Here is a 72,089-nt window from a genome sequence, read left to right on the forward strand (position 1 = left end):
TAGAAAAGTCCTATAAAACTTAATAGAGCTGAAACCATTTATGTTCAATGGAAATGCTGTAGAGTTCTACTGAAATTCCTCTAACAGCTTTTAAACTGAATAGAAATGATATAATTTCTGCAGATTTTTTTTAAACATTCTATAGCAGAAATGTAATTTTATATTAAAATATCTGGGTTCAAAAACTCTATTAAAAATTATGTCATTTTCTAGTCTAGTATAAGACTTTCCAAGGTTGGCATTCTGCAGCAAAACAAAACCAGATAATAGGCTGCTTCCAATTTCAGATCTGACTCAGAACTCAAACATTAGTGATATATAAATCTCTAATAATCTACTGGGTAGAGTAAAGTGGTGGGAAGTGGGTGAGGAAGGAGTGGGCAGGCAAGTGAGATTATATATTTACCCTTCAGAGAGTGGCTCAAAGAATTTCTCAGAGCCAACTGGCAAAGGATTCACTGATCTGTTACACCAACTCCTATCCAGCCTGACAAACACACTAAACTTATATTTAGTATTTACCCATAAAGCATTGTGTGAAGTGTCTAATGGAGGCGTACATCATCCTGATCCTCATAATCATTTCAGGATGTAGGTGTAAGTGATATTTAATAAATTGTATTATTGAAAATGTATTGAAAATATGTTTTAGAATCTGTGTCCTAGGCAGGTTTGACAAGCTGGTCTTGCCAGACAAAGGGATGTGAAATCATCTGTCTTGATTCACATGTAAATTAAGCATTGTATGGCCAACACAAAGGAAGCTCCATTTAAAATTACATGTGAAACTCAACAGGAAAAAACAGGTCAATGGGGAAATGGGAAATTAACCAGACTATACGAGACACCTTGGAGTCAATACCCCAGGTGTTTTCATTCCAAAAAACAATGGACTTGGGGGTAAAAGATGAAGGCACAAGGACGCCTCGTTTATTCTGCACTTGAGGGGGTAAGCAGGCAGTGCTGATATACCCATAAAAACAGGATCTCAACCAACCCCAGCTGAAACGCTGGAAGAACATACTTAGATGAGAGATGTTGTTGGACAAGTCTAGCTTAAGTATGTTATACTTTTGTTTTATTTGTAACCTGTTGTTCTTATTAGCCTTGCTCACTAGCTCTTAAAATATTTACCCTTGTTAAGGTGTATGTTTTTACTATAAGTAGATTACAGTGCTGTTGTATTGGAGCTGATACTCAGTTGAATCAAACAAGCTGGTGTGAACATGCTATTCACTTGGGAGTAGCTGTGATGTACCCCAGGGTACCACTGAACCTGACCCTCCAGACTGGGTTCCCTTTACACTGTACTGCTGTGACCAGTCAGCCAAACCCTCTCCCAGGCTCCAGTCTGCACCTTCACCAGCACACATAGAAGTAGGGACACACCCAGCTGCGGAAACATACAGACTGTGATAAGCTCTGCATGGGAAGGCTTCAGCTAAGGAACTTCCCAGCCACATAGGCGTGCATCCTCCTCCAGAGTGTAAACCCAAAATTATATCCTCTTCCGCTGCACAGGAAACTGTAAAATGTAAGCTAAGGAAGTTCACCCTCCTTTCTCAATGTGGAGAGGAAATATACAACAGCTTTTTACCCCAGCTTATAACTCCCACACACTGGTTTGTGACAAATCAAAAATAAGTTTATTAACTACAAAAGATAGATTTTAAGTGATTATATGGGATAGCAAACAAAATAAAGCAGATTACCTAGGAAATAAACAAAACACAATCTAAGTTTAATATATTAAAGAGATTGGATAGGAGTAGCAACTTCTCATCCTAAATGATGATTTAAGCCAGTTGGAGAGATTCTTAAGGGGCCAGCTGCCCTTAATGGTCTGGGAAGCCAATTAGGGAAGGGAAGGAGGGAGGTCAAGCTAGTCTCACATTTGGAAGTATTGCAAAGACAAAATTTGGACAGAAGTTTGGGCTGCATAGTCTTTCTGTTGGAAACTGAGTGTGACACTTTCTCAGAGTGTCCAGGACTGTGGGTCACTGTGCTACCCTCCTGCCATTAAAACCCCAGGTATTCCTTTCACAGGCTAGAAATCCCTCTAGCCTGGGTCCAGCCCTTCACTCCAGTTCAGTCCTTGTTCCTCAGGTGTTTCCAAGGGTTTTCTTTGGGCAGGGAGTCAATGAAGAGCCACAATGATGTCACTCTCCTGCCTTAAATAGTTTTTGCATATGGTGGGAGCCCTTTGTCTCCAACCTTGGTTCCCATGCCAGTCAGTGGAAAAACACTGGTATTCCAAGATGGAGTCCAGTACCAGGTGATCCTGTAGTGTCATAGCATCCATGACTTGAAGGCTGTTTGTCAGACCCTCAGGAAGGTTCCCCGTTGGGAGATAAAGTTCTTCTAAGGCCTATTGTTTCTTCTAATGGCCCTTCCCAGCCAGCCATCTGGACTGATTGCATTCTGCCTGTTGGGTGTTCCCCAGGTGTAAACATAATTGTAATACAGATAAATACTCAATATTTATAACCTCAGATACAAAAATGATACATGCATACAAATCAGATAATCATATTCATTAAATTTTAACCTTTCCAATGATATCTTACATGACCTATCTTGTATAAAATACATCATAGTTATGCCATAATCATATCATAATAATATTTCTGTGAAGAATAGGGGATGCAGTGTCACAGTAGCAAACTTGGGAATTTCTGTGAGTGTCCAGTGACAGGAGATGGACATCACAGGGGGACACTTCTGAAGTATTCAGAGACTGGGATACATCAAGTGTTAACCTGTGAAGCAAAGTGGGGACTGGAAGGGCAGGACTGGCAGTGTCAGGGAGCTGACATCCAGCTACCACAAGAAAGACTCCCTCACATGGGAGGTAGGAGGGTAGCACAGTGACCCACAGTCCTGGACACTCTGAGAAAGTGTCACACCCAGTTTCCAACAGAAAGATTATGCAGCCCAAACTTCTGTCCAAATTTTGTCTTTGCAATACTTCCAAATGTGAGACTAGCTTGACCTCCCTCCTTCCCTTCCCTAGTTGGCTTCCCAGACCATTGTTCCTCCCCACCCCAAATGCACTGATCAGCAGAGCTGATTTGGCATGGATGGGGAAGGAGATGTCATAATTTGCTGCTGGTATAGCTTAATCGGGAAATTACTACTCTCAAATCCTGGAGAAATAGAGAAGCAGGAGGAAATTTTGCCTTGGAGGAATATTGCTGGGGCACAATGCCTTCCAGTGTTTTTTTTTTCCATTTATGCATCATCCCTTGCCCACTAGGCATAATATAGCCTGTAATATAATCTTTAATATAATTTACTCTTTCTTTACAGGCACACCAATATCTGCATCGTGGTTCGTCCTCTACAACTTCCAAAACAGCCAGCACTGACCAGTACTGACCAGTATTGGCATTCAAATCCAATTTCTCCATTGAAAACCGGCACCGTGCTGGAACTTCACAAAGCAGACTGTGTCACTGTCACTATTACTGGGGAGAATACAATCACCCATGTTCCCCTAATGCCAAAGATTTTGACCATTTTACTGTGCTTCTAATTTCTTCCACACAGAAGAAATCCCCCGGGGACACAGTCATTGTATACTCCTTGCTGCATTGCAGAGGCCAAGAGGTTCACCATAAATATGACAAGTTTAGAAACCCAGAAATTGGGAAAGCCTTCCTAAGGTCACTGAATGCAGCAAGGCAGAAACAGTGGCTTGAATATGTAGAAGGTCTAAATTTCACATGCTTGAGCAGACACTCCTAGGCTCTATGGAGACACATGAGGGCTGGAAATCCCACACATGCCAGTAGGCTGCAGATGAAAGCCAAAGCCATTGCTGCTAAATTTTTGGTGACATAAAAAAAGCCAGTGGATAAATAGTATTGCAGACAAGTCCAGCCTTACACTACATCGTCCCAATGGTCTGGACTGTTCACAACTTAGGAAATTGATACAGCCATTACAACCATGAAGGTGGGAAAAGCAGTGGGAAAAGATGGCATCAATCCAGATTTCCTATGTAATGTCGGTCCACTGGCATAGATGATGCAGCTTTTCACCAACATCCTGGAGTGAAATCCCCAGTATGTGGAGAGAAGCCAAATTCATCACACTCCTAAAGCCTGGAAAAACTGGAGATGACCCTTCTAGTTATGGGCTAATCTCCCACCAACAAGGTGATGGAGTGTATGATTCTGAACCGAATCGGGCCCACTGCAGAGCAAACAGTTTTTTGACCTCACAGAAGTTGCTGTGACTAGCTCCTGGCCCTCACTACAAACATTGAGGCTGGATTCCAGAAAAAACTCAAGTGTGGTACTGCTTTCATTAGAGTGTCAGTGGCGTATGATACAGTCTGGAAGGATGGACTGCTACTGAAACTGGGAAAAGTAATCTCCTGCATGTAGATTCCCAGCTGCTGAACACCATGCTTACCTACTGAAAGGTACACATATACCTTGGAGGCCAAACCAGCATGCTGCACACTTTCAATAATGGGGTTCCATAAGGCTCTGTACCTGTTCCAACACTCTTCAACGTCTACATGAGTGATATGACTGGAACAATCAAACAGAAATTTGTGTATGCTGATGATTTGTGACTAACTGCTGTGACCCAGAGCTTTAAAGAACTTGAAGTGACCCTTACATCTGACCTTAAGATCATGGAGTACTTTCAAAAGTGGCAGCTGTGACCAAGTACAAGCAAATTGATCGTCTCTACTTTCAACCTTGACAACAGAAATTCACAAAATGCTCTAACTGTCGAGTTTTGTGGTGCAACTGTTTTATAAACCAAAGCCAACATCCATTTCAATGTCATTCTTGACCACATGATGACCTATTGTGACCTCAAGTGAATAGCCTTCAAAATGAAGACTTGTGTCAACATTATCCAAAAGTTGCCAGGAGCAAGCCACGGATCAATTGCCTCAGTGCTACTAGCATTGGTCTTGGCTCTGGTATACTCAGTTGCAGATTACTGTGCACCAATATGGACAAGAAGCTAGCATACCCAACTTGAGGATAGGCAGCTGAATCAGACCATGTGAATCATCATGGGGACTTTTAAATCAACACCTCTACCAGCTTTCTGTATTAGAAAATCTCCAGCTATCTATCAAGACATAGCCATAGCAAGAGAACCCAAAAGTGCCAAAGACTACCTGAAGATTCCCCTCCGGCTGGTCATGGACAACAACACCTGAAATCGTGAAAACCACTTTGGACCATATGTGACCACCTCATGTCTCAGGATCTGGCCAGTGAATGGCATAGTGTCTGGATCTCATCCAATATTCCAAACAAGCACATCATCACTGACTCAACAAGATGCCCTCCAAGTTTTGATCTGTCACAGAAACTTTGGACACATTGAACCACATCCAAATAAACCACAAGTGATGTGGCTACTTGATGCACAAGGGGAAAATCAGAGTCCTCTTCATGTGACTGCAGTGAGAACTTCCAAATCGTTGAACACATCATAACACAATGTCCCAAATAGGGATTCAAAGGTAAAATGGATGATATCCACAATGTCACAGAAGAGGCCTTGAAATGGCTTGTAGACCTACAACTGCATGTATAGAATGCTGGCTCTGTGGCAGACTGACTTATCCAAACTGTTTTGTAGGCTCTGAATCATGGGGCTGGTGAGCTGATCAAGAGGTTGGAGGTGAGAACCAATATAAATAGGCTCTCCACCTCTTGCATCATGCTCCCTATTCTCAGTAGCCAGTCTTTTTCCCCACTCCAGGTATTTAGACACCAGGTCTTCCTTCATACCTACAGGTGGAGTTATTTCTCTGGTGCCAGGTGTGGAGACAAACCATCTTTCTTTACTTGCTGGTTTTCTTCCCCTGCACTAGCAGTCACTAAATTCACAGGGTTCTCTGCTTACTAACTGCCTAATGATAATGCTGGTGACATTCCTCATTTAACTTTTTTTTTTTTAGATTAAATGATAAGCTTCAAAAAACTGATCCCTCTTTATCTGACAGCTCTGTCTCAGAGCACAGATAAGGAAATCTGACATACAGGCTATGGCCAGGAGCACTTTTATGTCCCAAATCACTTTTATGTCCAAAACCTCCAAAAGCCACTACCTATCGTTAACAACATTAATTGTTCTATTGTAATAACTGGGACAACTTTTCTGCTTAAATGTAGCAATATTTTAAGTGCTTCACTGAGGCTGAGCCTTAAGTATCTTTACGCCCTCTGATTAGGATATGGCTGAGTGAATTTCCAGGACCATTTTCATCCTGGCTATGAGCAAGTGCAACTGTGTTTATTTCAGTGGAACTATGCCTGCTTACATTAGGAATGAAATTTGTCTAATATTTACTTGATTCAGCTCCCATTGAAGTCAATGGCAAATGGCATAACTCCCCATTTACTTCAGTGGCTTAGGATCAACTCCTATGTCATCTGATGTTATTTATACATATCTATACAGAATCAGGAGCATTCTTTGTGGCTGCTGAAGAGACTATGACTAGACAGATCTGTGGAAGTCTACGTGGCAGGGGCCGTATTTCATTGGAGATTGGAGCAGACTACGGAGTTTCAGGGCTGTTGAAAGCTAAAGTGAGACAAAATTTAAAGCAACATTTTTACCAATGGAGGACCATCACAGAGAAACTAGTGGCAGCACAGATTAAAGGACGAACTTTTACTGGTATTGTACTTCTTTGCGGATCTAAACAATTACAATTTGACAGATGAGTCAGATTCTGAAGTCCTTACAGGTATTAGGAAATATTTCCCTTTGGAATATACAATAGATAGGGCTCTTTGTTTCAAAATTTCAAAAATGTCTAGTAATTTTGGGAGCACCAATTTTTGGGTGCTCATATTAGCACTTTAAATGGGGCTTGATTTTCAGAAAGTGTTGAGCAGCTACTCTCTGAAAATGAGGCCCCTTTTAAAGTGTCCTCAGTTGGGCAATCAGAAACTGAGCCTCTCAAAATCAGTAGTCACTTTTGAAAGTGTAGGTTTTCCATTTCAGTAGGCTCTTATATATGAGCACTGTATTGTTAACTTTAGAGACATTTAAGCTAATAAGAATTTATTTCTAAAAGACCAGGAACATAAGAAAATTAATACTGAACAATTAGATACAAAACAAGACAAGTGAAAATCAAAATGAAAAATACTGAACATTTTTTAAGAGACACAGGAAATAGATCTAAAGACTTCTAAAAGCTAAGTTTCAGAGTAGCAGCCGTGTTAGAAAGCTAAGCTTTCTTTTGTTCCTTCCCTGTTCTGTAGAACTAGTCTTGCATAGTTTATATGGAGATATACCTATCTCATAGAACTGGAAGGGACCTTGAAAGGTCATTGAGTCCAGCCCCCTGCCTTCACTAGCAGGACCAGGTACTGATTTTGCCCCAGATCCCTAGGTGGCCCCTTGAAGGTTTAAACTCACAGCCATGGGTTTAGCAGGCCAATGTGCAAACCATTGAGCTATCCCTCCCCCCTAAAGCATTTCCTAGTTTCAAATGATGACCAGAGTAATTCTTGCTGCCATCATAATATTTGGTTCCTGTTGATTCTCCGTGAAGCTACAGGTTAATGATGGCTACATTTCATGTTGCTTGTACTCTCCATTGTAAGACCCTACATTCAATTGCTTCAATTGTTTGCCAAACTGAAATGATTTGGGGTAAGATGTTCTGTGTCAGGTGTGTGCCTCAGGCTGAATATATTTTGGAAAGTTTCAGCCAAAATAATTCAGATGTTCCTCAGAATGAGGTCAGGGAAAATATGTTTGGTCCATGTTAAAAACAAACAAACATATGCCCACTTTTTTTAGAAGCTCTAGCACCTCTATTATTTGGAACAGGGACCTGAAATTTGGTAGGGGCTTCACCATAGTGTCAGGACTGTGCCTTTTCTTGTCTCAGAAAGAATCACCAATCTAGCCAAGTTATAAGCATTTGAAAAAAATCTTAGCTTGCACGTGAGATTGTTTTGGCAGATAAATTATGTGAAGATTCCATCTGCAGTGAACATGCTGCATCCTGTCACAGCTTCTACATGTCTACCAGACTGCATGCACCTAGACCACAGAATAACTGAGCATGCTCCATCCCAGGGTCACAGGGACTGAGCAGGACTTTCCTTTTGATGGATTGTCCTGACCTCAAGGGGTAGCTGTAGCAGTGTGCACAGGAATTTAAAGCAGGGAGTTTATCTATCATGATCTCTCAGTTCTCCCCTGCTATTGTCTAGATAGCGTGAAAGAAAAGGAGGAAATGTCCTTTCTAGAACAGAGGGGTGAAGTGTGTGTGTAGAGTTTACACAATTATATGGATACATATCTGAAGTTGAATGCAAAAATAAGTTTGCATTCAGTAAATCTTAATTTGCTTCATATTGGCATAGACTTTTTATCCTTACACACACCCTGACTCTGAGCTATCAGAGCACTTAGCATGTGCTTAATTTACACCATGTCAGTAGTCATATTAAAATCACTGAAACTATTCAACAGCTTAAAGTTAGCACATACTTAATTTCTTTGCTGGATCTATGTTTTTGAGATGTACTGGTTACAACAGTGGAATGTAGATTTTAGTATTCATATGTTTATTGTTTATAAAAAGAGTGTATTTTGCATGTTTGCTGTGAGACACATAATAGGGTTAATTTTATAAATTTTAAAAATAAATACTGTGACAGGTCATTAGCTGTAGCGCCCTGGTTGCTGAGGTTGCTACAGTGTAGAGAAGACTGCAGGCTTAATTGAAGGAAATTAACCAATTTCTGTTGATGATTACTGACATTTTGGTGGCAATTGCTGGGCTTCTAGGGCAATTGGCTCAGTAATTGAGAGATATATTTGGGAGGAACAGGAAATACAGGAGATCCCAGAAGGTGAAGAAAGGAAGCTGTGGCAGTCTTCTCCTGTGGTATATCTGAGTTATATTTGCTTATGCTTTGAAACTGAAGATTAAATGCACATGTGGTGAAAAGTCAAAAAAAAAAAAAAAAGCCTGTGTGTGTTTGTGGCTAGGAAACGGCACAAACAGGCTAGGCAGCTGTCTCAAAGGGTAGGTGCAGGGCTGTTCTGTGACAATTACATATATAGTGTTTCTAACAGTTTGAATAATTTCTGATAATCCAGGTAGTGTATTTTCTTTTTCATTTTTGTACAGCTGCTGCACTATACAGAATGATTTTCACAGGTTAATAACATACCCACTACTTTTTTTTTTTTTGCCTTCTTCACTAATTTTTATGATTTTTCTTAACTTTACCCCACCACACACAAAGTACTGGCTCCTTATCCAGCTGATACAAAGCCAAACACTTTTGGTTAAGTCCTGAATCACAAAACAGAACCCCATTATTTTTGTGGGGGGCTGGAATTCTCCTATCTTTGACAAAATGTACAGAAATATGTGAAGGATCAACAATAGGAAGTGTGAATACCAGCATGTCTCATCCACCATTTTCTGAGTATAAACTAGTCTGCATTCCTAACAAGGAACAATGAATAATAAATGTTTACTCAAGAAATAGAAAGAAAATCCATGCACCAAGCTGCTGTGTCTTATTTTTGAACAATAAGAATGTGGGTCCTTCAGGTGAGATGTGAAAGCAAGATCGTCTGTGCCAGTGGTGGGCCACGTGTGGCCGGTCAGGGTAATCCAGTGGCGGGCCACCAGACAGTTTGTTATTTGCATGGCCACCTGCAGCTCCCACTGGCCGGGAATGGTGAACCGCGGCCACTGGGAGCTGTGGGTGGCCGGGCAAACATAAATAAACTGTCTGGCGGCCCACCACTGGATTACCCTGATGGGCCGCAGGTTGCCCACCACTAGTCTGTTCTCACTGAAGATCAGATTGGCATACTTACGTCTTTGATGTTGTCATAACTATAAAGGGAAGGGTAACAGCTCTCCTGTGTACAGTACTATAAAATCCCTCCTGGACAGAGACTCCAAAATCCTTTTACCTGTAAAGGGTTAAGAAGCTCAGGTAACGTGGCTGACACCTGACCCAAAGGACCAATAAGGGGACAAGATACTTTCAAATCTTGGGGGTGGGGAAGGCTTTTGTTTGTGCTCTTTGTTTGGGAAGTTGTTCGCTCTTGGGACTAAGAGGGACCAGACATCAATCCAGGCTCCCCACATCTTTCTGAACAAGTCTCTCATATTTCAAACTTGTAAGTAAACAGCCAGGCAAGGCGTGTTAGTTTACCTTTGTTTTCTCAGCTTGTAAATGTACCTTTTACTAGGGTATTTACCTCTGTTTGCTGTAACTTTGAACCTAAGGCTAGAGGGGAGGGGGGTCCCTCTGGGCCCTTTAAGTTTGATTACCCTGTACAATTATTTTCCATCCTGATTTTACAGAGATGATTTTTACCTTTTTCTTTAATTAAAAGCCTTCTTTTTAAGAACCTGATTGATTTTTCCTTGTGTTTAGATCCAAGGGGGTTGGATCTTGATTCACCAGGAGTTGGTGGAAGGGAGGAGGGGGAATGGTTAATTTCTCCTTGTTTTAAGGTCCAAGGGGTTAGGATCTGTATTCACCAGGGAATTGGTGAAGAGTCTCTCAAGGCTACCCAGGGAAGGGAATTAGCATCGAGAGTGGTGGCAGCAGACCAGATCTAAGCTGGTAGTTAAGCTTAGAAGTTTCATGCAGGCCCCCACATTTGTACCCTAAAGTTCAAAGTGGGGAAGCAGCCTTGACAGATGTGCAAAGGCTCTAAATCAAAGTGGGGTCAGGATCTGCTGTGGAACAGATATGAAGATTCATGTATTTGAGTTAATGCTCTTTTGGCAGATTTGAAACCCACTCCTATTTCTAACTGAAATTAATGGCAAAATTCCCGTTGACTTAATGAGCGCAGCTTTGAGCTCCGAGCCTCTTCACATGTTGGTAAAGGAATCATAGAAACACAAGCTGGAAGGGACTTTGACAGGTGATCAATTCTAGCCCTTTGGGCTGAGGCAGTACCAAGTGAAACTAGACCATCTTTGACAAGTGTTTGTCCATCTTCTTCTTATATACCTCCAATGACAGGGATTGCACTGTAATCAAATAGAGGGATTATATTGTAATAATATGGTAAATTTGTAGACTCAAACTTTAAATTCAACTTGTGTAAAGTGGGTAAAAGTTCATAAAATAGCACAATAAACTAAAACAACAAATGTCGATGGGAAAAGATGCGAAAGAGACAGAGAGAGAGAAACACAGAATTAGTCCTACCAAAAATACTTGCTTTTGTAACTGAAGGACTATTAAAATCATGCCTGGTAAACAAAAATGTGGGTCCAAACATCAATAGAGCAAAATTAGTGTGTCAGAAAATAGACCTACTCAGTGGACAAAATAATGAGAGTATGGGCTATTCTGTACCACACTATAGAAAGATAAACATGTAATCATGTGAGAAGTCATAGACTCAAAGTCCAGGAGGAACCATTCTGATCATCTAGTCATACCTCCTATATAACACAAGCCATAGAACTTCAGCAAAATATTTCCTAGAGCAGATCTTGAGAATAAAAAAATCCAATCTTGATTTAAAAATCAACTGTGTTGGAGAATCCACCACTACTTTTGGTAAATTCTTGTAGTGAAAGTGGAAGGAAGTATATGGGTGAGTAGGGATTTCTTTGACTAAGGATTGAACCCTGAAAATCTATGTTGTAAAATCCTTCATTATTCTTTAGGATGAAAAGCATCCTAAACTCTAAGATATTTTTTATTACCTCTACTTTCCTTTCTGTTTTTTTATTTTTTTTTAAATAACCATTTTGTTCTGTGTTTGTATAGCACCTAGCACAACCTGGCCTGGTCTATGACTGGGGCTCCTACATGCTACAGAAATACAAATAAACATTTGTAATAGTAAGTATGTGAAAGTAACCTTTGCAGGTATCTGACTCTGCATCTGTGAGTTTGGTGACAATAAATAGTGTAGACCTGCGGCTCTAGAGTTTGAGCATGTATGTAAGTGTTTGCAGGACCAGGACCTTAGATTGCTAGTCCTTAAGTGATAAACACTAATGACCATTAAATTTGTGGATTGGCTTTAGTGGTTGTGCAAAAAGCCTGTTTCCCCTTGTGCAGGGGACAGCCATGGTATGCACAGGCTCTGCCTCCCCCTCACCCCCATCTCCCAATGTCTGGTAGGCACAAGGCCTGAAATTGGGTCTGGAGGAGTGGATGAAGGTGTGTCACTGCTTAGTCACTTCATCCCACACAGGCACAGCTACTGGCTGGTGGGGATAGGGGAGTATGCTGTACCATATCCAAGAGCACTATATTTGCTCTACTGTTCATTTATAACAAAGGAGTAAGGTGTGATCCCTAATGTCCTTGTAGCGCAAGCTCGTGGGTCTGCCACTTATTTCATTCTTCCACTAATTCCACTTATTTCAATAACATGAGACATTTTTGGAGAGACAGCCACTGTGTGACTCTAAACAGATTGTGACCCAAATCCCTTCATCTTAATTACACAAGTAGACCCATCATAGAAGGCAATGAGACTACTTGCCTGAGTATGACAAGGAGGAGTTGGCCCCATAGCTGATGGAAATTTAGTCTTCAGATGTTCAAAGAAACTATTTGTTATTAATATGAGTTAATTGAATTTCATGAATAGATATTTAAAATATCAATCTAGATATGTTCTGTACATTATACTGTAGATACACAATAACATTATACTATCGTGTTAATACACTTTATATCCAGCTTTTATATGAATAGTTTTTCTAATGTTGAGAATTAAAAATATTTATAGGCATTATGTAGAGAAAAGCTTACCCAAAACCTTGGATCTCAATAACACTGAAACTGGGGATTCAGGTGCTTTGTAACCCAAATAATCAGATACCATGGTGATAGACATGGTATAAGATACTTCAGTGCTCAGCTGGTGGCTGTGTCATAAGAACTTAAATAGAATAAGTTGCAGCTTTGTCACTTGTCTGTTATGACTTTTTATCATTCATTCAAATATCACCACAAAATGTTTATTTCCAAAGTATGACTGTATTTAATTGTATTATACATGCACAAGGAGAGCTCACAGAAGTGAAAGTGACCCCCAAGGTTGTCTGTGTTCACATTATGAACACAGGAATTGCTTCCATACAAAATGTCCAAAGTTGTTCAGATTCTTATGCATCATAACGGCAGCTGCCAACCCTATAATTTTTGACTTTGCAGGAATCAGAATGAATGCCACAGTGGGATTATGACCTTTCTCATTCTCTATGGGGTAATTCTGGATTTTCATTTTCAATGGCATTCCTCCTGTGTAATCTTTACTGGAGAGATCCTCTCATATGAAAATGGCATAGGATGATTAGTGTGTGTTTTTTAAAAAGAAAAAATGTTTTTCTAGTGTCATTATAGCACCCTGGGAGAGGAAGAATGTGAGCTATCCTTAAGGAACTTGTGATTGTAACTTCAGGCATTTTCTTTCCACCTGCATCCTTATTTATTGAGACTAAAAATATGATAGCAAAGTCTGCAGCAAAACCTGCTTCAGGATCTTTTGTAGAGTTGCAGGTGGCCAGGAATATCAGAATAACTCTCATGACCCATAGAGAAGGGTAAAGTGCAGCTGTGCAAACACATCACATTTTTCTTCAAGAAAATGTAAATACATTAGCCCTTTGAATCAAAGCAGTGAGCTGACTCTGCATCTTTCACTCCAGACCATGAGGAAAAACAAACCTCTATTTTTAGTGCCTTTGTCACAATATTAATATTATTTAACTCTTTCCCCTTTCCTTTTTTTTTTATTGTAGATACAGGCAATTTTTAGAAGAAATACATTTTCATTTAAGTTTATAGGAATGTGGATATGCTACGGCATCGTTATCCAACTACTATGGCAACTCATCTCTGGCAGTGATAAAACAGCCCCTGTTTTCAAATGCGCTAGAAATTTTGGATGTCTTGATTTTTGCATGCCTAATGTATGACCCTTCAAAGGAGTCGGATTATCAGAGGGTAGGTGTTTAACACTTTCTGAAAATCCAGGCTCTTAAAGGGGTCCCACCTTGGGCACCCAAAATTTGAGGTACGGTACCCAAAATGATTAGTCACTGAAATGAGCTTTGCTGTACGTGGGGGAGAGAAGAAAAGGCTGGGATAACATTTATTTTTTTTTCATGTGATATTTCTTGCCTTTGATAATACCTATGTATTCTGCTTAGCAAGGAGTTCAGTATGATTTTTGTATTATTACTAAGTACCCATAAGTGCAGTACTGTGACAATTTAAAGACATTTTAGATACCAGATGAATTGTGTGTTTTGAAGATATATACACACTTACCAAACAGCTGAAATGTCTGATATATCAGATACATATAACATGTGCTGTTCCATGGCTGTATGTCATATAGTTTCACCAGGAGATCCCTACCAGGAAGCACAGCACAAAAGACCCAGTGCAGGAAGAGTTATGCATATAGCAAAGGTGGCTCATTTTAAGTACATTTCTGGTCAACGCAGAACACTTTGCAGAGCACTCTTGAGCAGTATGCGATAGCTCAGCCGGGAATGCATTTTTATGGTCTAGCTGTAAACCCTAGAAAACAGATGCAGGCTGGGATTTTCAAAGGAGCCTTACTCTCAGGCAAATTGAATACATGTATTGATTAGGACTAAAGCTAAATCACAGTGTGTTTGAGTTTTGAAGACAAAATTAATGTTAACGACCAAATGACAAAGTTTAGCTACCTAGATTTAGAGAGAGAGGCCAAAAAACCTGAAAAATCTTGTTCAGAGGTGGCAAACTGAATTCAGATTTTAATTTTAGGATAATAGATGCACTGATTTTAACTCTTCTTTTTTTGCCCTCTCTCCATTTGTTCAGATCAATTTTAGTATTTGGGATAATCACAGCTGGAGAGACAACACTGAGAACATAAAATAGCAGAGATGTGTTTTTTTTTCATTTTGAATTACTGCTTTTAAGCCATTGCCTTTTAATGCTGAGCATTCAATTAAAGACAAATGTAAATAATAACAAACAGAGCAGTATACCTATTTACCTGTCAGAGGGAACAAACCAAATGACAGCTGTTTATGTGCGAGTTTTTTGCATTGTTTGGTTTTTTGGCGGGGGGGTTGTTTTGTTTTGTTTTTTGTTTTGGCATTTCATAGTTGGGTGACACAAAACAAACGGTTAAAAGAGTTCAAAGAAACTGAACACACTTTACAATAAAAATGTAAAATACTTTGGGTCGAAATATATAGTAAAAACAGGGAAGCAGTAGAAAATATAGTCAGGTGTGACAGCTCTTTTTGTAGAATCATAGGAATGGAGGGATTTCCTTAATGGATCAGACCTGAGGTCCATATTATCTAATATTCTATCTCTTAGAGTGGCCAGTACCAAATACTTCAGAGGAAGATGTAAGAAACCCACAGCAAGCATATGAGGGATAATCTGCCAAAAACATTACTTCTCATCTTGGTCTGTAATAGTTAGAGATTGACCTAAACTCAAGGTACACAGCTGCAGCGCCACACTGTAGATGTTTCCTACATCAGTGGAAGGGCTTTTTTTCCTGTCAATAATAGTTAATCCTCTCTAACAGGCGGTATCTAGGTCAATGGAAGAATTATTCTATTGATCTACCTGTGTCTACACCGCATGTTAGGTTGACATAACTATGGCACTCACGGTGTGTAATTTTCCCACAGACCTGAATGATGTATCTAGGTTGGTCTAATTTTTAAGTGTAGACCAGGCCTCAGAAGCATGGGATGTAATATCCCTTCTAAACATCAGAGGGGTAGCCGTGTTAGTCTGAATCTGTACAAAGCAACAGAGGGTCCTGTGGCACCTTTAAGACTAACTTTCTGTTAGTCTTAAAGATGCCACAGGACCCTCTGTTGCATTCTAAACATGTTATTGTTAATTATGATAACTCTGGATATTCTTAATAGCCATATAAATGTCCAATCCTGCTTGAATCTTAATAAATTGTTGGCTTTAATGACTTCATGGGGCAATGAGATCTATAGTGTAATCACATTGTATGAGAAAGTATTTCCTTTTGTTGGGTTGGAATTTCCCACCTTTCAATTTCAGTGCATGTCCTCTTCTTGTGCTATGAGATAAGAACAGAAGTTCCTGATCTACTTTCACTATATCATTCACCACTTTATAGATTACCTTGCCCCCCTACTTTCTAAAGTAAACAACCCAAATCTTTTCAATCTTTTCATATGCTTTTTTTCCATTCCCTAATATTTTTTCTCACCCTTCTCTAAACCCCTAGTAATTCTGCATTATCCTTTAGGATAGAGGATGATCAATATTGCAGACAAAATTTCATATGAGGGATTTATATAAAGACATTATAACATTTTCCATATTATCCTGCATCCAATTCCTTATATATCATAATATCTTACAGATTTTTATTTTATTTTTTTACCACATTGTGCAGAGGTCTTCACTAAGCTGTCCACAACAGTGGGGGGGCAACCTGCGGCCCCTGGGCTTCATGCGGCCCTTCAGGGTAATCCGCTGGTGGGCCACCAGACAATTTGTTTACATCCGCTGGCGGGTCACAGGGACGTCCTGGCCACCGCTTCCCACAGCTCCCATTGGCCAGAAACGGTGAACCATGGCCACTGGGAGCTGCGGGCAGCTGTGCAAATGTAAACAATATTTATTGTGGCCTGCCAGCGGATTATCATGATGGACTGCATGTGGCCCATGGGCCGCAGGTTGCCCACCACTGGTTCACAATGATATCCGGTACCCATGCCCGATTTGATGCATTTAATTTAGCATCCTGTAAGATATAGGAGTAGTTTTGGTTGGGTTTTTAAGCTCCTCCAGTGTACATTACTTTGCATGTTTCAACGTTAAATTTCATTTCCTGTTGTGTAGCCCATTTACCAAGCTTGTTTAGAGCTCTTTAAAATACTTCATTATCCTCTCTGATCCTAACCAACCTAAATAACTTTCTATCATCTGCAAATTTTTCTACCTCACTCTTCATTACGCTTTTCCAGATCATTAATAAATATATTAAACATAAGGCTAGTACAGAACCATGAGAATCTGCTGTTAATCTTTTTCTATAATGATAATTGGGCATAGATTTCTAATCTTTGCTTCTCATCCCTTAGGTAATATTTGTTTCATAATAATTCTTTGCCTCTCACACCATGACTATTTTTCTATAAGCCCTTTGCAGAGAACCTCCATCAAAGGCCTTTTGGAAGTCTAAATAAACTGTCACCCAGTTTTCCTTTATTCACAAATTTAAAATTCTTTGGAAATGTAAATGAGACGTGTGAGACAGTTTTGCATTGCAGAAACTGTAGTTTCCCCACTACTTCACCCAGCCTTAGTCAGTTTTCCTCTTTCTAAACTTTCTTTGTCACACTGGCTGCATTGTGAATCATGCCAGTCATAAAGAGAGGGACAATTATCTTCGAGCTCAATGCTCCTATGAAAAGAGCCTGAAAATGCCTCTCTGTTGGCATATTGCATTACAAACCCATGTCTAATTTGCTCTGTAATTAGTCCAGTTCTTCTGAAACATTAGTGCTTTCCGGGTCTGTGCCTCCCATTTGCTAACACAGTTTTACAATTATTTTTTCCCCTCCAGATGCATAAAGTTGCATTTTTCTAATCTGAGTCTCATGCTGCAGTGTTCTGCCATTATTTCAAATCTCTCAGGATCCCTTTGTATTCTTTTTTTCCCCAAAAAGTGTTTGCAAATGCTTATCAATCATCTGCAATACTGAATTAATTTTGGGCACCATATTACCGGGAACAGTGAAACATTTCAGGGAGTTTACATGATGATTACTTCCTCTTCTAAACCCTTAATAAGCATATTGTGTATTGAAAGTGGAGAAGGGGAGGAGATCTCCCAAGCTCCACTCATTCATAATTCCAGAAGGAGACCCCGCTCTTGGTAAAACGTACTGATGTTCAAAATATGACTGTGTGCTCTCTGAGCTCTGCTAGGCTCCTTGGACTTGGATTTTTCTTGGTATCATGGGGAAATAAATGTTATTTCCTAAACCTCATGCTCTCATAGTGCTAAAATGGCCTCTCTCTGACTAAATTATGAAGATTGACATGTTTCTTCCATGTGTTGATGATCAATGAGATACTTTACATGTCAACATTATTAACTATCATCATTGGGCATCTGAGTCAACACCTCACTATGATGAATGGTACTTAAGCTTCTTAAAATTATTGTTCCAAACTCTGGTTGTGTTTTTAAGATTTTTCTCTGCAGCAATGATGGCTAGACACTTTTTATTTATAATGAAATTTGAGAACCTGGAGAACAAGAAGATAGTTTTGGAATTGACAAATTATTGTATCACTACATACTGAGAGAGCTTGTTGAAAAAATCTGAAAAACATTGATTTAATTCCTAAAATGTTTGGAATTTGTCAAAAAAGTCTGTTTCAGGTTGCATAAATGTTTAGTTCTGGTCAACTTCAGAAAATTGTGTATGTGATTTCCCTCCTCATACAATGTTTAGCTCAGTGGTTAGGACACTTGCCTGGAATATTTGAATCCACGTTCCAGAATAGGTGTTTGACTTCAAATCTTCCTTCATCTCAGATTAGCATCCTAACCACCAGGCTATAGGCTACTCTGGAGGGTGCTCTCAGTCCTTCTGGTTGAAGGTATTCCACTTTATATAAATACTTAAATATTTAAGGGAGCTGGAACTTGAATTTGGGACTCCCACTTACCATTTGAAATCTCTATCAGTCTAGAGGCTAATCTGCTCTCAAGTTCTCCTGTTAAAAACTGTATAAATATGTAAATATTTATTGGGCCAAAGCAAGAGATTAAAGTACTAACTAACGGGTGTGTGTGGGTGGAGGGAAGATATGGATTCAGATCTCTGTCTGTTTCAGAGGAGGGATTGGAATCCTCATCACCTATTTTCCAGATGAGTGCCTTAATCACCGGGCTCTAGAGTCATTCTCTCCCTTGGTGCGATGAATATTTATGTATTTATATAAAGTGGAACAGTTTCAGCAGGAGAGACTGAGAGCAACCAACAGCAATATTGACTCAATTTGAGCTTTGTTATTAAACTGGTGGGTACTTAACCTCTGCTATTTTAGTGTTTACCATTATACTTGTTTATAGTCTTTCATACAGTTTTCAGTCCACAGGACAATGTTCATATCCAGGCTTATTTGAATTAATTTAGTGCATATCATAAATTCTTGTTCTCAATCGAATAGTTAAATGAAATGTAAATACAGCACAGTCTTGCTTGTTGGAGTGTAATGGGAGCAGTCAGAGGTTCTTCAAACAAGCATCTGCTGGAGTACAACCACTTGAAGGTTTGGAGACTAATTTTTGTATTTTTTTCTTTTTCCTCAAATGTTTGGGTGATTCCCCAGTTCTGACTTTTCAAATGACTGTCAGAACTCAATAAAATAATGAGATTATGTTTTTAATGCCTTAGTCCCTGATACAGAAAAATCTTTAAACATATGTTTTACTTCACATGCTGCTAACGATCCCGTTCACTGCTATGGGACTACTCACAGGATAAAAAGTTAAGCATGTGTCTTTGCAGGATTTGAGACCTTTAACTTTCTGGTACTAGCCCTTTAAATTTGGCAGAAGCAAGAGAGTATATTCACCTTCCTGATGTTTAGGGCACTTTATCTTGCCCTTTTTCTGAACACTGCAACTAACAAATGACTATGGAACTAGCTGGGATACATCATCCTAATGTGTACTGCAGACCTATTAAATTATTCAACTTTAGTTCAAAGGCAAAAAAAAAAATCCCTTTTTGGCACGGGTCCCCGAGTTTGTCAGGTGAATTTCTCTAGTTCCACTATATAGTTCCAGTTTCTCATAGGATTCCATAGCCTCTTCTCTGCTCGCCTCTGTCTCTCCCCCCCCCACACACAGACCCGGGGCTGGCCCCAGCCACTCATCTGAGCACCCCCTCGCCGGGCTGTCACTGGTTGCTCAAACCTGCTGGCCCTCTGAGCGCTGGAATCCTGCATGCCCCCTCACCCCCAGCCCTGCCTCTCCCCCCTTGCTCAGGGCTGGCATCTCCACTTATTCTCCCTCGCACTTTGTCCACACCGCACTCCACCCTTTTTGACACAAGTAGAAATTTGTCCCATTTGTTCTAGCCAACTCATCAAGTGAGCCAATATCCTCTTACTATTGATTATATTTATCATTGTCTGTAGTGTTTCAGGCCAAATTATATACAAAATACATTAAGTTCCCAATTTTAATATTTTTAAAAATATTAATTAAAATATATATTACATTAAAACTGATGTGCATATGCAGTGCAGAAAACTTACAGGGCCTGATTCTCTTCTCATTCATTTTTCAATGGTCTTTTGGATCTAATTTCTAAAAAAAACATTTTTCTTCAATGGGACTACTCAGTATATAAAATTAAATGTTTGTAATTGTCTGGGTATACCGCAAGAAGGACAGGAGATTTGTTACGGGTTTTAATCAGGCCGCAACTTTATTATATAAATGTCTGGGACTACCCAGCAGATAAAGTTTACAGTGCAGGCAAATCCATGTTTATTCAAATCAATTCTCCAGAGCTTTCACCAGCCCTCCTTTGTTTAATCTATGCTTATTCAAATCAATTCACAGGGGCTTCCACCAGCCCCACTTTGTTTCCATCAAGGTCCCCCAGCCGACCCATGGCTTGGACCTTACCATCCACCAGCCTCGTAAGAGGGTTAAAGAGGGCTATGAGAACGGGAGGAGCGGGGGATTGGCTCCCTGCTGTACCAATCATAGGAACCCTGAACCCCCTTCCTTATTCTTTTTCTTTATCCAGTACCTCCTTTTAAGTCCTTTACCAGACCATTTATCTGGGCAGCCAGTGACTGGCTGCCCTCCCTATGGAGTACCTGCACTGAACATCTGCCACAAGGAGGCACCAGTCATTTGCTTGGCTGCCTCCCCCTCAACCTTGCTGGGTTCCCAGACATCTGCAAATGTCCTCTTGGCGAGCAGCCCTACTGGGGAGAAAGAACCCATTGTCACATGTGTGATCGTCAAGGGGCACCAGCAGCTGCATTGTCCTTGACCTGGTACTGCAACAACCGCCCTTAACGGAGGGCCACATAGATCCTTGAATTGACAAGACTCCTTAAAAGAAAACAAAATAAACAACTTGTAAACTGGAGCCAAAAATCTGTATTTCGCCAACCACATGACATTCCGAGGTTCCAGAGAGCCCGCAGCTTACGTAATTTGGCAAACTAGAAATGAGACAAGGCATCTGCTATGCCATTATCCATGCTCGGCACGTGCTTGGAAGAAAAAACAGATGTTGAAGGTTAAGCATTGGAGAATAAATTCCCTTACTAACTTTCCAGTTCTGTGCTATCTGGAAGTTTGCCGATTGATAACCTGTACCACTGCCATGTTGTTGCACCAGAAGCACACCTGTATATTAACCCCAAATTAATAATCATTTGTATCTCCACAATACCCCCTTAAATTGCCTTAGAAAACTTTTCCACACCCACAAGTCTTCCTAAATCTGTGTAGTGACTTGTATGTAATTGTGTGGTCTGGCTACCTCCCTGTGCAATAGGGATAATATAGATGAGGAAGGTAGCCTTATCATTTTGTCCATGTTTTAGGCACCCTTGGCCTACTGGGCAGTTCACTCTTTTGCTTGCCTTATCCATGTTTACTGTCTGTGAACACCGTCCTGTGCCATGGGGATATTATATCTATGCATTAGCCTGTGAGGATTTTATATTTAGTTGCACTGAGTAAGTGAACTCCCATCAGATAAGCTACCCCAGCATAACCATATTGAGGACTGCATGGAGAGAGTTCTGCAGAGCCCTGCTCCCCCATAGGTCCCTCTGGAGTGTGTACTCTGTTCCATGTGGTTACATGCCCTGATGGCCGATGAGTTTCCATGTATCCTTCCCTGTCCTGCTGCCCAAACTTGAGCCCATGCTGGGCCTACCTAGTCACCCTCTGCAGACCCCTCACATCTAGCTGCCTGAAGCTGCTGTCGTAAATGCAAATTAGCTTGTAGCAGCTTTGTAACCATCAGTGCCCCCCACTGAAGGTGCCACCTCTAGCTGGGTCTGACCAGGCTTCTGGACATTCCACTACTGGGCCCACAGTATTTAATACCACAATGGGCCGACTCCTGTTCCCCTTAGGTGAACTTACTGAGTGACTGGTTGAGCATGGTCCCTGCACCTGGCTGTGGCCCCTGCAACTGCCACCCTTTGCCAGGCTGGATACCACCTCTGCCACCCAGTCCCCCAGTCTTTGTGTGGTTTAGATTACACTCACCCTTCCTCACTGCTTTCACATAGAGACTTGCCCCACTCAGGTTTCGTACCTTTATGCACATTCCTGGCCGAAGGGGATGCGTCATTGCTGCAAAGCTGACCACCGAGCACCCTTTCCAGCAGTTTCTGACCTTCTCCCTCCCCCTCCCCCAAAGCAGAGCTGTTCTTCTTTGGGTAAGCCCAGACAAATTCTGCCCCCCTATAGTTGTGATGCAGTCATTTTCATTCAGGATTTGGATTCTGATTTTATACCACAGTTCAGTGTGAAGAGAGTCCTGCATGTGTAATATTTCTTAATTTCTTTGTATTGATAAAAGCTAAAACTAACTCTCTCTAAATATAAACTAGTCATGTTGCATGTTATCAGACAAAAGTAACTGAGCTTCAAGGAGACCTTGACTTAGGAGATGGGAGATTGAACATCTTCTAAGACACATTATTCATTAAAACACACACATAAAAGCCACCTCTTCCTGAGTGAAGTGATATAAAATGATAAGAAATAAAAATAATGTTAACATTCCTCTTTCCCTCTTTAGAGACAAAGACAATAATCATCATAGTAATCTAAAATTTCAAATAAATGATTAATCACAAAACACTAACCATAGTGGTAGGTATATAAGTGTTATAATCACAATTTTCAGCTGTGGGTTAGGCTTGCCCATAATGAAGCTGAAAAACAAATAACCTCTCACCATAAACAAGAAAATCTATTGCAATTGTGTAAAATAAATCACTGAAAAATAAAAGGATGATTTTTTCTTTTGATGTGTTCTGAAGAACATACCATAAGAAGAGAGATTCTCACGACAACTGTCAAAATACAGGGGCCTTAGGCACAGTGTGCTAAATCCTGCTTGAAACATTGATGAGCAATAGCCTCAGTGGAAACAGTAGGACAGCTCTGAAGTTTTTTTTTCTCTGCAGCTCTGTTGTTAAACCCAAGAAAATAACCAGATGAGTTCCTCTGCACTAGTTCAGTTTAATTTTTTTATTAAATTTTCTCAGCTGAACAGTGTTACTGTATCAACTCTTTAAGAGTTTGTTCCTGTGTCCATTGAAGTCCATGACAAAAATCCTACGAAGAATAAGACTCTAAAGGTAGGTCTTCTAGGCAACAAAATCTCCAGAGAGGCAAGTCTCAGAACCTGGGTCTACACTGCACAGCTGCCAAGGGTTTTTGTTTTGTTTTGTTTTTGTTTTTTTGAGGGGGGGGGGGTTGTTCTTTTGCAGCTGATATTTTATGCAAATTATTCAATTAAGTAAATTGGATATAACTAAGCTTCAGCTTTAAATACATTCTTTGTATTTAGTGCTGGTGAAAGTGATTGGCTTAACAATTCTGGTGAGTGAAGTCCATTTGTTTTTCTTGTGTGTGTGCTTTATGACAGTCTTTCTTCACACAACCACATACTATATTTTCCTTCAGAGGTTGTTAGAGTTTGATCTCAGAAACTTTAGCTCTGCCGTGTGGGCCTCTTCCACTTGATCTGATGGAGTAACTCATGGCAGAAATATGCTGATATCCTTTATGTAGACCAGCCCCTAAGTTGGGACAAAATGTGCTATGTGTTCCCCCTTTCCTTAGCTAAAAACATATTTTGAGAAGAGTTCTATCTATCCATGTGAGATTTTATCTGAGATGAAGAAAGTTATGACAGGGCACATGATTGCTGATATCGCTGCCTAAATCAAAAGGCTTGTATCTTTCTCATCTATAGATCACATTTATCCATCTGCTTACCCCATATATTTGTACAGTTTAATTCCTCCTATTCTCTGACATTTGGGATATTGTAGCCAAAATGGTAGCTACAGAAACTCAGATACAGACAGCTGCTGATGAGTGGAGTTTAAGAACCCGTATGGAATGGAATAGAACAGAACAGCAGGCGCAACACATTTCCTTCAGAGCTAGCATATTCTGAATTGTTTATACTGGGATTTTTAGCAATCTCCACATTAACTTAGCATGACATTAAAGCTGTGTCTTGTTTGCCTTACTCATACATGTAGTCAGTTTCATTTGAATCAATGGGACTGATAGCTTGAGTAAGGTGAGTAGGATTTGGCCTGCTACTGAAAGGCACGGTAGAATAAAGATGTTTAAATGAACAAAACAGTTCAATCCATCTGTCTAGTGTTTAATCATAAAAAGAAAACTGCCTTGACAGTAAATTTTAGATTTCACCAGTAGTTTATTTTTCCTCAATTTCATGTGTTCCACCAAAGTAAGATCAATATGTCCACTGTCATGTGGGACTTTCCTGGGTTTATTTTTATGGGATTGAGCATAGCTCATTGAAATCAGTGAAAGGCTTTCCATTGTCTGGAATGGGCTTTGGAGCAGGTCCTATTCACATGAGCAACCACAGCAGGATCAGGCCCTAGGAATATAAAAATCCTATTTCAAAGCCACAAGTCCTAAAGCACAGTTATTACTGACAGGTCATCTCTTCTATTTTCCTCTTTTTGTGTGTACCATGCAAATTATAGGACTCAATCCTGCAAACACTTACAGGGTGCGACTACTCACCTTAATGAATTTACTCATGTCCTTTTGCAGGATTGCACTTTGCAAGTGGTATCATCAAAAAGTATTTTGTGGGGGAGGTGTTCTCTCTCTTTTATTTTATATATATATATAGTATCTTTGGATGGATTTCAGTCTAAAATGAATACCAAGCTAAATCACAGCCTGAAAATCCTGGAAGAAATGGTGCTGGCTTGATCAAAGCTGAGGAGATGGCAGAACAGTGTATTAAAAATATAATTGATCTGGGTAAACTAGGATGGTGAATCCCCTTGATAGCTATTTATTATAGCTATAAATGACTATAACTTTCATGGAGATGCCAAAATTAATAGCAATTATTGGAACTGTCACCAACAAGAATTGTAAAATAACTATTCATTCCTGAATTCTGATTACCTTGTTTCATTTGGTAAAACTTAACTAGCAATCAGACTGGAGATAGTATGCATTGACCCACCTGGGCTGGGACTTGTGTTAAGGGAGGATGTGGTTCACTTTAAAATAAATTAACTAGGATAGCACACAGTTTGTGAGAAGAACAAAGGAAAAGGAATTAAAGGCCAGGTAGTGACTGCCTGTTAGAATGGCCAGATGGCCAGCTGAGGCAGAAGCATATGCTGACTGGGGCCAGTGCAGAAACAGTCAAAGGCAGGAGCAGGGGCAGTCTGTCAAAACTATTACACAATGGGAGTGCAGCCAGCCAGTAACTTTGAGCAGACTGAAGAGACCGCCCCCACCCCTTATGAGACTAAATGCCTGTCTTGGGATCACCCGTGGGTTGGCAGAAGTCTGGTTGAACGGTCTGAGACCTATCACAAAACCTGCAGGTAACTGCCTCTGACTCATCCCACACTGTCTCAGTGATGACACATTAGGTTTAAGTAGGCTCAGGCTCAGAGGTAATTCAGGGATGACTCATTACACTACGTTTTTTGCAGGTGCTCACGGTGGAGAAGTAGATGTGAGCTACCCTCCTGATCCCAACATGCTTACACTTCCTCTGTCGTGTATGGCCAGAATCCCAGTTCTTCAGTCCCTGAGCTAAAGGACCTGTGGCACTCACTATCAGCAGTGATGATCGTTATGGCCAGGGACAGGATAACAACTACAATCCTGTAATAGAGCACTGGCCCTTGGGTGCATGCATGGGTCCTTGCACCTTGTTTTATGGTTCTGGCCCATGTCTGGGTCAGATGATCAATTGGCACATAATGATGGTGACACTTCCTTTTACAGAGAGCAGGCCCAGAGAGGGAAGATTTGGGGTCAGGGAAAAGACCTTGGGCAGGGGAGGAAGGGGCGTGTCTCTGCACCAGCCATGTGGGAGATACCTGCAGAGAGCAGGAGTAGAAGCCTTGCATGGGAAAGGTTTTGGGAAAGACCAGGGATGGGGCCTGGTGGTCTGGTTGGAAGGAACTGCTAAGCCTGAAAAGGAGGGCTGAATGGTTTAGATGAAGTTCAGTCAAGATATTTTGTTTTGTTAAATAAACCAGACCCCCAAGAAAAGGATGAACCTCATGATCCATGTGCATTTGTAACCCACATTCTGGGTGTGGTGTTCTGTCCCATTTAGCGGCACCGAGATCACTTAAAGAGAGAGATAAAATGAGTCTGCTCTACTGCCTGAGCTAACAGCCAGTTGGCTTTTAGCTCATGTGGTAAAGGCTCATGCACTAAGCTCCAGAGGTCCCAGGTTTGATGCTGATCGGGGTCTGTTGGTGTTACACATTCTCTGGGGAGCAAAGACATGAGCAGACAGGGGAAGCTGACCTCATTACAAACCCTTTGTGGAGCAAAGCTACCATATGGGAGAGCATGTCACACCTTTTCAAAGAGTGCAGCCATGGCCACATCCGTGAGAACTTCCTGCCTCCCTTAGCCATTCTTTCTTCCTCTGGAAGATTTCATCCTTGACTTGCCACCAGGGTGGGATGCTGTTCATCCCTCTCTTCTGGCTGTAGCTTAACAGCCTCAATAGAGAACTGAATGTTTAAAATTCAGACTGCAAGCTAGACTACGGTTATGGTTGAAATAAATCCTGGTGACCAAAACATTTAAATCAATGAGAACTGCAGGTACTCAGCATCTCTGAAAATCTACCCCTTGGCTCTTCTGCTAGGATGTGCAGCAATGAAGAGAAGAGAGAGAAATCAGGCAAAGATTATGTCACTCTGACTTTCAAGGCAGGTCAGAGTGACCCAGTCAGTCTGGAATATGCAGGTTAGCAGTATGAAATGGTCAGATAGCTTTGTGCATGCTGGGTTTGTTATAATAATGATGCAAGCTGGCAACAGAGCAGATGATCATTTGTTCATACAGTAGGATTGTGTCTGTTTTCCTAAATGTTCAATAGCAAGACAGGGATAAGAATGACTGGCCTGTTTGAGGGCAGTGCTTCAACTGCAATGAAACAACAAGTTAAAAAAATGGCTATAATATATGTGTTTACTTTTGTTGTGTGTCTGTAGGCAAAGCAGGTCTGTAACTAGCTAAGCATAAGTGGATCTATGACAGGAGATAAATAAACTGGGGAGTCTGGAACTCTTGCCAGGGAAGATTTTAATTGCCAGGTTCAGTTTCCTGATTTTTTTTTTTTTTTATTTCTAAAGGCATTTCAAAACAAAATTTAAAAACAATTACATTATTTAACATAAAATGGAAGCTGAGGTAGGTTTTTTTATTTTTTTTAATTAACTTGCCAATGGAAAACTATAATCTGTTTCGAAAACCAACATATGCCACACCCTGAAATCTTAAAGTGTCAAATGACAATGTATATTTACCAACAGACATGCACAGAAACATTCAAATAGCAGGCCATTAAGAGAAAAGGATACATAGAACCAAACAGGTAATTCTCCAACAAAGTCAGTGGCCCTCTCCCATCCACAGCCAGGTCCTCCAGACTCTTTACTTCCAAGTCTAGTCAAGTCCCAAGATGCATTTAGGAATTAGAATTGAAGAATGATTTGAGTCTCCCAACAGAAACCTAACTTGCAAATGTCCACAGAGAGATCTAAATTAAACAACCCAGCACACAAATACATATAGATCCACTTTTCACTAACCAATTATATTCTTATATGAATAAGTAGATTAGGACATTTTAGAGACAACCTATGCAATGCCAAACTGCAGATGCAGAATGTTCCCCCCAGATCACAGAAACAACATGAGTACTCCTTCTCCTCATCATCATCTTCATGGGGCGCACTGAACAGATTTGCAAACCACAGCACAGAGTGGCAGGCAAGCCATGGCCCTATCTCCTGCCCTCTTCCTTTAAGCTACCTCATATCCAGTGGGGAATCATAGAACATTAGGGTTGGAAGAGATCTCAGGAGGTCATCTAGTCCAATCCCCTGCTCAAAGCAAGCTGTTAAAATATAATTTAAATCACATATCAATGAGATAAGTATAGTGGGCATTTGGAAATGGAAGTGATTTTATAGAATAAATTATATATTTCCTGATCCTATGGTGATTTGTAATAGAGATGGGCAAGAATAGGGACTAACCTATATACTATCTTTGGACAAAGTTCTACACAGGTGTGCAGTGAGCAGGGGAGACCATAGGGATCCTGCCCTACCTCCTTTATAGTCCCTGTAAGTCAGGAAAAATTGAGAGGGGAACATTGTGGCCACTCCCTCTGTATTACTTAGGAAGGAAGAATCCCATGCACCACTACAGCCTGGGGACCGACTGGCTAAGCAGCAGTTCTGAGAAAAGGACCTAGGAATTACAGTAGACAAGAAGCTGGATATGAGTCAGCAGTGTGCCCTGGTTGCCAAGAAGGCCAATGGCACATTGGGCTGTATTAGTAGGAGCATTGCCAGCAGATTGAGGAAAGTGATTATTCCCCTCTATTCGGCATTGGTGAGGCCACACCTGGAATATTGTGTCAAGTTTTTGTCCCCCCACTATAGAAGGGATGTGGACAAATTGGAGAGAGTCTAGCAGAGATCAACTAAAATGATTAGGGGGCTGAGGCACATGACTTATGAGAAGAGGCTGAGGGAACTGGAGTTATTTAGTCTGCAGAAGAGAAGAATGAGGGGGGATTTGATAGCAGCCTTCAACTACCTGAAGGGGGGTTCCAAAGAGGATGAAGCTCAGCTGTTCTCAATGGTGGCAGATGACAGAACAAAATGCAATGGTCTCAAGTTGCAGTGGGGGAGGTCTAGGTTGGATATTAGGAAACACTATTTCACTAAGAGGCTGGTGAAGCACTGGAATGGGTGCTAAACTAACTACTGGGCTAAAAATTATAAGATGGCCACCACTCTTATGACTTCCAGACAGATTCTGAATGGGAATTGATCTGGCAGGCACCCTCCATACACAACTACTGGATTGGGACCCACATGTCAGTTAAGCGGACAAATGCCTATCTTCCCTTGTTCGTGAAACACTCTGGGGCTGAGGTGGGATATAGGCATTCAGCTGCCTAGAGTGAGGCAGCAGTGTGCACACTCAGAGGCAGAAACTTATGCCTTGTCTACACTGCCACTTTGCTGCACTGCAGCTTTCTTGCTTAGGGGTGTGAAAAAACACCCCCATGAGCGCTGCCAGTTTCAGTGCTATAAAGTGGCAGTGTAGACCAGGGATCGGCAACCTTTGGCATGCGGCCCAACAGGGAAATCCGCTGGCAGGCCGGGATGGTTTGTTTATCTGCATATGACCTGTTTGTTAAAGATCCATATGTAGTCAATGCACTGCCTTTCGGTAATCAAACTGCACAAGTCACAAGATTCTTATTGTAGAATCTGTTGGCACTAACTGGAAATAGGCTGGGAAATTTAGAGGCAAGTTTTCAAAACACCTCACTTCCCAACAGCTCCCAGTTAGGCACTTAAGTAGTTGGTCAGAGCTTCAGAAATGCTTAACAACCCCCTGCAGCCACATTGAGAACAAAGGGTGGGTGCTGAATAGATCTGTGCAAATAATTGACTTTTCAGTTCACTAGCTGAGCATTCCTCATTGATTGGGCCAGAGAGATAACATGACTACAATCTGCTGGTTAGGGCACTCACCTAGGAGGGGAGACACCAAGGTTCGAGTCCCTTCGCCAATTAATATTTATTTATTAAAAGTGGTGCCACTTCTACAGGAGTGACTGAGACCAAACCACTATCCTGTTTGATTTAAGGGGGCACATCTTCCTCAGTTTTGTGAATAGCATGCAAGTTCCCTTGTGACTCTATCCATAAAAAAATATTTTTGGCTAAAACTATGGCACATTAGTATTAAATTCATAAATAGTTTTGGTCAATATAAAACATTTTTTCAGTAAATAAACTATTCTCTGGGGGGGGGAGGATCCTAGCTTTATCACTTATTCCTCTTGAAAATCTAGCCATTTCATTTAGGTGCTAGAAAGGAATCTGATTTCTTTTGAGTGCTAAACTCCAATGGTGAGTGCTGAATTCCTCTGAAAATCTAGTCCCTAAAGTCCATTGAAAGTGCAAAGAGACCCAACTTCCTAATCAACATAATGGGTAGAAAATTGAAATACAAAGCATTAAAGAGACATTTCTTCAAACTCTTAGAAATTGCATTCTTTAATGCAGATGGTGTTTTGAATACTTTCTCATTGTAACACACAACAGAAAATGTTTCTTGGATTCCATTGCTCAATCCTTCACAGGAAGTTGTGTGTTGTCTGTGCCCTAGGAAGTAAAAAACAAAATATGGTGGTATGGCAGCAGCACGGCTAAAGACTGAGGTGAATCAGGGTCTCTGTCTGCAAATTGCTTATTGGGAACATTTCCAGATTAGATTCTTGGAGATATATTTATACGTGAATTACAGAATCATTCTAAAAAAGTGTTATTAAGAAACCTTCTCCAGTCTGCCTTTGAAACATCTTAAGTGAATGGGGATTATCTAAAAAATGGAACAGGGCAAGGAAAGCCACCACATAACAAATTGGGAGTAAAGAATGAATAAGAAACAACTAAAACAAACAGCCAAAATACACTGTAATAAAATATTCCTCCACCAAGCCCATGAGTAAAACAACAAGTCAGAGAGAGAATAGGAAGTGCGGAGGACTAGAAAAAAATGTTACCAATGAAGAGCAGAGCATATGTGAAAACGGGACATCTGGTCACCCTAGTTTGTTGTTGTTCTGTTTAAGCTGTACTGAGCATCTAACCTGAACTGGTCCACTATTTTTCATATGGACAAACCAGAACAGTCTCACGATAAGGCAGTAAAAACATCTTAGACCAATCCATAGCTGCATTGAAGAAGATTTAGGAACATAATCAGGCTAAAAGCTTATTTCATAAGCATTTCTTATTGCTATATATACCCTGGGGTATGTCTACACTGCAATTAAACGTCCACGGCTGGCTCATGGGTCTCGGGCTGCAAGGCTGAAAAATTGCAGTGTAGATGTTTGTGCTTGGGATAGAATCTAGTCTCTGGGACTCAATGCATGGTAAGTTAGTACTATTTCCAAAACCACTTTGTAACCCAAAATTTGACAGTCTAAAATTTTCTTTTAGAAAGCTTTTAAATATGAGTGAGAATAGTTTGAGGTATAAAATTAAATATGTGTGATTCTTTGTTATGAGTAGCTAAGATGTATGTTGAAAGCTGCAATATGTTTTGTCTGAATATTTATGAAGGTTTAAGAAGTTATGATATAGGATTGGTAGTCAGGAGAAATAGAGTCTATTCCTGGCTCTGGCACTGCTTCCCAAGTCACTTAATGTCTCTGTATCTCACTTGCTGTAAAATGAGGCTAAGAATATTTAGATGTTCCTTTTTGTGAAGACCTTTGTGATCTACAGATGAAAAATTCTGTGCAAGTGCTAAGTATTATTTTAACTTGTAATATTAGGTTGCCTAAAAATACAAATGATTGCAGAGCTATATTATTTATAGTTGTTCTACTGCTTAATTAACTGCTTTTAATTTCCAACTGCACATTTAAGGGGCAATTGTACTGTTATCTTTTGTCATTACCATAATTAAGCTGTACTTTATTACTTGGATTTCTATATTTGTGAGATGTTTGAAAGTTGATATAAAAACCATGTACAATGAGTTACTTTTCTAGAGCAGTGTGTGGGAATTATGCCCACCCATCACTTATTTGTTCATTACAGAGCCAGATTCTGACACCCTTACTCATGCTCAATCGTACCCTACTCCACAATTAGTCTCACTGAACTCCTACTCACTGATTTGAAAATGCATTGCACTTCATCAAGGGTAGAGCCATCTAAGTGTCACTTTCAGCTATTAGCAAAGTGTATCTTTTTAACCATTCTTCCATAGCACTTTCTGGAAATTAAAAATAAAAAGGGGCTCTTCTCTTTTAAAATAGCGGAGATATGTTGTGTTTTCATTTTTGTAATCTATTGTATTTCTGTAGCTAAACTAAAACTAACCAAACAATATGGTAAATGAGAATCTTTCAGGTGCTTTGTGTCTCCAGGATTTTCTTGAAAGTGAGAACAAAGTGGTCCATTTGGAAGTGGATAATAAACAAACTTATAATGCTTCACTGCATTTAACTCCAGAAAAGTGCTGAGATTTTTTGATGTGAACCTCAGATTACAGTGCCATTACAATTTGCCTAGACAGCTAGAACATCACAGGTACATTTCTCAGCTCCAAATTGTTTTAGCTAATGGGGAATTACATGTATCTGGATTCATACATGCTTTATTGACTCAATCAAAAAGATGCAGTGAGTTTTACTTGCTTTCTTCAAGTAACTCTGCCAAACAACTAAGGAATGAGTCACATCATTTTTTCCCTATTCTAAATGTGAATGCCATTCTGCTCAAAGATTTTATGTCATTTTTGAAGTCACATCAACCAACCCTTTCAGTCTAGTTTTAACCATTAGATGTTTGGGGTTTGATCTGGCCCATTCACTTAAAGGGGAAGAGGAACAGGCCTATGATCTGTCTGTGGAAACTTGTGCTGGGGCTCCCTTCTGTGGATGTATTTTCCTTGTCGAGGGTATTCTACTGGGTAAGAGCACCTAGTGGTGGCTAGGTGCTGGGTAGTAGTGGGAAGGGACAATGCACATTGTCCTCACACCATTCCACCATTCCCGTGGAGGTCCACTGGGAGAGGTAATGCAGCTCAGGAAACACAAAAACTAAAATCATTTCTAATTTCATGTTAAAAATTACAGCCTGCCACTTTCTATACATTTGCAATAATTTCATGGAAATCCATCTGATTCTAATACTAGAGGCATTCAGAAGTAATTCATGTTGGATATCACTTTAACATAAGTGGTCCAGTTCCAGCCATTGTTTACAATGGCTACTGCCAGCTGAGATGAATCTAAATACAGTGAGAAACAGTGGGTAGCAATGTAGTACATTAATATTAGTGCATGTTTATTAGATGCTTTTGTATATCTACTGTGTCACTGCATGCCAAATACACCCATAGTGTAGCAAATAGGTACATATAGGGCTGGTCATTTTTTTTTTTTATGGAAAATTGGGTTTTCACTTAAATTATTTTGAAAAAAGTCACTGCTTTCCATGAAAATCATTAAAAACAGAGTGGACAAAAAATCTGTGATTTCAGCCAAAAAAATCCAAATATTTCATTTATTTATTTGTATTACGATTATGTTTAGGATCCCTGTCATAGACCAGAACCCCCTTGTGCTAGGTGCTGTACAGACACAGAACAATGAGATGGTCCTTGACTCAGAGAACTAACAATCTAAGCACAACATATCTTTTAAGACCTCACTATATTACCAGATTGTGAAATGCTGCCTTGGTGCCTCATGGGAGTTATAATTTGGGTACCTCATACTTCCATTCTTGGTCTATGAACCAGGCTCCCGAGCCAGACTTCATCTCCTAGGGTTAGGCTTGACAAAATTCAATTTTTATTTTTTATAACTTTGATGGATCATATCAATGTTTATTTTAAGCATTTTTAACCAATTTAGATTTTCACAGTTGCAGAAAATTATCAGTGGGGTCAATCAATGGCGACATCAGAACGTATTTAATAATAGTAGATACATTTCAAAAAGTCAGAACTTTATAACTATTAAAACACAAACTCTCATGTCAAAATACACAAAGTAAATATTCTTAAATTAAACCCTAATAAGTTCTCAACAGCATTTTTTTAGTTTGCCTGTCTGTAAATTTGAATTATTATGGATAGAAATATCTTTAATTGATTTGTGTATGTACATTGAAATTAATGTCTACCAGCACTTACTGATAAAAATCTTATCCTTCTGAATCTACCTATGATGCATTGAGTTCTTGTGGCTCCCATGAGGCACTACCTCCCTTCCCCCAAGAGTTTCCTTAATTGTGTGGACATTTTTGATAAAAATGAAATTGTTTTTGTCAATTTTTTGACAAAGTAGTTTTCTGACCAGCTCATAAATGTACCAAGAACTTGCTAAACTTGAAAGTGTAAACCACATTTCATCTGTTCAGGAGCCAGCTACAAAAGGGGGAGGGACCATCCCCCTTACACAAGCCAGCCACAAAACAGACTGTATGCCCCATTGACTGCAGCGATTACTCCTGACCGGCACTAGCCACCCAGAAAGAGGCAGGGCCATACTGCACACCATCCAGCAGAATTGATATTCCACCAAGGGGAACACCTACAGAACACCCCTGAATCCTCACCATATCCACAAGCTGCAGGATATGAATCATTTGAACTTTGTGCTTACTATCCTTTTAAACATAATACAGAAGGGAAACATTTCCAAATTTGGAAATGGGGATGAATGTAGGAAAATGCAGACATACCCATAAGGATTCCCATCACAATTGCAAGGAAAAGACAAGTTTGGGACTCAAGAAGGAAGCATTTCTGGGTATGATCACTGTCACAAGAATTTAAACAAGAACTGTTAAATATTTACAATTACAAAGAATGATCAGTTACCGAACAAAGCAATACTTAATCTAAATTGGATTCCATTCCCACACATATATTACAATATGCCATCCCTGATTAACAACAAAAATGAACCCCCCTATTTATTGAAATCTAAAAACCTGCAATCTCCTTCATCTCCTGGTTTAATAGAAATCAGATATACTGATGTTATTGCATTGTAAACTGGAAATTCAAGAACATAAAGAACTCTACATTTATTTTTAAAGTGCTACCATCAGTGTAGTCAATAATAATTGTAGAAAATTGCTCAGTCTTTCTTCAGCAACTGCTTGGCAAGTAATTTCATCTGAACATATAGGCTTTAATGATCCTTTGTAGTAAAGTTGTACTAAATCCTTATATGCGAAAAGGATTTAAATTTAGGATATTTAGCAAAGCATAGTAGTACTAAGAGTTTACCTGGGAACTGCTAAGTGCCAGGTTGATAAGTGATGAATGAGCTGCCTTGGGTCTTCTGATCCTCTCTTGCCTTGTCCATATTGTGGAAAAGCATCATGTAAGACAACTTGCTGACAAACAAAGTTAAACATGATTTTTTTCTAGTGTGGAAAGGTGAGCCATGTTAATAGTCACACACTGGGACTCCCATTGTCAACATATTCAGATATGTTAACTCCAGTCAGGTTTTGTTACAGTATCTGGACTCGCTCAAGACAGCATATGTGACACTTGGACGTGCCTCATTCCCTTTTACATTGAGAATATAATGGTATGTAGTGAGCAGATAAACTGAGATACACATGTGGATCATAAAATATTACCAAAATCCCCACAGTCATCACAACATAGCTTTTAAATTCAACTGTCCTCATCCATCTTAAGGGCAAAACCATGTTTAACATCGTGGTAGTTAACACATTTTCTAACATGATATTTCTTCCAATATTGGCAAACTTCTGTGATATCCTCTTGTCCTTCCAGTCTGTTATGTGCCTCTCTTAACTGCTCCTATCTTTCATACACCTTTCTACAGATTTCCCCAGGCCTCATTGACAAAACAAGCAACAAAACATTCAGATCCCACCTCTGAAGAAGCTTATTTAGGCCAGGTCTACTCTAGCACTTATGTCAGCAAAACTTTTGCCATTTAGGGTGTGAAAAAAAACATACCCCTTAGCAACATAAGTTTTGCTGGCATAAGCTTCCATATCCAGAGCGCTATGTCTGTGGGAGACACAGTCTGACTAATATAGCTACCGCTGCTTGTTGAGATGGTTTTATTATGTTGATGGGAGAGCTCTCTCCTGTCGGCATAATGCAGTTCCATGAGCATTCTTACAGTGGCACGGATGTATCAGTACAGCTGGGCCACTACAAGCTTGTAAGTGTAGACACAGCCTTAGTGCTCACCTCATATATGGAATTCCACTGATATTTGATTTGTTAGGTTGTTAAGCCTATGAACAATAGGTGGACATAAAAATATAACAGGCCCAGAGCAAACAAGGAAAACAATAGATACCAGAATTGACCCAGGAAAAAAATATCAAAAAGACCCAGCATAACAAAAATAGGGTTTAAATGATCCAGAACAGAGGAGAGTGTGCCAATACAGATAAGTCAAAAGAGTTTGGAGTGGGATGGTGGACCTGGAATAGCTAAAAGGTGCTTAACGGGCAGCAATGAAAAACGTAAGCACCTGAAGAGGAGTGAACGGTAGCCTAGAGCAGTCAGAAAATCAGAATCTTGGAGGAATTGGGGCATGAAACAGATTATAGACCAGTGACAAGTGGGGGAAAAAAATCAGACAGATGGACTAGCTGAAATGAAAAGGCTAAAGACTTGCTGCACACTTGCAAAACCAGGGGAAATAGCAGAATTGGCTAGGATTGTCTTGCATATTTTAAAATTATTTTTATTTATTAAATTTTAAACTAACACAGAATTATAAGATAGAATCTAATATTACAGGCCAGATCTTAGGCTCCACTCCACAGCTGGTACAAATGCCAGTTTTACTCCTCTTCTCTAGTGCAGGGCTGTGCTGAGCCAAGAGGGCACATGGCTGGAATAAACTACTCTGGCTCTCCTAGCCAGAGCATAATATTATCTTGGAGACTGTTAAAATGTGGTTTAATGTAAAGCAACACTGAGGATGCTCATATTATGCCAAGGGTCAAGCAAGTCTCCAGCTGCTCAAGAATTGGGCAATACAAAGATGGCATCACAGCTGAATTGTGGAGCAAAGGTGGCTGTACAAGTAAAACTAGAATATAGCTGTAGTAATATCTGTATTATTATTATTTAACATTTATATTGATACAGTGTAGAGGCCAGTCAGATTGGGACCTCATTGTGCTGTCTGCTCTACAAATAAATTGAAAATGACAGTCCCTACCCCAAGACCTTACAATATAAAAGAAAAAAAAATACATGGATGAGACAAACAAAATGGGTCAGAGTAGGGGCTAGGAAAAAAGGATAACCTTAAGAATGTTAGTATCATTAATGACCTCATAGTGAAGGCTATGTTAACACTTGCACTGAACGCCAGTCTAAAATCCCTCTATTATACACTTCAGTGATTGAATATAGTCTCCAAATGTGGCACAATAATTCTTCAATTCTTATGAGGACAGCTGAATTTTCTGTGTAATCTTTCTAATTAAATTTTTACTACTTTTTACAAGGGGAACATTTAGTTCTTTCTGAAATTTTGTCATTTGCCCTCACATTTCTGTGGATCCTTTTAGCTAAACAAGCACAAGTTACACTTATCCATAGTGACAATACCTCAGACATAGGCAAATTTTGATCTCTTAAAATTAAAGAAACACTCATTTGCCTTATGGTGCTTTAAAAGGGCCAGATTCACAAAGCTGAATATGGTTACAAAGCAGCTGGGAGAGAGAATTTAAACAGATAAATGAGGCAGATAATTGGGTAAAGTTTAAGAATATTTAACTTATCCCACAATCAAGAGAGAAGGCTGCACTGGTTAAAAAAGCCCTGGCTGGCTTAGAGGGAAAATGAAAGCCCCTGTGAAAAATACAAAACAACAAAAACAAACAATCCCTACACTATGTAACAAATAGAAAACAAGTGAAGTTGATAGTTTCTGCTTTATATTTATTACTAGGTATTATAGAAAAATTGGTAAGAGTAGCAAAAAGAGAAATCTATGGGCAGCACTACTATGGACAATAAGGATTTTTTAAAGTATATTAGGAACAAAAGCAATCCTAACAATAGTGCTGGATCATTATTACATGGAAATGGGGGAAAGGTTAATAATACAGAAGAGGCAGAACCATTCAATAAATATTTCTGTTCTGTACTGGAAAAGAGGCCGCTGATATAGTCATGTCATGTGATGATGAAATACTTTCAATTCCAACAGAACTGAGGATGCTAAACAGCATCCACTGAAGTTCTATGTAGTAATTGTAACCATGTCAGTCCCAGCATACTAGGGAGACAAGGTGTGTGAAGTTATATCTTTTATTGGACCAACTTCTCTTGTTGAGAGAGAGAAGCTTTTGAGCTACACAGAAATCTTCTCCATGTCTGGGAAGCTACTAAGGGTATGTCTATACTACCCACCAGATTGGCGGGCAGCGATCGATCCAGCGGGGGTCAATTTATTGCATCTAGTCAAGACGCAATAAATTGACCCTTGAGTGCTCTCCTGTCGACTCCTGTACTCCATCACCATGAGAGGCGCATGCAGAGTCAAAGGGGGAATGGCAGCAGTTGACGCACTGCAGTGAAGACACTTCAATGATTAGATCTAAGTACGTCGACTTCAGCTACGTTATTCACGTAGATCGATTCCTTCCCCTCCCCCCAGTGTAGACCAGGCTGTAGCGTCACAGCTAATACAAGATCAAACAGATAGTTTAGTATAAGTAGTTAGCATTTAATCTGTAACACATTAATCCCTCTTTTTCTCCTATGATTAAAGGGGTATTAACAGGCCACTTTACCTTGAATGGTCCCAGAGAATATGGGCTAACTACTTGTGCCAAACTATCTGTTGGATTTTGTATATAGCTGTGTCATAACTATAAAGGGAAGGGTAACAGCTGTCCTGTGTACAGTACTATAAAATCCCTCCTGGCCAGAGACTCCAAAATCCTTTTCCCTGTAAAGGGTTAAGAAGCTCAGGTAACCTGGCTGGCATCTGACCTAAAGGACCAATAAGGGGACAAGATACTTTCAAATCTTGGGGGCGGGGAAGGCTTTTGTTTGTGTTCTTTGTTGGGGAGTGCGTTCGCTCTCGGGACTGAGAGGGACCAGACATCAATCCAGGTTCTCCACATCTTTCTAAACAAGTCTCTCCTATTTCAAACTTGTAAGTAAATAGCCAGGCAAAGCGTCTTAGTTTTCCTTTGTTTTCTCAACTTGTAAATGTAAATGTACCTTTTACTAGAGTGTTTATCTTTGTTTGCTGTACTTTGAACCTAAGACTAGAGGGGAGTCATCTGAGCTCTTTAAGTTTGATTACCATGTAAGGTTAATTTCCATACTGATTTTACAGAGATGATTTTTACCTTTTTCTTTAATTAAAAGCCTTCTTTTTAAGAACCTGATTGATTTTTCCTTGTTTTAAGATCCAAGGGGTTTGGATCTTGATTCACCAGGAGCTGGTGGGAGGAAGAAGGGGGGATGGTTAATTTCTCCTTGTTTTAAGATCCAAGGAATTGGTGAAGGTTTTTCAAGGCTTCCCAGGGAGGGAATCCATTGGAAATGGTGGCAGTGGACCAGAGCTAAGCTGGTAGTTAAGCTTAGAAGTTTCATGCAGGCCCCTACATTTGTACCCTAAAGTTCAAAGTGGGGATACAGCCTTGACAAGCTGTGACACTCAGTACCTATTCCAGACCTGAAGAAGAAATCCTTGTTGCTTGAAATTTTGTCTCTCTCACCAGCAGAAGTTGGCCCAATAAAAGATTACCTCACCCACCTAGTCTCTCTACAAAAGTTAAATATTTTAAAATTAGCAGGTCCAGATAACTTGCATTCAAGATTTTGAAAAGAGCTGGCCAAGAAGCTTTCTGAATCATTAATGTTTATTTTTAATTAGTCCATGGGCAGTGGGTGAACCATGGGGAGGCTAGGCCCTGGCTGGCATGCCTCTTTTGCTCGGGTCCCTGCCCCTCCCGCCCCTGCTGGAGCCCAGAAACTCCCTGCTCCCCAGCCCCGGGCTGCCCAAGTGCCCACCCTCTGCAGCCCCAGGAGGGTGGGCAGGCACAGCGGTCCCCAGTCCGAAACCTGGGGCGGCAGGCAGGTGGGCAGCGCAACCCTCCCGAGACCCAGAGCGCCAGGCAGGCAGGCAGATGAGCGCAGCCCCCAGCGTGGAGGGAGGGCCAGCAGGCAGCACAGCCTTGTGCACCAGAGCGCCAGGAGGGTTGGCAGCCTGGACCCCAGTGCCCCAGCCCCAGGTGGGCAGGCAGCACAAGCACCCGCTTCAGCTGCCCGGAGTCCCTGGCTGCAGGGCAGCCCCTACTATCCCCAGCCCAGGTCAAGGGTACCAGAGCCCTCCCACAAGTGTGTGTGTGGGGGTTGCAGGGGCCACCACCCCTCCACCCAAGGTGGAGGTGAAAGTAGCTCCTGCCCCAGGCCCCCGACCCAGGGCAGGCACGGTGGAGGGACCCAAGCCCCCCTACAGCTGCCTGTGTAGCTGTCCCCGACATGACTCCGGATGGCCAGGGGTGGGGGTGGGGGCTCAGAGCTGCAGCCCAGTCATGATAAGAATTGGGCAGGCAGCTGTGGGGAGCCACGGTGAACCCTCCACCTGCCCGCAGTGCGGGGGGCACAAGCAGCCCTTGGCCTGTGTTCCTGGGGCAGGTGGAGGGTCCTCACAGCTTCCCACATGGCTCATACTGTCGCCAGTCTGTGACTCCAGGCTCCCCTGCCTGGACGGATCCAGGTTGGGGAGAGCCACGCCAGCAGCTGTGGGTAGCTGGCATGGAGTTGTGCACCATCCACCTGCTCCGGGCAGGTGGGGAGCCCAGGTGGTTTGGACACGGGTCAGGGGCTGCTCTCAGCCCCCCTGAACCCTGGCAGGTAGAGGTTCCATGATAGCTCCCCACAGCTGCCTAGGCTCCCCGGTTGGGCTTCATGTTGGCCTGTCCAGGGATTGAGTCCTTGGGGAGAAGAGGGTATGTCCACTTTCAAAAAGTGGGAGGGCCCTGTCCCCCTGGCCTCCCCAGTTCCGGTGCCACTGGCTTGGGGTCCCACCACAGGGGAAGAAAGAGTCCAGCAGAGCATGTGGGAAGCGGGAGGGGGTCTAGAGATGGTGTGTGGGCGGAGCCACACAGGCAGTGTGGGGAGGCAAAGCCTTCTCTTCCCTTTGATACCCGCAGGACATGACATAGGAAACATGGGGGAAGCCCCAGAAGACTGGAAGAAAACTAAAGTGCCAATATTTAAAAAGGTTACCCAATTCATCCTGGTTAATTTTAAACCCGTCAGCATGATGTGGATCCTGGGCAAATAATGGACTGGGTGATATGGCACATGATTAATAAAGAGTTAAAGGAGGATAAAATAATTAATGCCAATCACCATGGTTTATGGAAAATAGATCTTGTAAAATTAGCGTGATACCTTTTTATGAGATTACATACTCACTCATAAAAGTCACAGGTGATGTAATATCTATAGACTTCTCCAAGACATTTGACTTTTTACTGAACAACATTTTGATTGAGAATCTAGAATGATATAAATCAACATTGCATTAGTTAAGCAGGTTAAAAAACTGGCAACTGATAAGTCTCAAAATGTAATTGTAAATGGTGAATCATTATTGAGAGAGTGTGTTAATATTATGATCTGAAATCATCACTCAAATTTACAGATGACACAAAGATTGGGGGACTGGCAAATAAATAAGAGAACAGGTCAGTGATGTCGAGTGATCTGAATCACTTGTTAAGCTGAGTGGAAGCAAACAATGTTTTTAATACTGCTAAATATAAATATACAAATCTTGGAACAAAGATTGTAGGCCATACTTACACAATGGTCGACTATGGTGGATTATCAGTTGAACAAAAGTTCAGAGTATTTTGCTATGTCCAAAAGGGCTAATATGATGCTTGAATGTATAAACAGGGGATTACTGAATAGGAGTAGGGAAGTTATATTATCTCTATATTTGGCAATGGTACGACTGCTACTGGAATACTGAGTCCTGTTCTGGTATCCACAATTCAAGAAGGATGTTGATAAATTGGAGAGGGTTCAGAGAAGTGTCACAAGAATGAACAAAGGATTGGAAAACCTGCCTTATAGAGAGAGACTCAAGGAGCTCAAAGTATTTAGCTCATCAAAGAATAGGTTAATAAATAATTTGATCAGTCTATAAGTACCTGCATGGGGACCAGAAATTTGATGACCTAATTCTCTTCAACTTCCAGTTATTAAAGCTTGTTCTATGTTTGTTTGCTAGACTGAAACCAAACAAATTCAGACTAGAAATAAGCCCACTCCCCCACCCACACACACACTTTTTTTTAACAGTGAAGATAATTAACCATTAGAACAATTTAATAAAGGTGGTGGTGGATTCTCCATCAGATGAAATTTTTAAATCAAGATTAGATTTTCCCCTGCCCCTAAAATAGAGGATCTAGTTTAACCACGGTTATTGGACATGAAACAGGAATTAATTATGGGAAGTCTTATAGCTGGTATTATGCAGACAAGATTATCACAATGTTCCCTTCTGGCATTCAAATCTATGAATTCTGTATAGAATAAAGGTTTTGAACTACACAAGGTAGTGACATACAAGGCAGGCTGGACAACACTGGCAATGGGGGTCAGCTCTGGGAGAGAGAATGAAAATTTCTACTCCTTTGGAGTCACCCCTACCTACTTTCTCTCCATATCTTTTTTCTGCAGACAATACTTATCTGCCCTCCATACTTCCCTACCTCACAGGAGTGTTGTGAGGATAAACATAGTAAAGATTATTAATTACTCAGATACTATCACCCCCACTTTACAGAAGTGGAACTGAGACACGGATAGAAAACAGGGACAGGCTTTCAAATGGTTTTAGGCACCTCAGGATGCAAATAGTCAGTGAGTCAGATTTTCAAAAGTGCCTAGGCAAATGTGATTCCAATGGCGGTTAAGTACCTAAACAGGTTTAGGCACTTTTGAAAATCCCAGTTAGCACCCATCTGAATCTTTAGGCCCCTAATGCTTTTGAAAGTCTGGCCCTAAGTAACTTAACCAAGTTTACATGGAAAATCTGTAGCAGGGCAGAGTATTGAAGCAGGTTTTCTGAATTCAGCTAGCTCCCTAATCACTGGAGCATCCTCTCTGTGAATGACCAGAAGTGATGTTGTTGCTGTACAAGGCATAATGATGCAAGATGTTTCCCATAGGATATGAATGGGGCAAGGAGTTGTGCAGAGGAAAATCAATTGCACTCTTGTTGATAACATTTCTAGAGAGGGAATGTGGCTTAGACATTCTAATAGAATAGTTTTAATAGTGTCTAAGAATATGAAGACCATCACATCTCTAGAGCAAATGAACAGATATGGTGGTACTGGACTTGGGGGTAAACTGGTGATGTGGTATTAGACTTGATGATTGAAAAATCAAAGGAGGCAGGAATCCAAGTCTCAAAGGAAAATAAAGCTCAAAAACCACCCTGGAAGTCAGGATTGAACATGGAAACAACAGTGGCTAAAGAATAGCCCAGCATTTTTTATCATGGTAGTGCCTCAGAAAAAGAGAGAGAGAGAGAGAGGAATCTGTGCATACTCATTTGCACCACTGACATGCAATTTGAAAAGGAGACAAGTATGACCAGTGAGAGATTATTCCTCTCCTATTTGTGTAGAAACAGGTGTCAGTAGAGAAAAGGTGAGAACTCACATGTGAAAGGTGCTTCTTTTGAAAAATATAACAAAGCATCAGAGTGAATGGTATGAAAAGCCCACTGATCACATTTGTAAAAAAGTTCAGAGTATCATTTTTTTTTTTAAAATGCCTCAGTAAAAAGATAGCCAGGATTCTCCTTCATGCATACGGATACTTACAAGCCACCCGCAAAAGACATGGATTAGCTTGAAAAAATCTTGCAGTGAATGCACTGCAATGACAAAACTGAAGTCCATCTTGACCATTTGTCTCTGTCCTACGTGTTTGTTATTTCTGATGAGAAAAAAATGGCATGTGCCTTACAGGGTAGTTTGTCCAAGTGCCATGTTTTGTGTACTCCTTGATTTTGACAGTCTGTGGTTTCCTAGACAAACAAAAGGAATTTGAGGGGAAATGTAGCTATTACTCACAGCCTGCTGTCAATTTAAGCATTCACAACCAGTCCCATCTTGTGAGAGCTGCAGATGCAAATCAGTCTGCCTCTGTACCAGCTCAAAGGTTGTACCAGGTGGGATGCCTCTCTTTATATGCCTTAATTGCTTGGAAAAGCATCACAAATCTATTAATAAATGTACATTACTAGCATAAATGAGCTCCGCTGTACCACTGAAAAAACATACAATGTACATATTATCTGGAAATCTGCATTCATATTCAATCCACTCCCTTCTGAACCAAACAAAAAAGCATACATAAATTATAGCACTTTCCTATGAGCTTATATTTGTCAAACTCAATATTATATGTAATTTACTTGTTCCATTACATTTCCTCAGCTCCTGCCTTTGTAATGTCCACTTTAGCACTTGTGTGAAGATGAAATAGATGACTTAATAGGTTTTTCACATCTGTGACTCTATGACACTTACAGGTTGCAGTGCCCAAAACCATTAGCCACATAAAATTTACATTAATGCATATGAAGGAACTTTAGGTGTTCCAAATGGGCCAGTTAGTTCACAAGAATGTGAACTAATGCACTGTGTAGACAAGCCCTAAGTCTCAGTTTTAGGCTCCATTGTGGTCCACAAAAGTCCTGCCAAAAGCTGTACATACCCACATTCACTCTGTACCTAAATGTCCAGGGTAAAAGTTCCTTAGGAATCTAAGGGTATCTCTTCACTAGCAATGTTAAAGCGCTGCCGGGGCAGCGCTTTAATGTGACTGTGTAGTCGCGGCACCAGCGCTGTAAAAAAACCACCCTCATGAGGAGAGCATATCATTTAAAAAAAAAAAATCCAATCTTGTTTTAAATATTATCAGGGATGGAGAATCCATCACAACTCGTGGTAAACTGTTCCAATGGTTAATTGAATTCACTGTCAAAAATGTACACTTTCTTTTCTGTCTCAATTTATCTAGCTTCAACTTCCATCCAATAGATCATTTTATACCAGGGATCGGCAACCTTTGGCCCACAGCCCGCCAAGGTAAGCACCCTGGCAGGCCGGACTGGTTTGTTTATCTGCCGCGTCCACAGCTTTGGCCGATCATGGCTCCCACTGGCTGCAGTTTGCCACTCCAGGCCAATGGGGGCGGCGGGAAGTGGCGGCCAGAACATCCCTCGGCCCAGGCCGCTTCCCACAGCCCCCATTGGCCTGGAGCGATGAACCGCCACTACCACAACCTCTAAATCTTTTTCAGTCACTGCTTCCCAGGATACAGTCCCCAATCATATAAATATGGCCTACATTCTTTGCTCCTTGGTGGTGTAAATTTACATTTAGCCATAGTAAACTGGGCATAAGCAAACAATATGGATTTTATCAAGTGTTCTAGATTTCTTTGAATCAGTGATGTGTCCTCTTTATTATTTATGACTCCCCCAAATTTTGTATCATTTGCAAACTATATCAGTGATGATTTTATGTTTTCATCCAAGTCATTAATAAATATTTTAAATAGCATAGGGCCAAGAACGAATCCCTGCACAATGCCATGGAAATACATCAATGACTATACCCCATTTAAAAATTACAATTTGAGATCTATCATTAGCCAATTTTTAATAATTCAATTTTTTAAATCAAATCATTGTGCAGTACCAAGTCAAATGCTTTACAGAAGTCAGAGTATATTACATCGGCACAATTACCTTTATCCACCAAACTTATAATCTCATAACAAACATATATTAGTTAGTTTGACAGGATCTAGTTTCCATAAACACCTTTGATTTATATTAATTATATTTGTGATGCTGGCAGACCAGGTGCCCACTCATTCTAAGACCCAGGGCCTCACTGAACACTGAGAAATGCATTGCTGGAAACCAGTGTGGCTTACCTGTGAGTTAGTATCATTAAAATAGATATTAGTGTTATAAGAAAGTGGTTAGACTTTTTGGAATACTTGTAGGATGCTGCATTTATTAATCCTAATTTTACTATCTGTATCCCATGGTATAAAGTTATATTGAGTGTTTTCACTGTAAACCTCTAATTGTGTAATTCACCAAACAGGAAAAGAAGCATTAATTAATGTAAAGTGCTTGTTCTGCACACAAGATGGTTCATTGAAGGCAAATGAGGCATTGTGTAGCAACAAAGGACAGAGACTTTGCTGATTACATTTGCACTCCCTCCAGGAAGGGGAGAACTGTGAATAAACTTATCCCATCAGTTTGGATTCTGGGGTGAAGTGGATGAAAACCCATGACAAGGAGAAATTGGGATCTTTGTGCTGTCTTGACTTAGAGATCACCATACTGCTTGGCATGGATCAACCCTAAAGGGCACATAGAGCTGCTTATTATAGAGATGTCATTAGAGGAGGTTTTGGAACAAATGGAGAAACTAAACAGTAATAAGTCACCTGGACCTGATGGTATTCACCCAAGAGTTCTGAAGGAACTCAAATATTAAATTGCAGAACTATTAACTGTAGTTTGTAACCTATCATTTAAATCAGCTTCTGTACCAAAGGACTGGAGGATAGCTAATGTGATGCCAATTTTTAAAAAGGGCTCCAGAGGTGATCCCAGCAATTACAGGCCAATAAGCCAGGCAAACTGGTTATATAGCAAGGAGCTCCCAAGCAAGATACATACATTTGCAAAAACTGCCAATGATCATGCAAATCTTGGACTGGCCTGTTCAGTGACATGAGACATTGTAAACCATCTACATCATAGGCTGCAATTTCCACCATCTCTTACGGACAAAAGAGTGACAACATAGTTTGAAACTATAGTAAAGAACAGAACTGCCAGAAACATAGATGAATATAATTCGTTGGGGAAGAGTCAACATGTTTTTTGTAAAGGGAAATCATGCCTCACCAATACACTAGAATACTTTGAGGGGGTCAACAAGCATGTGGATAAGGGGGATCCAGTGGATACAGTGTACTTATATTTTCAGAAAACCTTTGATAAGGTCCCTCACTAAAGGCTCTTAAGCAAAGTAAGCTGTCAGGGATAAGAGAGAAAGTCCTCTCATGGATTGGTAACTGGTAAAAAGCTAGAAAACAAAGGGTAGGAATAAATGATCAGTATTTAGAATGGAGAGATGTAAATAGTGGTGTCCCCCAGGGGTCTATACTGGGACCAGTCCTATTCAACATATTCATAAATTATCTGGAAAAAGGGATAAACAGTGAGGTGGCAAAATTTGGAGATATTATTAAAGATAGTAAGATCCCAAGCAGACTGCGAAGAACTAAAAAAAGGATTTCACAAAACTGGGTGACTGGGTAACAAAATGGCAAATTAAATTCAGTGTTGATAAATGCAAAGTAATGCACACTGGAAAACATAATCCCAACTATACACATAAAATGATGGGGTCTACATTAGCTGTTATCATGCAAGAAAGCGGAGTCATTGTGGATAATTCTCTGAAAACATCCCCTCAATATGCAGTGGCAATCAAAAAAGCAAACAGAATGTTGGGAATCTTGAAGGAAGGTATAGATAAATCCATATATAGAGAGATAGATATGGATCTATCTATCTATCTAAATCCATGGTATGCCCACATCTTGAATACTGCATTCAGATGTGGTCGCTCCACCTCAAGAACAATATATTGGAATTGGAAATGACCCAGAAAATGTCAAAAAAAAAATTAGGGGTATGGAATGACTTCCATATAAGGAGAGATTAATAAAATGGGACTTTTCATCTTGGAAATGAGATGATTAAGAGGGGATATGATAGAGGTCTATAAAATCATGACTGGTGTGGAGAAAGTAAATAAGAAAGTGTTATTTATTCCTTCTCATAACATAAGAACTAGAGGTCAACAAATGAAATTAACAGGCAGCAGATTTAAAACAAACAAAATGAAGTATTTTTTCATACAACGCACAGTCAACCTGTGGAACTCCTTGCCAGAGGATGTTGTGAAGGCCAAGACTATAACAGGTTCAAAAAAGAACTAGATAAGTTCATGGAGGATAGGTCCATCAATGGCTATTATCCAGAATAGGCAGGGATGATATCCCTAGCCTCTGTTTGCCAGAAGCTGGGAATGGGCATCAGGGGATGGATCACTTGATGATTACCTGTACTGTTCATTCCTTCTGGTGCACCTGGTATTGGTCACTGTCAGAAAACAGGATACTGGGCTAGATGGACCTTTGATTGATCCGGTGTGGCCATTCTTATGTTCTTTTTAAATCCAAGACTCTAACTCAATTGTGTGTGCATGTTTCCTGTTTTAACCTTGTAAATAACTCTCATTGCTTTTCTTAGTTAATAAATCTTTAGTTGGTTTGTTACAGGATTGTCTACAGGCATAGTCTTTGGTTTGAGATCTGAGTACAATTAACCTGGGGTAAGTGACTGGTCCTGTGGAACACAGAGTAACCTGAATATTGTTGTGATTTTTGGTATAACAGAGGGGTTGGCAACCTTTGACACGCAGCCCATCAAGGTAATCCAATGGTGGGCCGTGAGACATTTTGTTTACTTTGACTGTGCGCAGGAATGGCCCCCACACAACAACCACCAGTGTGGCCTTCTTTCTCGATTGTGACTTTTTGGACATCTAGTAAGGCAGAGGTTCCCAAACTTGGTTCGTGGCTTGTTCAGGGTAAGCCCCTGGTGGGCCATGAGATGCTTTGTTTACCTGAGCATCTGCAGGTACTGCCGCTCGCAGCTCCCAGTGGCCGTGGTTCGCTGTGGGAAGCAGTGGCCGCGGCCACTGAGAGCTGCGAGCAACTGTACCTGCGGACACTTAGGTAAACAAAGCATCTCGCAGCCTGCCAAGGGCTTACCCTGAACAAGCTGAGAACCAAGTTTGGGAACATCTGTAGTAAGGTAGTTTTTAAATGATTTCCAGTTATCATTCAATTTTTTTCTGATTAAGTTCTTCCTCTAAGGTGACCTGGTTCATAATTGTTTTAAACTTTGTGAAATTGGCCCTATTAAAGCATCAAGTATATATAGTGATCTGGATTTTATTCTGCTTGCACATTAGAAATGTGATCAAGTCATGATCACTTGTACCTAGGTGACCATTAATATTTTGTTCTTAGTCACCTATTTCTCCCTATGCATTATATAGGGAGCATAGGCTTTGTGAATCTTAGTGTTGTTCCTGTGATTATCTAGGCACTGACACTCAGTGTCATATTGCTTAAGCCCCTTTGTGAATCTATGTCTAAATGCTACCTTCAGCTAGATGTCCTCCAAATGCACTGTATGTCACTTGGTTTTAGTAATTTCTGTTTCATACCCTGGTGCTGTGGTGGGGTGTATGCCCCACAAAGTTGTTAACAGGAAGTCTGAATGTCCAAATAGCCCATTCTGTGGCACCTGGAAGGGAGACTGCTAGTTAACCGGACTAGTTGATTTCTATGAAGAAAAGACTGCAGGGCCAATGAAGAAGAACAGAGAGGAGAGCTGCAATAGGGAGCTTATACCCTGGGACTGGCTCAGAAGGGATTCAAGGTAACTGCCAGAGATGCTAACACACCTAGAGGAAGCTTCTTAGCAATATCTGCCTGAGGAGACTAAACACCAGTGAAAGGAGACTGGAGGGCACAGCTCCATAGATGTCTATAGGCAGGCAAAGATAGGAAGCTGCCCAGGTAGCCAGTGAGATATCATAAGAAACAGATCCTAACTTCTTATCATTAGGGTCCTGGGCTGGACCCCAGAGAAGAGAATGGGACTAGGTTCCTCTCCGTCATAGGAGGGGCCATGTAAGTTTTAGGAAAGGGGCAAGGGCTATTGAGGCTAGACCATGGCTGAAGGCCTGCTAGGTGGTCATTAACATTTGGGGGTTTTGTTTGGTTACCTTGAAAGGAGACAGAACAGAAAGGTGCCCTTGCCGGAAGGCTAGGACATGGAAGATATAGACTGCAGCACAACTAGAATAATAATACTAGGGGATCCTAGAAGAAAAGGATACTTGTAATGTCATGTCCTGACATCAGGGGGCATCATGGATATGACAAAAACAACTAACGGGTCACCAATGTTCTGCATTGCTTCTATTAAACTTAATCAAGTCCTATAATCTTTAGCCTTCCCCCTTCCAAAAGAGAGACTCATGTTCTTATTTAACATGGCTTAGACAGATTTGCTGACTGAGGAGTTCTGCATTCCTTTCACGGAGAGTGACAGTAACATTGACTTTCTTATAGACAGTATTTGATATGAGTCCAGAACAGTGTTTCTGCCCCATCTGTTTTTTAAAGAATTAAGTTGTCATTTTAAAATAAGTTTCTAATCCTTATTGTCAGAGACAGAGGCAAAATAGATGCTAACCATCACAACAACTTTATTGTCAAAAAAGAATGTAGAAGGTCTCCAGCCCAGCACCACCTAGTGACTAACCATTATAATGTAGTTTAATCTTTTCATCACACTTATGGTTGGTGCGAGACACTCAGATACTATGTTGATGCACTTTGTATAAGAACATAGACAGGTAGCCAAGAAAATGATGTAAATGTGAATTTCTCTAATACTGAATCTTCAGAACACAATAAATATGTTTTTCCCATAATAATTAAATGTGTGCAGTTTTTTACACTGAGGTTAAGATTTTCAATAGAGCCTGACAGAATTAAGCAGCGCTCACCCACTAGATTTCAGTACCCACTAAATTTCAGTACCTAATTGGATACCTAATTCCTGTCAGTTCTTTTGATGTTCCCAGCCTTAATGTCCAAACTTTGATAGTGACTGAGTTTCAAAGAGTTAACTGAAATACACTTGGACTGAAAGACATGTACAAATATATACATGTCTATATCTTTGTAAATTCATATTATCTAATTCAATGAAAAATTTTGAATGTTGCCAAGTGCTTTTTGAGAGGATTTTGCAGACATATGGTGCAATATGTTTGTACCTATCGAACACCATCTGCCACCTAAGCTTAATGCAAATTCATTTTACTTTTAATTCATAAAGAAAATGCAGAATGGAAGTGACGCATGTACCGTGATTTGGCTGAGCTTTAGACAGGTGTGGAGTTAAGCATAAAACATATTTTTGATTTAAAATGACTGTTCACTTATTCCCATGTGTGGTATATAGCAATTAGTAACAAATAAATGTATGCCAGACCCTCATGCTCCTGGGGGCGGTAGGAGGGGGGATAGGGAGTAACCTAGAAAGCCTGAGGAAAAAGGCATTCCTTTACTAACAGTATGAAGTTTGTATTATTCTACTCCCAATAATTATATCCAATAATACTGTTTAAGCATTGGTTTACACAAAACAGATACCTACGGGGGAGCTCTAATGAGGTGTGAGTAAATTAATAAAATGCAAGAGGATGCTATTATTATGTTTGCCCCTTTAGGATCTGATGATGTACTGAGTACATCCATTGAAGAGGCACTTGTCTGACCCTTCAGACATCTGCTCAACAGCAAGCTTTTTGGAAGAGTGAGGAGAGAAATAACACTGCTCTACAGCCAAAATGCTTCTGAAGTAAATGTAGTCAAACTTTACTAATTCTGGATCACTGAGAACGAAAATAATGCTTAAAATTGTTGATTGGCTCTAGTTTTCAAGATATGCTATTGGGTCAGTATATACGACACTTGACTTGGGAATGGCGGAGGATAAGTTAGTTATAAAGGGAAGGGATCTCAATTTAAACCAGAAATGACTAAAATACATCTTTGACTGGATCTATGAATAAATCTATGACTGGGTTTGGACAGTACTTGCCTTTTAGGCAAAACAATGAATGATACAATCTGAAGCTGGTATTGCATCATACATGATATGAATTGCATCATGTTATTCCTAGAAGTTATGGATGATGCAATCATAACGAAGCTTACATCACTCTGCTAAACAAATTGCCCTATATCAGCTCTAGAAATCATACAGTGTCGTGCTCTCTTATTTGTCAGTGTTTGATTTTGCAAAGGAACACATTTCTGTTTAGCCAAAGTGAGCAGAGATGCCTCGTACTTGTGTGAAAGGTGCAGATAACTTCTGCTATGTTTGTGGTGAAGTGACTTTTGGATCACAAAAGTGCAGTATAACCACTATGGTTAAGAAAGCCTATCACCTTTATTTTGGCTGCAAAATTGGAGATCAGGACAAGAGGTGGGCCCCACACATATGCTGCAACACTTGTGCAACAAATCTTCACCAGTGGTTGAACAGGAAAAGGAAATCTATGCCTTTTGCAGTGCCAATGATTTGGATAGAGCCAACAGATCATACCAGCAATTGTTACTTCTGCATGGTGCCTCCAGCTGGGAAAGGTGTGTCAAAGAAGAAAAAGTGGACTGTGCATTATACAAACATTCCATCAGCTATACGCCCAGTACCCCACGGAGAAGGACTGCCGGTTCCTGATGCACCAGAATCATTCTCACTTGAGTCAGACGAGGAAGAGGAAGAGGATGAAACTTCTGGTCCTGAACCAACAATGTCACAGGACCTACATTTTCTCCCATCCTCCTCCTGCGAACCACACCTCATAACACAAGGTGAACTGAATGACCTTGTCAGGGATTTGGAACTACCCAAAAGTAAGGCAGAGCTGTTGGGCTCCAGACTACAGCAGTGGAATCTCCTGGCAGGTGATGTTAGGATTTCCATGTTCCGTGACCGTCAAAAGGATCTTGTCCCATTCTTCTTCATGGAAGGTGATCTTGTAGCCTGCAACAACATCGATGGTGTGATGGAAGCCCTCAACATCGTTCACGTGAGTGGAGACTTTTCATTGATTCATCGAAGACAAGTCTTAAAGCTGTTTTACTGCATAATGGCAATGTTTTGCCATCAATTCCAGTTGGTCATACAGTCCATATGAAGGAAACCTATGACAACATGAAACAACTTTTGAGGTGCATAAACTATGACCAACATCAGTGGCAGCTTTGTGGCGATTTCAAGGTTGTTGCTCTCCTGCTTGGTCTGCAGACTGGATACACAAAGTACTGCCGTTTTCTCTGCGAATGGGATAGTCGTGCAAGAGATTCCCACTACATCAAGAAAGATTGGCCACTCCAACAGTCATTGGAACCTGGGAGGAAAAGTGTTCCGCATCCACCACTTTTGTTACCACCCTTACACATCAAGCTGGTTCTGATGAAGAACTTTGTCAAGGCCATTGACAAAACACAAGCATCTTTCAAGTACCTCCGTGGAAAATTTCCAAGGTTAAGTGAAGCTAAGATAAAGGAAGGTGTCTTTGTTGGTCCTCAGATTCGTGAACTTCTTCGAGATGATGCATTTGACCATGCACTGAGTGGCAAGGAAAAGACGGCATGGAAAGCCTTCCAGTTAGTGGCAATAAATTTTCTCGGAAACAACAAGGCAGACAACTACAGGTTGTTGGTGGAAAACCTCCTCAAGGCATACAAAAGCCTTGGTTGCAACTTGTTACTAAAGATACATTTTTTGCACTCTCATCTAGATTTTTTTCCACCGAACTGCGGAGCAGTGAGAGACGAGCACGGCGAGCGATTTCACCAGGACATTGCAACAATGGAGAAACGCTATCAGGGCAAATGGAGCCCATCAATGCTTGCAGACTATTGCTGGACAGTGACAAGAGATGCTCCATTTAAGGAATACAAGAGACAAGCCAAGAAGCGCCGAGTAGACACTGAATAGGACTAAACTATGTACATAATAGTTTTTTACCTTTTGTTTCATAATAAATTTTATTTATATAACCCTTTTGCTGATTTTTAAAGTGTTACATAAACAGGACAGGTTATAAATAGGGGTAATAATAATAATTTAATAATATAAAGTTATAAATAGGGGTAATTGGATGTTTCCCTGTGGATTCAGTGGCCAAACAATACAGGACAAAGATGTATCTGCTGTAAAAGCTGCATTCCAGAGCCTGTGTTGCTAAAGTTGGAGAACTGCTGTCCTAAGGTATACTTTCCACTGAAATTTACGATATGTCAATACATCAGTTAAACACCTGTGGCTGACCCGGGGCAGCTGACTTGAGCTTGCAGCTCTAGTGTGAGCCCGAATGTCTACACTGCAATTTTACAGCCCCATAGCCTGAGTCAGGTGACGCAAGCCAACCACAGGTATTTAACTGATGAATATACATACCCTTATAGAACAACAACAAAATGAGGAGAACTGTGGGGGGGAACACCAATGGAGTTACCGCACAGTAACTGTTTAAGAAAAGTTTTTACAAGTATTCCAAATGCTTATTGCAGATATTAAATGTTATTCTTTAAGAAATGGTATAGGACTCTGTTGGAAGTTTAACTCTTTGAAATATTTATTTTATTTCATTTTTATTGTATTTAAAATCCTAAAAGGACTGAGCTCTGGCTTCTGCCTCAACAGTGAAGTAGGCTGAAGTGCAGCAGAAAAAAAAAATGTCCTAGTTATGTTAGCTCAACACCCCTTTGACTTAGAGGCCCAGTTGTGATTTACTACTATGTCAGCAACTCTTGTTAGGCCTGACATACTCATTACACCTCACACACTAGTGTCAACACTGCCCCTTCCTAGTTACACTCAGCAGCACCTCACAGGATCAAACCCATATTCTGCTGTAGAATATGGGCAATATATGGTAGTTTCTCTTTGCAGCGGGTTGTGTATACATTTTTCTCCTGTTATTGTCTCCACAGGCTGACCCCTCATAGTTTTGCTTTGAAACTGGAATTTAGATACATTCATGATTTCAAAGTGATACATTATCACAACTGCTCATTTTACATGATTTTGATGCAAACTCATATACTGGCCCAAGTTCACCCCAAAGTCACATGAAATATTTTTGAACCTTAACACATTTTTCAATGAATTTGATCGAAGCTGCAGGCTTGTACAAATGCTTGAAACCAAGCAAATTTAATGTGGTTTGGGGCTTTGTGGTGAATATTCTGAACAGCCCTATTTATAATGCCAATGACATTTCACATGGTGTAACATGCTAGCACTGAGTGGGGTTCAAGTGAAAGAGAAAGAATGCATGAATAGAACCAGACCTTCAAGGTAAGGATCTACCTTAAATTAATTCAGAGAAAGCTGAAGGAATGTTATCTTACAAAATAAGGCAAATATTCTGCACCTAAATAGGTCTCACTATTTTTCCTTATGGTTAGCAAGTGTCATCAGTTGTCACTAGCATGGCTTACCTATATATTTTAAACTTCTGGAATCTTGAAAAGCCAGTAAAGTATCATTTGTGCATACTAAATTAGTATGAATTAGAGAATCAATGAATGTATGTGTTTAAGAGTCAGAATGTGACAATTGATTGGTTGTAGGGTTATTGTTATGGGTCCTATATGGTATTTCAATTGGATTTCTTCAGAACAAAATGGCCATTTAGGAAGAAAGAATGAACCCACACAGTTTAAGTTATATTAGGTGGAGAAATGTCTTTGAACATTATTTAGTTCCAGGTTTGAATGGGAATTATCTGAAGTGAAAGGTCAATGGGAAATGTAGCATCCCAAAACATAAATACAGAAAACCTGGGTTTAAATCCTGGTTTAGATGAAGTAGCCAGAATCCTAGTGGCCAATTTTCCACATCATAAAACAACCAGATAACATAGTACAACTACAGTCATTTCTTAAATAGACCCAGGACAGTATTAGCAAGGATTAGTGAGGAACTTTTATACGACTTGATCCAGCTATTGTTGAAGCCAACGTAAAAATTCCAACGGCCACTGGAGTGGGTCCACATTAGGGTGATGAGTGCCATAGAAATGCCTATAAATAAATAAGGTGTATTGCAGGTTAGGTTTGAAGTGCTGTAACAGGCAGTACTATTAGTCCTTAACTTTTATGAGCATTAATTTCATATAAAAGTAAATCAAACTTTTACAAATTATTGATGCCCAGGTGTGGAGGGAGACTATAGAAGATGAAATGGCCTGCCTCCTTCGAAAACAATGTAGCTAAAAGTTAGAGAAACCTATACCTGGGATTTTTCACGGTTCCCCATGACATATCCATTATTGTCTTTGGATATATATAATGCCATAGTGAGCCAAATTCAGTTGGGGTGTAAACAACACCAGACCTGTATTTGGCTTGTTTAAAATGACATCCTGAATTGCTTTGTGGGAAGCAACTAGGTTCATATACAGCCCTGATTTTTTTTTTCCTTCTGACCTTTCTTCAGTTGCTGTTTCACTCTTTGACTTTTAGGTCACAGCAACTTAAATTATCAATGTATAAAGTCTTTCAGTTATCAATAATTGTATTAGTTATTGATACTGTAATTGTAAGATAACGTATGATAGAAAAATAGATTTCCAGTCTTTAAATATGGCCACCGCCCCATCAGCATACTATCTCTTCATGTGTCAAATATTAATGAATGTATCTGAAAAACCTCTGAGGTAGTAGATTATCCCCATTTTACAAATGGAAACTAATGTATAGAGAAATTAAGGCTCTTGCCCAAAGTCACACAGTAGGTTTTTGGCAGAGTTGGGGATTAGTTTTCCTGAGTCCCAGACTTGTGCCTTAACCATAATGCTATCCTTCCTCTCTTTAGTTAATTCTTGAGAGTATTTCTATATCATCGCCTTCAAAAGTTAAATACAATAAAACTTTAAATAATGGACAAATAATGGAACAAACTGACTAGATTGCAGTTAGGTAAAACAAAACCAAAGACATGGAACAATGTGGCCACGTACCACATAGTGAGAACAAATGGACACTCCCTAACCACACTAAGCTCCATGATGCACTGAAGTATTTGAGCCCTTCAGAGTTTATCGTCTGCCTTTCACCTGGGCAGCAGAACCAGTGCAGTTCTGCTGTATTTGGGGTCTTTCAAAAAGCTCAGTTGTGGTCATACATAAGGGTTTTCATTCTATTAGAGAGATTTGTAGAACATGTACAGTAACTCCTCACTTAAAGTCATCCAGATTAATGTTGTTTCATTGTTACGTCGCTGATCAATTAGGGAACATTCTCGTTTACAGTTGTGCAATGCTCCCTTATAACATTGTTTGGCAGCCACTTGCTTTGTCCAGTTCTTGTAGAAAGAGCAGTCCGTTGGAGCTAGCTGGTGGGGGCTTGTAAGCAGGGTGGACTGGCAGCCCCCCTATCAGCTCCCCACTCCCCTAAGTTCCCTGTGCGGCAGCTGCCCAGCAGGCTATCAATTGCAAGAAGTTCAGCTGTCCGTCCCCCCCACTGCCATGTGCTGCTCCTGCCGTTTGCCTTGGAGCTGCTCCTGGGAGCCTCCTGCTTGTTGTGCAGGGGAGGGGAGGAGAAGAAGGGGGCTAATGTCAAGGTGTCCCCCTCCCCCTATTCCTGCCCCTACTTACCCCTTCTCCATACAGAGCAGTGGGGGGACACAACAGGGCTCAGGACGGAGAGAGCTTCCTGGCAGGAGCTGCTGTCTCAGCCCCCTAATCTTTTTAAAGGCAATGTACATAGAGTGCGGTCAGCGTACTTAAAGGGGCAATGCACAACACTCTCTCTGTCTCTGTCTGCCATGCTCTCTGCATTCTGTCTGCCGTGCTGCTTTAGAATCATAGAATCATAGAATATCAGGGTTGGAAGGGGTCTCAGGAGGTCATCTAGTCCAACCCCCTGCTCAAAGCAGGACCAATCCCCAACTAAATCATCCAAACTTTAAATAATGGACAAATAATGGAACAAACTGACTAGAGTACGGTTAGATAAACCAAAACCAAAACAAAACCTTGTAGAGTGTGAGGCTACATTAACAACGAATTAACCCATGAGGGCTCAGCTGAATGCTAGTTCATCATTTTGCAGTAAGGCATTCCCTGGGAAATATCCCACCCTCTTTCACCCTCTAACTTCACCACCTCAACCAACCTTCACAATCATCATTGCTGTGTACAGTATTAAATTGTTTGTTTAAAACTTATACCGTGTGTATAGATAGATAGATTTTATCTGGTGAAAAAAATTCCCTGGAACCTAACCCCCCGCCCACATTTACATTATTTCTTATGGAGAAATTGGATTCGCTTAACATCATTTCACTTAAAGTCGCATTTTTCAGGAACATAACTACAACGTTAAGTGAGGAGTTACTGTATTTAATCTATCCAGCCAGTTGTCTCAAGAGTTAAGTCCTCTGCTTTAATTCTGTATTGATTCCTTGATAGAGCCTCAAGACACTGCAGTTTTAGACATGGTGCTGAAAAAGAAGCTTTGATGTTTGAAGCTATCCCCTGCATAAATATATACAATTATTTGCCTCTTTGAATGCTGAAGTAAGTGGTATTGCTCCAATGTAACTGAGGGTATGTCTACAGATCAAATGGCAGCAAGTTTCTGAGCCTGGGTCAATGGAGTCAGGCTTGTGGGACTTCCACTATGGTACTAAAAGTACCTTGTAGCTTGGGCTGGTGCTTGGGATCTGAAGCAGAAGGAGTGGGGTGGGCTTCAGACTCTGAGCCACAATGTCTACACTGATATTTTTAGTTCCATAGTGTAAGCCCTGCAAGCCTGACTCCTTCAACTCAGGCTCTGAGACTCACTGCTCCGGACTGTGTAGACATATAATGAACTTGGCCTAATAAGTCAATTTAGAAAAAAATCTCTATTATAAACAATTATTCAATTAAGAAACCAAGGTAGTAGCAATTCAAGTGAAAAGACACTGGCTTTTCAACTTCAGTTTAAAAATGTTAAACATGAGACAGAGGTTGAGCTAAAACCCCCCCGGAAGTGTGGAGATCTTTTAATTAACCTCAACTATTTTAAGAAGTGGAAATGTAGTTACAGGAACCAATATTTTTCATTTATCTTCCAAAAGACAGCAAGGATCACTGCTTCTACCATGTTCATATTGATTTATCATTGCCCTATGATATGCCACGTACATTTCCCAGACATGAATAAGAGCTCTGTGTGACTCAAAAGCTTGTCTCTCTCACTGTCAGAAATTGGTCCAATAAAAGATATTACCTCATCCACCTTGTCTGTCAGACACTTTCTAGACATTTGAGAGAAACACTGGTTTTACTTCTTGTACTGGCCACAAAGTCTGAATTTCAGTCATACTGTAGCTTATATATAGTAATGCCCAATTCGCAGAAGACTGTTCCATTAGCATAAGCTCGAATGCCTATATTCAGACCTGGTTTAAGTGCAGTGCAGTTCCCCCACCTAATTAATGGGAGTTACATCTGCTTAAATAAGACCCCAATTTGGCCTGATTTTTTAAATCCATCTCTTCCACAATTTTCTTTTAATAACAGCTCCTCATGCAAATAGTCAGTGAAGCTTCAAGTCACAAAATTTGGACATCCATATGGCAAATATAACATGATTCCACTAAATTCTGAATTTCAACCATAAATGGGAAATATAATAAATAAGTGTATTAAACGAACAAAAAGCAAACAAAGATAAGGATGAAATGAGTCATCTATTATTCACTACTGAAAAAAAATAGGACTTGTCTGCATTAAGAAAATTGCTAGCCATTTTTCAGCTGCCCAGCTACTACTAGCAATGTGTCTCTGTAGAAGTGCCACAGATATTCTAGATTAGATAATATTGTAAAAATGCATTTGCCCAACCTATTCTAGGACCAGTGCAGCTGCATTTATGTTGAAAAACTTACTAGTATAAATGCATCTTTATATTGTGTTATCCTGCACTGACTGCTAGGGAGAGATGGTAATTTCTTTCTTCAGAATAAAAATGCCCCAGCAGTTTCAGTTAGACTTAGTCTGAATTGTATTTTTTTTTCTGCAATTTTAATTTAAACAAAAAGAACACAAATCATTTGCCAGGAGTTAGATTAAATAACTAATTGTGTAACAATCACATTCTTCCTAATCGATATTGACATACATTGTGGGATTCTAATCAACAACTGAATTAGGAAAGTCTATAAATGTCTTTATTCAATGATTAGTGTCATCAATGAAATTAGTCGGACTAACAGTAATTGATGATTCTCCTCTTTTGTCCTACAATACTGATTATGTTTCTCTATTTTTTCTTACTTCACTTCTTGTGTCACTACCCAGAGTTATTGTGTGTATGTTTGAACAGTGACACTCATAGTCATGGCCCTACCAAATTCACGGTCCATTTTGGTAAATTACACAGTCATGGGACTTTAAAAATCTGAAATTTCATGGATTCAGATATTTAAATCTGAAATTTCACAGTGTTGTAACCATGGGGGTACCAACCCAAAAGGGTGTTGTTGGGGGAGGGGCTTGCAAGACTATTGTAGGGGGGTATTGCCACCATTACTTCTGTGTGGCTGCTGGCTGCGGCACCACCTTCGGATCTGGGTGGCCGGAGAGTGGCAGCTGCTGGCCGGGCACCCAGGTCTGAAGACAGCACCATTTCCAGCAGCTATGCAGGAGTCAGGGTATCAATATCATGCCACCCTGACTTCTGCATTGCTGCTGGGGGTGGCAATACCTTCGGTGCTCGACTCTCAGCCAGCAGCTGTGGAGCTTCTTGCAGTCGGGAGAGGTTCCTGGAGGTGGGTCTAACCTGGCCCCTGGAGCAGCTTGTGCAGGGGAAGAGGAAGTCACATCCCTTCCCAGCCCAGCCAGGACTAGCAGCTGCAGCCCGGATCATGGTAGGAGCCCCAGGACAGCATGCCCCAAGTCTTGCCCTTCCCCGACTCTAGGCCCGGTGCTTGGGATTAAAGAGGCCTTGGGGGAGAGATGGAGGGTGACCGCAGAGCCCCCCCATCCTCAGTGCCCTGGGCAGTCACCCACATCGCCCATCATAAGGTCAGTCCTACACCACCCCAAAGGTGATAACCCCACCCCACCATGCCACCCTCACTTCTGCCCTGCTGCTGGCAATGGTGCTGCCTTCAGTGCTGGCTACCCACCCAGCAGCTGCTGCTCTCCAGCCATCCCGCTCTGAACGCAGTGCAGAACGAAGGGTAGCAATACTGTGACCCCTCTACAATAGCCAGATTTCACAGAGGAGACCAGATTTCAGTTTGTGATCCATTTTTCACGGCTATGAATTTAGTAAGGCCTTACTTATCATCTAGAGAGATTCATTACACCAGAAGACCCTTGATATTAGTCAAACGTAATTGCGTGCAATAACTTAAGTATAGTAGCCAAAGTACAGTATTATTGTTTAGTTTTTCCTCCCTCCTATAACATATTTCCACTCTTCTCATTATATAATGAGCAAAAACCTCTTGTAAATCACTTTGAATGTTGTTAAGGAGGTGTTATATATCATCCTCTCATAACTAGGTATAAGGGAAATAAGAATATTAGTATGGCCATACTGAGTCAGATCAAAGGTACATCTAGCCTGGTATACTGTCTTCCAACAAAAAGAACAGGAATACTTGTGGCACCAGTGGCCAATGCCAGGTACTTCAGAGGGAATGAATAGCACAGGCAATCACTGAATGATCCATCCCCTGTCATCCACTCCCAGCTTCTGGCAATCAGAAGAGCATGGGGTTGCAATGAAGAGCACGGGGTGGCATCCCTGACCATCTTGGCTAATAGCCATTGATGAACCTATCCTCCATGAATTTATCTACTTCTTTTTTGAGCCCCGTTTTAATGTTGGCCTTTACAACATCCCTTGACAATTAATCATATGGCATATCTCTCTCATACACATTTTTCTGTTTCCTGAGTTTATTGATTTTGTTAAATGTTAATGATCTCTTAGTATATTTTTTGGTTAATCTCACTTTTCTTTTTGTAACTGGCTGGGCAGATGGCACTTCCATTGTGACATTTGCAAGCCAAGTGCCAGGTCTGGCCAACACTTCAGCATCAGCTGAGAATTGATAAACTCACAGCTGACGCCAGACCAGCTCACTTGTGTGAATATAGTTCAAAGTAGGTGTTCAAATATGTCTAGTGTTTAAATTTAATGAAAAACTGAGGAGATGCATGTATTGTTTTTTTCACTTATCTGTACCTGTATCTGTTATAATGCAACAGCAAACATTCGCATTATATATACCCCTGTAATTAAGTAACACATTAAATAAGAGAGAATCTTGCTGTAATGCAAATAAAGAAATTTAACAGGAAAAGTGTTAATTCTTGTGCATGGTCATTTTGTGTGAGATCAAAGTCATTGTTAAGTGAACTCCTCCCCCTGCCAGCCCCTGCCCTATGAAAAAGGAACCTGCATGGAAATTGCTGCTGTCAGGTTGGTTTCTGTGAGAAGAAGCTATAAATATGGACACAAGGAAACATTCTAGGTCTCTTGGCTGTTTGGATTCTAACAATGCAGAAAACTGAACAAGGAGGTGGAGATCCCCAGAATTATTCTGGGTAGCCCTCAAAGACTTTTTGGAAACTGGCAGAACACTACATCTCTGCTACCTTTTGAAATTATAGACTTTGACTCACTGTATATATATTTTACATGCTTTAATCTCTCAATAACTATTTTTTTTCTCAGCTATTAAGCTTTCAGTTAGTTTACTATATAATTGACTACCAGTATTGTCTTTGGTGTGGGATCTGGGATGCAAATTGGCCTGGGTGAGTGACTGTTTTCTTGTAACCTGAATATTTTGTGATTTTTGGTGTAAGAGACCATTTATCATACAGTCCAACTTGCCTGGTGGTAAAATGGACTGGAGTTTTTAAGGGGATTGTCTGTGACTCCATTATAAGACTACTGTAATAAATTGGGAGTTCACATTTTGGTACTGCGTTGGTTAAATCTAATTATAGAATATACTACTAATTGGAGTGTCTGCCCTGCTTTTAGACAGACTGCCTTGAGATTGGCCCTCTCAGTCATGAGCCTCTTCACACAGCTTGCCACCCATTAGTTAGGGCTGACCTAGATCATTTTAATCTCGGGCACTTCATTTTTTCTCATTTTTATTTCTGAATCTGTTTATTATGGGCTTCTGCTATTATTCTCTCTCTACTGTAGTCTTAATTATCAGTTTGTCTTGCAAAATCCTTGCCACATACTCCAACAGGTAAATACAATACAATTATCCATCTTAAATATTTATGTGGCCTTCATTACCACAGTACCTGAGCACTTCACCATTGTTAATGTATTCATTTTTCTAACACCCATATGGTAGGGATTGGGAAATACTGCTATCCCCATTTTACAGAAAGGGGACTGAGGCATGAAGAGATTAAGTGACTTTCCCAAGGGTAACACATTAAGTCTGTGGCAGAACACAGAGTTGATCTCAGGTTAGCACTTCAACAACTATCTCTTCCTTCCTCTGATATTCCATATTAGTAATTTTCTTACATTATTACCCAGTGATTCTTTTTCTTGCAAAATGATTATTTTTTTTGCATTGTGGAGGATGTAAATTGCTAATCACAAGCAAAACTGCATTCTGACTTGAAAGAATATAGTTGCAGTATGTATATACTTTGAATTTCAAAACAGCTATAGTCTGCATCAAAAGCAAGTTGTCGGTGCAGAGAATCTGAAGGAAAGGGAGGTTTGGAGAGCCTTTACAATTTTTAATAGAATGCCCAAATGAAACCATAATGCTGCAGGCTGAGTATTTCTTTTTATTTTACTCCGCATCATGTGCATTTTCTTTGTTAATGTGGTATCTGACTTCTGACTACAGCATTGTAGACTAAATTTGGCAAGATATCAAGCACGGTTAGTAATGGCTTCTTGCTCCCTAAAGCAGCCAATGCTTGCAATGAGGTCTAGGAAAAAAGCAGACTTCAACAAACTGAGAGAACTGGTAAGAAAGGTACCAGGGGAAGAAAAATCTAAGGGATAAAGGATTTCAGGAGATCTAGCAGTTTTTCAAAGAGACAATATTAAAGGCACAGCTGCAAACTAACCAAAAGAAGGCTGAGGGGAGATATGATTGCTCTCTATAAATATATCAGAGAGATAAATACAAGGGAGGGAGAGGTATTATTTAAGCTCAGTACCAATGTGGACACAAGAACAAATGGATATAAACTGGCCATCAGGAAGTTTAGACTTGAAATTAGATGAAGGTTTCTAACCATCAGAGGAGTGAAGTTCTGGAATAGCCTTCCAACGGGAGCAGTGGAGGCAAAAGACATATCTGGCTTCAAGACTAAGCTTGATATGTTTATGGAAGGGATGGTATGCTGGGATAGCCTAATTTTGGCAATTAATTGATCTTTGACTATTAGTGTCAAATATGCCCAATGGCCTGTGATGGGACACTAGATAGGGTGGGATCTGAGTTACTACAGAGAATTTTTTCCTGGGTGTCTGGCTGGTGAGTCTTGCCTCCATGCTCAGGGTTTAGCTGATCACCATATTTGGGGTTGGGAAGGAATTTTCCTCCAGGGCAGATTGGCAGAGGCTCTGGGGGATTTTCGCCTTCCTCTGCAGCATGGGGCACGGGTGACTTGCTGGAGGATTGTCTGCACCTTGAAGTCTTTAAACCACAAGTTGAGGACTTCAATAGCTCAGACATAGGTCAGGGGTTTGTTACAGGAGTGGGTGGGTGAGATTCTGTGGCCTGCATTGTGCAGGAGGTCAGACTAGAGGCTCATAATGGACTTCTGACCTTAAAGTCTATGAGTCTAAACTATCCTAATGCAAATGAAAGAACAGTAAGAGACCAATATGTTTCCCTCTGCTGAGGTGTTTAATGCCTGTTTTGCTTCAGTCTTCATTTAAAAAAGTTTAATGGTGACCAGATACTCAACACAATTAATAATAACAAGGGGGAAGGAACACAATCCAAAATAGAGAAAGACCAGGTTAAAGAACAGTCGGCAGGGCCTGATCAAACACATCTTAGGTACTTAAAGAACGATCTGAAGCAATCACGGAGCCATTAGAAATTATATTTGAGAACTCATGGAAAACTGGTGAGGTCCCAGATGACTGGAGAAGGCTAACATAGTCCCTATCTTTAAACAGGGGAACAAAGAGGACCCAGGGACTTATAGACCAGTCAGCCTAACTTTGATTCCTGTAAAGGTACTGGAACAAATTGTAAAAGAGTCAAACTGTAAGCAACTAGAGGATAATAGCATTATAAGAAATAGCCAGCATGGATTTGTCAAGAACAAATCATGCCAAACCAACCTAAATTCCCTTCTTTGGTAGAGTTACCGGTATACCCCCACCATGGAGCTTACCTTGATTCCTGGGTATCTCTGTATGCTAGTGACTCACAGACACTGTCCTGGGAGGAAAAGCAGACTTAGAATATGTTAGGCAACCAAAAGGGAGAGGGAAAAAATACTATTTCAAGCAGTAGGGGCCCTTTTCAGTCGTGGGAGGATAGAAGGTGTGCCTGAATGGCCAGCAACACATTTGCTCAGAGGAGAAGCAGTGTCTCAGCGAAAGGAGGGGGCAGAGTCAAATTATTGACAAGTAAAAAGCCCAGGAAAAAGAGTTAGCCTGAGATGCCTACCTCTGGGAGCACTGAGAGAGGGGAGAAGCCATTTTGGAGGAGTCTGGAACCAGCCCCTGAAAGGGAAGGATTTGTTGTGGAGTGAGCTCCTGAGTCCCAGGTCTGCATGTAGGGATCCTCCTGAGAACTAGCCTCTGGGTACCTGGAAACAATAGCCCTCATCTTGGTCCTTTACCTGTTCAAAGTAATTCCCAGTCAGGCTGATATGAACTCAGTTACCATGTGACAAGTACTGTGCTGGCTGCTAGTTCAGGGCTTCCTGCCTGCAGAGACAGTATCTGAGTACTAGGGTAAGAGATTAGAGTTAGGATTTTGAGTAGTTGTTATCATTTGCATCTTGAGCCCTGCATCCCTTTACAGTGAGCGGAAATCTTGGAAAGAGAAACAGCCTGATTCCTGCATGACGAGGACACCTGCCAGCAGCGATTGTCAGCCCCTCTGCAGCTGCTGAGGAGTCCAGATTCATCTCTGAACCTGATGATCTGTCATGTGTACCATCTTTTAACTAGTCATCGAAATCATTTGGGAGACCCCCTACTCCCTGAACCATGGCCTCAAGCCAGGGGGTAAGGGTTTGGGGATTTTATCAGCTGCTGCCTATTAAACCTGTGGAGGGACTTACCATCTTATCCCCCATGTGAGACTTTTGGTCTGTACTGAACCAAGTCAGCCAAATTGCTAATTGGTGCACATAAGATATTGTCCCAGGTCATCAAGGGTCCTTATGAATATGAGTACCAAAGATTATCAGAAATATCTGAATCTGTATGAGATGCAGAAAGATGCAGGGGCACTCTTAATGTTAAGCAGAAAAAAATATTTTTTTTTATTTGCTTCTTTCCAAATATCTTTATAAGGTCTTCCCGGCTGCTTCTGACGTAGTTCCTATTGACAGTAATGGGAGTTTGGCCTGAATAGGGTCTACAGGATTTGTCTCATTAGCTGGGATGTTGTGTTTGTTTTGTTATTTGCAAATGTTTGTTTGTGTTTTATTTATAAGTAGATACACGTGCCTTCATAATTAAATAAACAGGAATACACTTAAATATTGAGAACTGTTAAAAAAGGGTAAATGCACATTTTGAGGTGTGCATGCAGCATTATTGTTAGTGGTTTGGTACACCAGTAACTCGTGTGGCATTCCTATAGCCAGGTAGCAAATTGGACCAGTTCTCTGTTCCACTCTTGCTGTTTTATGTGCTTTGTTGGCCGGAAGCAGCTGGTCATCTAGGAGAGCTAACTTCATCAGTATTCACTTTGTATAGGGAGAAATTCCTAAGTGTCGGGGGTATTGAATAGGGACTCCCCGCATCCTGACTCCTGTTTCAGTGGATATGGCTATCAGAAAGGCCATGTAGCCAGGGATCCTTACACCCAGGCTGTCCCAAACTGCAAGAACAGTGTTTTATAGATATTAGTGGCCTGCTTCTAACTACACTGTGGACCTTACCCAGTCCCGGGAGCGTGGAAATGCAACGGTGGTGGAAAGCCACCATTGTTTTTCTGTTCTGGACCTGCACCACTTGCAGTCCACCTAAACTGGGTCAGTATGGTTTTGGTGCAGCACCATTATTATTAATTATTATTATTTTATTTTTTATTATTAATTTTATTATTGACGTACACAAGAATGATAGAAAAATTGTTTATGTTGGAGCTAGGAGCATGGTCCAAAATAATTTTTAGTTATTGTTTTAACATCATAGTCTTGACATATGAGAGTAATCAGGGGAGGTGTGGGAAAACAAAACAAACCCTAAAGACTGAAATGCTTTTTTTCTTTTAGAAACAGAGCTATGAAAGTCTTTTCACCTTTCCTTAAAATATTGAGCAAGATTGTCCTCAGTTCAGGATATAGCTCTGTGCTGAAATCATGTGGTTTCTTGCTTTTAGTTTTCTCCATGTACTTTTTTGTATTTTCTTTCTGCTCCTCTGCAAAGTACAATCCTATCTAAACAAGAGGAGTGAGAAAGCACATTTTGCACAGCTGAAATATTAACTCTGCCATGGAGAACAAGAATGCATGGACTGAACTGTAACAAAAAATGGGCAAAGAGGATTGTTAGGAGTACCTTTGTTTTCTGCAGATTTATTTTAGTTTTAACTAGAATCACAAATCAGGAAGAAAGGTAAGTCTGACTTCAGTTCCTGGCTTTGCCACAGACTTCCTATGTGGGCAGGAAATTTAGTCTCTTGTTCCTCATTTCTCTAACTGAGAAGTGGGGATAATATTTACTGTATGTCTTCTAGTTTCCATCTTGTCTGTTAGGACTGTATACACATTGGGGCTTCAATCTGTGTTAGATGCTTTGGTAACACAAATAATAATAAGGTAAATAAATGACTCTGAAGTGCCATCAGAGTTAGAGCAATTTAGATTATTTTGCAGAGTAAATCACATCCAATGGCATCTATATTTATAACCTATTACCCAGTTTCAAATTTTGTTATTAAATAAAAAATTGCTGAGTCTCTGATCTGGCAACAAAATCCACACCAAGAAACCCCTGTGCCCATGTGACACCCCATTGATTTTACTCACTTAAGATTCCATATCTAGAGCACAGATGCAAATGTCAAACCAGTTCAGTCATAGGTTGACTGAAACTCAATAAGAGCAAACATACTATAAATACAATTTTATAAGCTTGTTTGTGTTTGCAGCAAATATTTATTCCACTATATATATATATATATATATACACACACACACACACACAAACACACACACACACACCCTGGATAGATTAACTGAAGTAAATCCACTTGAAATAATTACTTTTTAAAATATGAACTAGGATAGGTGCATGATGTTTGACTTCTGAAAAGAGCCTGCACTTGGGATCTGCCTTATCTACACACAGAGAGATTACACTAATTCTTCTGGAGACTGGTGACAATTATCCAATAAAAGAAGTAAATGAAACAAATACTTACAGTCTCTTTTGGTAAGCCTTGTAACCTTACGCATGTGTGACAATTGAGTGGTTATGCTCATAATCTCGAATAGCACAACACAATAGTCCCCCGATTAGGAAAATAATAAAGATGACTTGGAAAACAGTAAGATTCTCTGTCTATACTCTTGGAGCTGTGTCAATCCCAGGCTATTTAGAGAAACAAGGTGGGTGAGGTAATAATATCTTTTACTGGACCAACCTCTGTTGGTGAGAGAGACAAGCTTTCAAGCCACACAGAGCTACTCTTCAGGTCTGGAAAAGGTACTCCCAGGTGATGCTTGTCCAGAATAATTTTTAGTTGTTGTTTATTCTCATATGTGAAGCCCATGATGAGATGTCAGTCAACAGAAGTTGGTCCAATAAAAGATATTAACTCACCCAACTTGTCTCTCTAGTAAGATTCTCTGACAGAATGAAGATATGTAGCTTGCTACGATCCATAATCGCAAATGTGGATTTTAGCCTCTATCTTTCCTTTTAAGGATGATATGAAGCCAATTGAAAGACTCTATAGATTTAACAGATGATATTTTTTATTTGACACATACCTTGCCTATAATGGTGATCTGCTCAACACATGAGATACTTTTTCTGAAAGAAAATTCTCTACAACTGTTTTGAAATAAATCCTCTTATTAGTTTCTGTACATGCTTTCTTGTTTCTGAGTCAGTCTATTCCCACGTGATTCCATATCATGACCTTCTTTATATATATCTCTTAACTGCCCATTGTACTGAATATATTTCTTAGGGGGGATATTTTCCATTAAACTATTTACCTTCTCCAGTGCTACTCCTACAAATGGGTTTGGGTGTCCTCAGTGGTGCACAAATTATATTCCATTTTCTTCCCTTTGCTCATATAGGTCATCAGATTACTTGGGTCAAACCAGTTCTTCAGAGACAAAGGTTAAGATGGAATCTCAGTCAGGTGTAAAAAATGCTGATGAACCATTACCTACTGAGTGGCTATTCCTTGGCAGGAAATAGGGAAGGGGCAAACAATCTACATTTTAGCAAAGAAACGCCATGGAGTTTCCTTCCACAGAGTCTGCCTGTTGCCTTGTTCCCAGCTGAAAATGTTTCTCAAAGAAGGGACAGGACTATAAAGAGAAGGGATAGATACCCCAAGGCCCTGCCACCATTGATTCACTGCACCTGAAAGGACACAGAAAGCAGTTGTTGGACTGGTGGAGGAATCCTTACTTAAAGAGTTTGATCAGTAAGACAACTTGAAAGCAAGTGATGAGAAAACTTTGCTTTGAAACTAAGATAGTTTCTTAAGTAAATGTTAGTAAACATCTTATCTTGTAACCATTTCTGACTTTTATGCCTCATTACCAGTAATCATTTAAAATCTTTATAGTTAAAACAATAAAACAAGTTTATTATCTAATCCAGTGTGTTTAAATTGAAGTCTCTGTACATGAGGTGACAAGTTGTGTGCAATTATTCTTTTAAAGAAATAACAGACTTAATATAACTTGTATTTCCAAGACAGGGCCGGGAAGTACAGGACATACATGTATGGGGGGGAATCTAAGACCAGGGGTGTGTTGGAATCACCCTGCTGTATAACCAAGGCTGGTGAAAATCAGAGTGTAACCCTAGTGTGGCTGGCAGGCTGCAGTTACACACAAACACTCAGGGTGTGGCTTGCATGTTGGGAGGCTGTTTGTGAGAGGCCCAGGAGGGAGCTAATTTAGCAAGACAGTGTAAGGCTCCAATGTCCCACAGTTGCATGGCAAGGGTGACACAGCTCCTCATTAGTCTTTACTGTACCCTGGTATGTCACAGGAATTCAAAGTGAAAATTTGTAAATCAAAAAAACAAAACTAGTCCAAAATCCACTTTTTCACCCATGCAACACAACTGAGTTCAACAAAATTGGATTCAGATAATGTTATCAGAATGAGATCCAGTGGATTTAAATTCTAAAATTAAAATAAAAAAATATGCATTTTGTTGTTGTTAAGGATCTGAAGATAATTTTTAAAAGAAATTATTTTTTTTAAATCACAAATTTATCCAAATTTACTGGATATATTATAGCTACTTTATACTGTAACATAGGCTAAAAGTTTCTCTTTGGGACCATTTCTTTTTACAGAACTTTCTAGATGTGCCATAATGTACATTGCTTGGAAGATTAGAGCTGAAAGCTGATTAATTCTTTTTTTATTACTCATTTTTTCCAACCACTAAAAACATAAATTATTTTCAATCATTCTGACACTACATAGTCACCTTAAAAATACCTTTAAAATTATTAAATCAAGTTTAAAGTGAGTGTTTTGAAGTGCAAAAAATTCTAAAACATGAAAGACTGGCCATTCCTTGAGATAATTATAATCATGTAAATCTTAGCAGCTATAGATTAAATAACAAGAACCCTGTATACAGGGGTGAGAGTAATAATAAATTCTTACCAGTACAGGGGCCAGCTCTGGTCCCTAGAAGCAGCGGGGTCTTGGACAGAAGGGGCAGGGCTGCAGAGGTCAGTCTCCCCCAGCCAGCCCATCCACACTGCCTGGTCTCCGCTGCCCGGGGCCCTTTTAAATCACCAGCTCTAGCGCACTTGCCCTTTTGCCTGCCCCATCCCCCAATGTCAGTGACCTGGGGCGAGCAGAAGGGGCAGCAACTTTAAAGCACTGCCGCGGCAAAGGACCCTCCTTAAAGCACTGCCATGACAGCACTTTAATGTGGGCTGTGTACAGGCCTGTACCAGCTTACTTTCACCCCTGCCTGTATAGAAAGCTCTCCTATAATCTCTTGTGCATAATAACCTTTATAGTGACTTGAAAGGTCATAGAGCTACCATATTTTCCTCTAATTTTCCATTAACAAATAAGAATTCCAGTTTTTCTGGTATTTAAATTAATATGATTCTGATTACAGAAAACTATGAGAACAATAGTCAGGGCTGGCTCCAGGGTTTTGGCCGTCCCAAGCAGCCAAAAAAAAAAAAAGAAAAGAAAAGTCGCGATTGAGATCGCGATCTGCGGCGGCAATTCGGCGGGAGGTCCTTCGCTCCGAGTGGGAGTGAGGGACTGTCCGCCGAATTGCCGCCGAATAGCTGGACCTGCCACCCCTCTCCGGAGCGGCCGCCCCAAGCACTGGCCCTGACAATAGTTAGGCACCTACTGCCAAAAAAGGAGGAAGTATTTTTGTGATTGAGTTCCAACACTCAAGCTAACGTGGGGTTTTCAAAAGTGCACAGTGTTGTCCGAATTCTGTTCGTTGTTTTAAAAAAGGAGCAGTGAAAAATCCAACCCTTTGCTAAATCCAACTTGGCTTATGAGAAAAGAGTTGTTTAAGTACATAATAATAGGGAAAATTTTGTAATTTCCCTTTGAATCATCTGGTACATTAAAAAAACAAACAAAACAAAAATAGATTCATTAGATCATCTTGCTTCGTGTCCCACTCATAATGTCGAAGACAGATGGGGGCATATGAAGAAAAGCAAAGGTTTTTATTATAACCTTACATTCAAATTCCCTTAGGTCCTAATATTAACTTAATATTTTATATATGTCCTCTTAAGGACAATATATTTTGAATCTTAACTGTGTTTTGAATCAAATTGTTTGAAAGTATTTTTATGACATTTTATAAATTGGTCCAAAATATCAAAACAAGACACCAAGCCTTTGAATGTGCAGATTATGTTAGCACTGAAAGTCAGAATTTTTTTTATGAGCTGATCCTTTTTGAAATGGGTTCTTGTAATGGAAATACCTGACATAAGA

Source organism: Trachemys scripta, chromosome 1 (genome assembly GCF_013100865.1).
Source record: "Trachemys scripta elegans isolate TJP31775 chromosome 1, CAS_Tse_1.0, whole genome shotgun sequence".
NCBI lineage: Eukaryota > Metazoa > Chordata > Testudines > Emydidae > Trachemys > Trachemys scripta.